Source organism: Ylistrum balloti, unplaced genomic scaffold (genome assembly GCF_031769215.1).
Source record: "Ylistrum balloti isolate Yb309-2 unplaced genomic scaffold, AGI_CSIRO_Ybal_v1 Utg370338, whole genome shotgun sequence".
Lineage (NCBI taxonomy): Eukaryota > Metazoa > Mollusca > Bivalvia > Pectinida > Pectinidae > Ylistrum > Ylistrum balloti.
The window spans coordinates 345,935-418,023 of record NW_026782244.1 but is presented as its reverse complement, the minus strand read 5'-3'; the positions used below and the strand labels follow the sequence as shown (position 1 = coordinate 418,023).

The following is a 72,089-nucleotide window of genomic DNA, read 5'->3' as shown; positions in this document are numbered from 1 at the left end:
TACCTAACTCGGATGTATAAGATATCATATATATTTCATATATGTGATATACAGGTAAGATATCTCATACATATGTATGTTACATAAGACAAATGTATCTCTATTAACTTTTTATATCAGATATCTTCTATAATATATCAGACACCTCATTTACTATGTAAAATAATTTTACATACAATGTAATGCAATACATTGTCTTATATATTTTTTACAGACAAGAGCCTTTGTCAAACTGTCAGATTTCTGAAGACCTGTCAAAAGTTAGTTGAATGTGTCTTTGGACAAATCATGGTGATCTTTTATTGTTATATATGGCATTTTTGTCTCTCAATACCTTTCTTGACATTATGTAGCAGCGTTTTCCTTTCACCATTAAGTGCATATTCCAAAGAGCTCCTACAGATTCTCCATTTGGCTTCAGTTGTTCTTTTCCATGCCTCATCTCTCTTCTATATGAGATGTCTCATGTAAAATACAAGATATTTTACACATTTTTTTCAGGTCTCAAAATATTTCGCTTGCAAATCTGTAGTGCTGCACACACTTTTCATAATATTTGACTGAATAGAAAAGAACTAAAAACTAAATTTTCAAAAAAAATTTGAATTTATTGTTTTTATTACAAATGATATTAAAATATGTGTACATGATTACAAATCTAACCAGAATCATTCACGCTTCATTCTGTACTGATAACATGCCAATGATAAATACTCTACATTGAAATAGGACTGATGATATCTTATTTTATCCCAAGGTTTACAGCTTTTCATAAATAACAGGTCCCAAAAAACCAAACACCAACATTAGTAACAGAATGCTCTAGTTTCTAAACCATGAAATTCAATTACTGAAGCTGTGAGAGGAAATAGGCCAATCAATTTGGTTCAAATATTGTCACAATACCAAGTTGAAATTACTTTTGATCACTCTAATGATGCCAGTCCAATCCACTATTTTTAAAGGAAAATAATTGGTGGCAGCTTTCTGTATATCTGTATACACATTGTCAACACACATATACCCTTTCAAATAACTTAATGATATAAAATCACCAACTCACAGTATTGGACGGAGGTTACTCATTCATGCATAGACAGCAATCCTTACCAATATTACATACAAAATAAACAAAAATAATCAAACAGACAAGAAATCTCAAGATTCACAAAACATTCTTTAAGAATCACCCCGTTTTTTTCTCTCTCCCTCCATTTCTTTCTCTCTCTCTCTTTCTCTCTATCTCCCCTTCTGTCTCCCTCTCTTTCACTTGCTGAGAGTAAACGACAATATCTAAAGCTTACAAGTAGATATTGTTTCCTCACAATTTAAATACACATACCTCAGTTGTACTGTGTCAAATTCATGGATTATATTAATATCATGTCCTACTAACTGGAACAACACAACCTCCATCAAAATTAACTGTAATAGTCTACAAGCTTTAACTGATAAATATCCATTGTTTGTACCTTAGAATAAACTCATCAGATCAACAGATAAAAAAAATACTAGCGCTTCTAAACTACCAAACACTTGATCAGAAGAAAAGCATTGATGGAAAATGTGAAATTATATCACAAGTATGATTTGGAATGAATAAATATTGTATGTCACATCCATGGGGTATTGACTATTAGAAGAACATCATTCTTGGAAAAGTAAAATTTGCAATGTCCAATGCTGATAATATCTTAGGCACAACAATAGCATGTAACTTACTCTTTTAGAACACAGTTAAGTGACTTTGACGTTGTGACTGTTCAATCACCTACAAATACGAGGTGAATATACAAGAATGACACTTTCTCAATCAAGTTTATCTAAGAAAATAGGAAACAGTCTCTTAAACCTAGCTAATACCTTATATTACAGTCACATCCGATTTCAACCAAAGCTAAAATAAAAAGATAATAACACTGTGGTTTTGATGTACATGTACAACCAAAGAAAGATAACTTTGTAGTCAGTGACATTTTTATAACAATGGTTATTTGTAAAATCTCCATCATGTGTGTTAGAAAGTAAATTTATTTTCTTTATAAGTAAGCTTTAATCAACTTGTACTGTATAATATTTGGTTGTTAAAAGTTTTGATTACTACCTGTATTACAGTTCTTCTGACTTTAAGGTGCAATACATATGTCTGTCGACACAATAACAAATTTACATATCACTGACATCTACCAATGTGCTCTACCAAAACACCAGCTAAGATTCCACATGTGTGACCTGTAAGTTCTATTCACAGCTTCATAATGATATAAAATGTCATCACAGAATGTTTCATGTCATCTTTTGTAACCTTAAAGAATTCCTCATTACAACAATATCACACAGCTATCCGCCATGCATTTTTTATCTAAGAAATATGATAAAAGTCCTTGACAATTCAATAGATCCACAAAGTCAATCCAAATCTCATTATCAAAGTTTTGTTTAAAAGGAAGCTGTACTTCGACATAATATAAAACCTATCAAAATTAATGGACATTTCAGGGAACAAAGTAAATTTTTATCTTGTTTTACACTGCAATACAATCTTAAATATTTTTACCACCTTTTCATAGTACTTGTATATAACATTTATGCTGGATCATTTTAGTACACCACAAACTTTAAAGAATTCAGGATTTTGTCAAATTAATGTTACTGACATAGTGTGAGCACTGATTTAATTAATTAAATATCTAAAATTATAGCAAATATCACGAAAACTTGTCCGCCTTCCAGGGTTTCTCTACAATGGTGGTCACAAGCTGGTTCTGGAAGATGAAGACTTTGATGCGATCGAAGACAAACAGGAACAGCAGCAGTACAGACACATACTGTACCCATCCCCACTTCACCATATACCAGAAACCTGGTGTATATCTGATGTCAAGGTCAAGGTCATATAAGTACACTTACAAATACCAAGGCAGACTCAAGTTTAAAATACAAAAAAGGTAAAATCTGTAATCATTATTATAAAATTTTCGTAAGCTTCATGTATATTAACTGATAAAACCAATCTTAATCTGATAATTTTGATAAGATTTCGTAATATGAATAAATGTATGTAAAATGATCAGGAAATATGAAATCAAAATATTGCTATTTTTATCGTGAGAGTTAAATCATCAGACCAAGACCATTTCATCCTAAACATCAATCCTTCTGCTCCTTTATTCACTATATGTACTTACATATTATAAAAGCTTATCGTCAGTGTTAACACCCTGTAAACCGCTAAAAAATAGAAGATCTTAAAGGAGTGTTCATGTTATATAAGACTTAACTGTATTTAAATAGAAAAAGAAAAAAAAAATCATAGGATTCTTTCAGTCATACAACTCACAAAAGTCACTGGAGCTCCTCATTCTGATTTCTTAATGCCAAAAGTAAATTTTCACTGGTTACATTTTCACTTCAGATACAATCATGTCAAGCTATTTATTCAGGATGTCACATAGATTTCTGATATTTATTACCGGAATTATAATACTTCTTTTTGCATGGAAACAATAACAACATCAAAATGGACAATGACAGTACATTTACCGCCTGTTGATAATTTTCCAAAACTACATTGAATTCAAGATACGTTTGGCTTTAACTACATTGTTTTACCTGTAACTGCATTGTTTTACCTGTAACTACATTGTTTTACCTGTAATTACATTGTTTTACCTGTAACTACATTGTTTTACCTGTAATTACATTGTTTTACCTGTAACTACATTGTTTTACCTGTAACTACATTGTTTTACCTGTAACTGCATTGTTTTACCTGCAACTGCATTGTTTTACCTGTAACTGCATTGTTTTACCTGTAACTACATTGTTTTACCTGTAAAGACATTGATTTACCTGTAACTACATTGTTTTACCTGTAACCTAGATGATGTTAAGATTGACAAGGCATTCATTACACTACAGAGGATCTGAAACATTTTGATTGTAAACACTCTGGAAAGTGTTTAGTTAACATTTTCCGATTGTATGTGGGCAATGCCTTTGCTAGCACCGATATAACTTGTCAGTGTGTGATATTTTTCACAATCATTTGATCAAATGGTTATCTAATGCTACTATATTTGCCTGGGACTAGCACCGACTACCAAGTCCTTACCATACAATACAAACAGGACTTTGGGCTTTTTTTGTTTGTTTTTGTTGACATCCTACATCATATTTTAAAGGATACAGGAAGACATCCTCTGTGTAGGAAATGTTGCTGCTGAAGACAAACGGCTGACCAGCACCACGTCCAGATGTCCACACACTGTACGGTGCATTCAGGACGGTAGTCACTGTGAAACACGCAACTTTTCAGTTATTTCACTTACAGTGGACTATAGTCACTTATAACAAGTACATGTATCACAAAATATCCCTTACATACATCTCACCAAATACTGAATCGAAAACACTGTTTATTTGACAAGCTATACCAGGAGAGTAAACAATTTGTGCATTTAAAACATGAATTGTTCAGATAATATTACACGTACCTATTTATAGAAACCTATGACAAAATGAACAAGTTTTTTCATGAAATTTATTTCCTGTACAACTTAAATGGAAATAAATGGTTTGACTTCAGGATGTACTCCTCTGATGTTTTGACCAAGAATTAGACATAATTCAACATAAAACAAATTCTAGCATATAATCTTAAGACTTTTGTCTTTTCATATATTTTGTCAACTATAGTAGTACTAATAGGTTGAAAATGTGAGATTTATATGACCTTTTGAGAAAAAAATTCTTATAAAAGTTTAATACTAGAAGATGGTCGAATAAAACATTTATAGCATTTTGGAACATTTTCAGTTTTTGGTTGCTTTGCAGTTTAAAGCTCATGAAATCAATTGAAAACTAAGCATTTTCACATTTTTTCTTAAATAATGAAAAATTAAAATTTATATTAAAAAAGTTGCCATGAAAATAATAGAGAATGTCTGTTATTCAGGAATAAAATAAGAATAAACATGGAAATGAATTATTTCCTGCTACACATGTTCTGACATCTGTACCAGAAAAAGTAATACAGCATCAGATTTATTTTTTGCTTTAAATCTACTTTTAAAGTCAAAACTTTCAAAAAATCATCATCAGAAAAGAGGAAAATACTGGAATTTTTTAACTTCTCAGAGAACATCCTTAATAAAATCATCTTAAAACTTTTCAACATCTTTTCAATCAGTGGCAAGAATTAAGCTGAAAAAACTGTTTGCAAGATAGTGAGAAAATGTTCTGTGATGTTCGACATGATATATGTGTTCCAAAACAAACCTGAAGCTGTCACTGTTTTCTGTGGATCCTACCCCAGATACAAGCCATCTTGCCATCTGTTTGTCAAAATGTTTAATGTCTGGTGTAGTAGCCAAAGGAACCTAAGGCTAACTCAAATTAAGAACATGAGTGGTAAGTTCTTACCATTTCTTTGTGCATAGTTGCTAAAGATGGTGGAGAACTGATAGGCCTCAGCATACGCACTGGTGGAGTCCACAAGGGAGGACTGTAAATCAAAGCCAGAAATGAATTTGTAATTGTGAATTCCATAATGTTGTATTTATGTTAAACAATATTTACATGACTGTCTAAATACTGACATATTTCATAAATGCTATATCAAATAGCCATTTAATCAGCCAATCTTGTTTTTCTATGTTAGAAATATTATAACAAGAGCATTGTGAATGAAATCTGAATTCTCATCAGGAATTCATATACATGTATGTCTTCAGTTCAACTGTTTTCCTCATAAACATCTCTTATTTTTTAAACCAGGAAATACAAAAAGTCAAACTTACATTGAACCGGGTATCTAGCCCTTTGTGATCAAGTGCTTGCTTCTGTTTGATGCGTAGTTCACCGAAAACTTCATACTTAGCTCCAGATTTTATGGAATCATGTGTAACATATGCTAAGGACTCCATTCCAAATGAAGAAAACCTCTGTAAAGTCAGAATAAATTCAGTCTGATAATTTCATGTTCCAGAAATTAAACTTTACAATAAAAACGGTCTAAAATTTTTTTAGACTGAAATCAAAATTGTTCATAAGAGAATATGAGGAATCCCAAGCAATACCAAGGTAAATTGTACCAAACCATAATATTCTCATTATTAACTGCTGAAAGTATAATTCTGATTTTCACAGGATTATCATGAAATTATCAGTAATTGTCCTAGTAATGAAAACAAAATTCATATCGAAAATATATAGAACATCTCAGGAGAAGACCTTTTTGAGTAAGTCTAAGGGAGACTACTCTCACATACCTCCAGTCGGTAATCAAAGAATAGTAGAAGTTTGATGCCTGACACACGTTCTTGGTCCAATAGTGGCATTTCTATTTTCATGATAAGGCCGTCATTCTTCCCATCTCCATTGGCATCATCTTCTCTGGACTGCTCATCAAATATATATAAAATTTTATCATTACAAATTATCAAAACAAGGAAATGCTTTTTATTGTAACGGAGCTCCCCATTACTCATTATCTTTGAATTGAGGAGGTACCTTTTAAGTTCTAGTGGGAACTGGGCCATAGGTCAATGTATGAAGGGCTAAAGACCCAACCTGGCAAAAAAGTACCAGTGGGCAGTGGGGTGCCTCCTATATATATTTTTTTATTTGAAAAGTAAATACTTCTCATGGCCAAACTATTATTAACATAATGTATTAGAGTTTCTGAACATTACCTGTATGACAGGGACCCTTAGATTCTGTTGCTGTAATTCATTGTATCTCTGATAGGTAGAATAAGTCAGGTAGCTTAAACCGGCATTTGATGTATCATCTAATTCTAAAACCAAGATCAGTTCCTTCTTGAATAAAACACGGGGCGTTTCTCTGTAGTAATCTTCTTTGATCCAGAAACCTAAGAAAGGAGAAATCATAAGATAAGATGCATTTCATTAATACATTTTTATTCATCAGTTATATGATAGTAAATGGAATACAACTGTAACAAAGTGACATTAGAAAAGATGCATGCAACTGCAGCAACTGTGGGACAGCTTACAGTACAGGTATGCTCAATGCACCAAACTTCTATTTTTTGGTCACAGCAGACTTATAAACCAATACGCACGATATTGTGTTCAAAATAAAGATGCATTCCAATCAGTATGGCAGTCTTATTCATATTGACACAAACGAAATTTTACATTTGAATATAATATCAAATGTATTAAAAATTTCTTTACTTAAAAAAACACTCTTTCATTATAAGTCGATGAGCTTTTGCTATATTGTAGCTATGTATCAGACCCCAAAGACGTCAGAGCAGACCTCTATACAGTAAACATGTGCGAGATATTTCGTCTACACCTAAAAGTTTGACATGATGATCAATGAAATTAGCACAAATAAAAATTTCATTATTCCTCCCAGTATATTATAATGTCAACATATATCATGATGCCACAAGATAAAAAAAATGTGCTGACAAAATGTCGTATAATTGTGAAACCGATGTCACTGTAGCGCCAAATTCTCATTTCTTCGAGTACTGTACTGACCAAGTAAACAAAACTTGCCGGGTGTTTTATTTTTCTTTGTACTGTTTCCTGATCAGAATGTGGAACATAAGCCCTGCTCTTTTCCTGGCATTGCGTGCTTAAAACGTATGCCAGACTCATATCCCATACCAATGTATATTCCGTGTAGTGTTTTGTACACAGTATACAGCACGATTTATATCAGACAACATGTCAATATCGTCGAGCAAAACATGCTTTGACACGATGGCGGAGCTCTCAACAAAAGTATGGACACCATTTAAGAGTAAGTTTGACGATCTTACCGTAACTTCTGTACACGACGAACAATGGTGGAATAAATGTTACAAACAAAACTACAAACATCAACAGTGTGGCCTTAGTACACAAATGGGTCTTGTATCGCCTCAGCTCCGGGTGAGCGAATACCTCGTAGACCGCCATTTTCAAACAACGCAGTGCCGGGCAGAATGAAATACTTGTCGTTGATTGGTAAAATTTCAACATGGAAATATAATATAAGAGATATACGGAACAAATCCGGATTTTCAAGACTTGCACTTCCTGAAATATAAAAACGAACGTGTTATGATTAATAATAGTATGACGTACAGGATTGGAGCTTCACGTTTCAATGTCAGGCAATCTATTAAAGAATTAAAGAGAAGAGGTGTTATGTGTATTCTGTGACAAGTACGTAAATACATTGGACATATCGAATGTGTTTATATATATATTATATGATATAAGAAATATTGAGTACAAATTATTTTTAAAACCGTAGCTCATTTTCATCACAATTATGTCCCATCATAAATCTCGTACATATTTTGTGTATCTACTTCATAATTCATAATCACTGAAAGTGAAGCGTTTATCTAATAACATGGCCTATCAACAACGTGTAAACATGTTGAACCGTTAGATCAAGTGAATTTACATCTATTTTTATTTGGAAATTAAAATCTGTCCCTAACCACCAATACAGAAGTATTCAGACACGTGCAAATTTTGATCAAATCCAGCAACAGATTTTAAGTAAAATGTACTAAATGTTAAATATATTATGTATGCCTTGTTAATGTTCATGATCATGTAAATATTTATCATGTATTGTATTAGAGGAAAAGGCGGACATAAGTTGAAATAACTTGTGCCTAATCCGCTGCTCAATTTTGGGGCAATAAATATGTTTAAATAAAAAACGTGTAAACGTAGGTCGTTCCTTTAGATGTATCATTCTACATATGGCTACACACACCTTTATACGAAAGATTACTTAGACATCCGGTTATGTGGGACCAATGTTAAGCTCAAGAAATTGTTACATGTCTGCTGAAAACTATTTTACCAACTGTATGTGCATTGTTATCTGATGTGTTCTCTGTACACTTTTTAGAAGCTGATACGTCAGTTAGATGAGGTTGCATATATCTATATTAAATAAGCATATCAGTCGTTCTTCAGAACCAAAATTTGCGCTTATCAGCTTGTTAAACAAACTCAGAAAAACTGTGAAAAACTTTGTCAGAAGGACACGGGGTATGGATCACGGTTTAAATATATATATATATATAATCGATAGGCTAGCTATCGTCGGTGACAGTAAAGTTCGCTAGTCACGTGACTTCTTCAACTCTTACCAGAATCCAAGTGTTGTGGATTTTTTTTATTGAAGTGGAGCTACTTGTAACAATACAATAGTACGCCGACAGTCTATTAATTTCGTGTTGTTCAACTCACACTTATTTAATATTTGTATGATAAAATGCCCCTTTTAGTCAGAATTAACAAACACATGAGAATTACTGGGAACTGAACTAAATCATTTACAAATATTCGTTCCAAAACTTAAAGAGTTAATTTTAAAGCGCTAACCCTACTGCCACAGTTGTTTTCTGGAATGTCCATTCTTGTCGCCAACATCATAGGGATGGATTAAACGCCACTGTACCTGTTAATTTACCAAGGCGAGGTAGAAACATGACGAACCGAACAGCAATCTCAAAGAGATAAATTCTGAATTCTTTATTCCAAGACTTATCAAGATGTTGCACAAAGTTCCATGACTAAGCCGAGAAATACTAGTTACAGAACGATTGGTCTGTTCTAAAAGACGGTATACACCATAACAATTCCGTCATCCAAACAATTTTTAAGATTCACCTACATGTCTGAGTGGGATAGGGATGTAGCCATGCCTCTTTCAATTATTTACTCCCAAGATCAGAAAAGAGGGGAGTAAACAGAAAGATACCTTGAAAATTGAAATTAAACCGGACATTAAAAGCTGTATCAAGACAGAATGAAATGACATGGACCGTTCCAAAGTCAAAGAAATCGACGACCAAAAAGCAAGAAAATCATATGTTATCGTTTATACACGCACAAGAATCATTTAAAACAAAATGGGAGGATTGAAGAGACGAATAGATATCAGTCATAGCTAGAGATTGAGGAGATACGCACAAAGACAAAACTAGTCCCATGAAACTAGTATTGAACGCTGAAAGACAACAGAATGACACTTGACAACTGTAGACTTACCAGGGATAAAGCACCACGATACACACAGAAATGATTAAAGTGAAAGATCTCAGTCCCTAGAACAATCTCTAATACAGCTCTATAAAATATGACTGCTTTTAGCACAGCGGAAAACTAGCAATCAACTTGTCTTTATTCGGAGTTCAACAGCTCTACTTTGATAAACGATGTCATGGATGCATGTGCCAGCCGCCGTATAGGTGATGGAGATGGCTTGTTACTGAAATAGATAATGGTTTGGCCAATGTGTCTGTCATTGGGAAAATACCAGTCTACCATATATTAATGAGACATTTAAAATTTTGATAGAATGTGCCAATATACGGTGAAAATCAAGACACATGTCAGAAATATATCAGTAACCTGCATGTTTTACAATAATGCTGACAATTTACAAAAATGCAAAAATAAGTAATCTGGAACATCTGGCAAATTCACACAATAGGAAATTTTCGCATTGTTGCCAAAAAGGAGAAAAAGTCAACATAATCATAAACCCGAATTCAATATAGCCAGGGCAAATATTAACAACAGAAAGATTTACACGGAGACTACTGGAAAAGTATAAGGTGGCCAGATGTTCAGGAAGAACAAGCGCCGTCTGCTTCATCGACAACACCCGCCATTAAAACTTGGTAAATTCAAGTAAGTAGTGTCACGCCCTCAAATGAGAACAAGGTATACAACAACGGGACCAACAGGCAAAATAATGATCATCACACACCCCAGCTTTCTATCGCATGAATAAGTAGAATATTTCTCAATGAGATCAATACGGCGACAATAATACGTCCCCATAATTTTCATCGACCTGCATCTTTTTAAAACCGTATCACGAGTCTGTCCGTCCGTTGGCGACTTCTCACACGGAAATCCTGATAATGTGAGCAGTCCCTTGAATATAGAATTAGCTGCGACATGTAAACGCCATAGATTGGGGATGCGGGAGTGTTGCTATCCAGAAATTGGTTTCGTTGTATGAAAAGATCGAGAGAAGCAACTGATGTAGCAGAGTCTGCCGTGTCTTTGATTTCCAATTCTGGTGGGTGTATACGATGGATATGGTATAGAAATTTATTTTTATTCAAAGACAAGATGTCATCAATATATCTGTACAATTAAACGCCATTTACATACTGGGATCAAAACGTCAAGCCATTTACATAAAGGGATCAAAACGTCAAGCCATTTACATAAAGGGATCAAAACGTCAAGCCATTTACATACAGGGATCAAAACGTCGAGCCATTTACATACAGGGATCAAAACGTCGAGCCATTTACATACTGGGATCAAAACGTCGAGCCATTTACATACTGGGATCAAAACGTCGAGCCATTTACATACAGTGATCAAAACGTCGAGCCATTTACATACAGGGATCAAAACGTCGGGCCATTTACATACAGGGATCAAAACGTCGAGCCATTTACATACAGGGATCAAAACGTCGAGCCATTTACATACAGGGATCAAAACGTCGAGCCATTTACATACAGGGATCAAAACGTCGAGCCATTTACATACAGGGATCAAAACGTCGAGCCATTTACATACAGGGATCAAAACGTCGAGCCATTTCCATACAGTGATCAAAACGTCAAGCCATTTACATAAAGGGATCAAAACGTCAAGCCATTTACATAAAGGGATCAAAACGTCGAGCCATTTACATACAGGGATCAAAACGTCGAGCCATTTACATACAGGGAACGAAACGTCAAGCCATTTACATACAGGGATCGAAACGTCAAGCCATTTACATACAGGGATCGAAACGTCAAGCCATTTACATACAGGGATCGAAACGTCAAGCCATTTACATACAGGGATCGAAACGTCAAGCCATTTACATACAGGGATCGAAACGTCAAGCCATTTACATACAGGGATCGAAACGTCAAGCCATTTACATACAGGGATCGAAACGTCAAGCCATTTACATACAGGGATCGAAACGTCAAGCCATTTACATACAGGGATCGAAACGTCAAGCCATTTACATACAGGGATCGAAACGTCAAGCCATTTACATACAGGGATCGAAACGTCAAGCCATTTACATACAGGGATCGAAACGTCAAGCCATTTACATACAGGGATCGAAACGTCAAGCCATTTACATACAGGGATCGAAACGTCGAGCCATTTACATACAGGGATCGAAACGTCAAGCCATTTACATACAGGGATCGAAACGTCAAGCCATTTACATACAGGGATCGAAACGTCAAGCCATTTACATACAGGGATCGAAACGTCAAGCCATTTACATACAGGGATCGAAACGTCAAGCCATTTACATACAGGGATAGAAACGTCGAGCCATTTACATACAGGGATCAAAACGTCGAGCCATTTACATACAGGGATCAAAACGTCGAGCCATTTACATACAGGGATCAAAACGTCGAGCCATTTACATACAGGGATCAAAACGTCGAGCCATTTACATACAGGGATCAAAACGTCGAGCCATTTACATACAGGGATCAAAACGTCGAGCCATTTACATACAGGGATCAAAACGTCGAGCCATTTACATACAGGGATCAAAACGTCGAGCCATTTACATACAGGGATCAAAACGTCGAGCCATTTACATACAGGGATCAAAACGTCGAGCCATTTACATACAGGGATCAAAACGTCGAGCCATTTACATACAGGGATCAAAACGTCGAGCCATTTACATACAGGGATCAAAACGTCGAGCCATTTACATACAGGGATCAAAACGTCGAGCCATTCACATACAGGGATCACAACGTCGAACCATTTACATACAGGGATCAAAACGTCGAGCCATTTACATACAGGGATCGAAACGTCGAGCCATTTACATACAGGGATCGAAACGTCGAGCCATTTACATACAGGGATCGAAACGTCGAGCCATTTACATACAGGGATCGAAACGTCGAGCCATTTACATACAGGGATCGAAACGTCGAGCCATTTACATACAGGGATCGAAACGTCGAGCCATTTACATACAGGGATCGAAACGTCGAGCCATTTACATACAGGGATCGAAACGTCGAGCCATTTACATACAGGGATCGAAACGTCGAGCCATTTACATACAGGGATCAAAACGTCGAGCCATTTACATACAGGGATCAAAACGTCGAGCCATTTACATACAGGGATCGAAACGTCGAGCCATTTACATACAGGGATCGAAACGTCGAGCCATTTACATACAGGGATCGAAACGTCGAGCCATTTACATACAGGGATCGAAACGTCGAGCCATTTACATACAGGGATCGAAACGTCGAGCCATTTACATACAGGGATCGAAACGTCGAGCCATTTACATACAGGGATCGAAACGTCGAGCCATTTACATACAGGGATCGAAACGTCGAGCCATTTACATACAGGGATCGAAACGTCGAGCCATTTACATACAGGGATCGAAACGTCGAGCCATTTACATACAGGGATCAAAACGTCGAGCCATTTACATACAGGGATCAAAACGTCGAGCCATTTACATACAGGGATCAAAACGTCAAGCCATTTACATACAGGGATCAAAACGTCGAGCCATTTACATACAGGGATCAAAACGTCAAGCCATTTACATACAGATTTTATAGACTATAGATGTTGAAGAAAATTGTATGCGACCACCTTATTGATCATATGTAACAAAACTTGTTTTTGAGACATCAACATAGTCTTCTGTAGCGCGTTTAAACAGACGTTCTGAATGGTGATCTACAAGGGTAGCGAATTCGGACCGGTACTTTTTATCATACACTTGTATGTATTAATGACCTATCTGAAGAAGTAGAAAACACTATTAAGCGTTTTGCTGATGACAAATACAGAGTGATAAACAATGGGGATGATAAGTCTGTTGTACAAAATGACACCAAGTACACTACAAACAGGGAGTACAGTATAGCATTTACTGGGATTACCGTGTAGTGATTACAGGGAGTATTGGGTAGTTATTACAGGGGATATCGCATAGTAATTACAGGGAGCATCGTGTAGTGATTCATTACATTGAATATCGAATATCGTGGAGTAGCTACAGGAAGTATTGTACTGTAACTACAGGGAGCACAGTTGAGTCATTACATTGAATATCGAATATCGTGGAGTAACTACAGGGAGTATCGAGGAGTATTTTGAGAGTATGATGCAGTTTCTACAGGACGTATCATGTTGTAACTTCAGAGAGGATCGTGTGATAATTTTAGAGTGTGGTACAGGTTCTACAGGGAGTATAACGTTGTAACTACAGGGAGTTTTGGGATGTAACGGGTGGTAAAAACGGGGTGTATCGTGTGGTAACTACAAGGAGTTTTCGGATGTAACTGATGTAAGTTTTGAAGGTGTATCGGGTACTAAATATGGGTCTATCGCGTGATGCATTTCATCTGTTTACATGCATAACGACATGCCAGCCGGATCAAGGTCAGCACGCTCAGTGAACAGAATCATTAAGATGAATTGCTATTAAAGTACTTATACTTGTTGATGTAAGCTGTTATCTACATGTCCCCGCCGAAGTATCTAAAGGCTGAAGTTTACTGTCGTGTCAATCATTTACTGAGAGTGAGTAAGCAATGCATTAATACAATATGTAATTTCAGGTAAATGTTTTGCTATTCCATGAATATCCAATTCAAGCCAAAGTTTAATTCAACCTACGGTATTTCAATATCTACTCGGATGTTCTATAGCATTGTCAAATGTGCAGAAAAAAAGGAATAGGGAACAACCTTTAAGTCTTACAGTGTTGTTTGGATTTCTCTAATGACTGAAGGTTTTTGGTCTGGTGCTTGGTTTGCATATGTTTCTAATACATGTATTAAAATGTCATGTTACTGTTCCAATATCACGAATATCGACAGACAAACTCACAATTTAGGGTTTCGAGAGATGCAGGTTGATGAAGATTATGGGATAGTTTTAAGGTCGTCATGATGATCTTATTGAGAAACATCATATTTCTTCGATCGATATGAAGCTGGACATGTTTAATGTTCGTTACTACGTCTGGTCGTTCCGTTGTTGTTTGCCTTGTTCTCGATTGGTAACGTGATTTTATTTACTTGGATTTTACGTGGCGGTTGTCGTCGATGAAGTAGAAGACGTTTACCCTTCCGGAACACCTAGCATTCGTTACTTTGTACTTGTCAATATAAATCTTTCATTTGTTCTTATTTTGGTCATAGTGTAATCGAAGTTTTGTTCGAATTAAGATTCTGTTAACAAGTCTATGTTTTCTGTATTTGAAGAGATCGTAAATGATGACTTGCCCGCCAAATACGGTATGAATCGTTCTGTAAACACTCTTGAACCTTCGTTTAATCCTTTATCCTTTTCCATCTTAATGGGAACCCCGTCATCCCTCACCATGTACCATTTATCCGGTATAAGTGTAATGTAGATTATCATGCACACCTTATTGTAACCATTATAGTTATTTTGTAAAGATGATTAGCCAGTTAGGACTCGGTAATTGCGTGTATAAACACAATCTTAGAGTGGGTTAATCAACATGATATGATATCCTAGACATCTATGTCTATTTAATACCTAGCGAATATAAGTGTATCAACACTTATTCATTGTAATTGATCTTATAATTCAGAACAGAGAACTTCACAAAGATTTTATGTATGATGTCTTTAAAATTTTATGTTAATTATAACATTATGATACATTTTTAACCAATCCTGAGTACAACCGTACGGCGGCGAATTGTAAACTAGGCGGAAACTGGATGGTGTAGAGGTTAGTCAGTCGGTGTAATGGTCCCGCTATTTGCGTTGGGCTTGGCAACTCCAAGCACCTTCTGACACCAATGGGCAACTTTTACCAAACTGTAATGAAGCGTTACATGATAACTCCACTGACAGACTGGAATGCTACAAGAGCGATATCACATATATTCTTGTTTAAGATGGGTCTGGCTTGGTTTCATTACCGCGCTTAAAATAACGGGTGAATTAGTACATGTTTTTGTAAATGTTGGCATAGTACAAATGTTGTAAAACGACGGGAAGTGATCTGTAATGTAAAACTACATAATGCAATTAGGAAAATACAACGGGAACGGACACTTCACTAACAAACAGAAATAAACCAGTTTCAAACAATCCATGTCTCTTTTCATCTTAACCATGTAGACCATATTACCTCACGTGCATATGAATAATTAGCGGTAAAGCATTACACGTAAAGTCTTGCTGTCATGAGCGATTATATTGAAGTGATCCAACTCAATGACGTAAACACTTGTTCAAAAACTCGTGAGGACATACCTTGAACAAAACACTTGAGAACATGCGTTTGATAAGTTTTGAAACGGTTAAAAAATTGGTTAAGTGCAATGACCTTGTCTCAGCCCATGTAACACTGAAGTGAAATCAAAGGAAATGCGCCTTTACTGTAATGAGCTCATTAAATTTGAGAGAATGTATCAAAATACGCGTGAATAATTTATCGAGACATGAGTTACTTTTTACACTTTCTCTGTAAACATCTCCTTCTTGATGGGTACTCACTGTTCCCCTTCGGTACCCCTTTCATATATAATATACCCATCATTGCTTTCTGCATATGCCTCACCTGCAAGCATCATTGAACCATATAACACTGTCGTTTATCCTGTATATCTCACTATTCCGATATACATATCCGGAGAATGAGTCTGAACATAACATATGTACCTACTCTTTTAATGTCTTCAATATGATTGATAATGAGAAAAATTCCTTGATATCAAAGAAAGTCTTCGGATGAACTTATCTCACAACAAGTGAAATAATCTGAAATCAGAATTATTTTGATATTTTATGCACATTTTAAAAAAAAATGTAATGCAATAGCTTCCATGTAGTCTCATTCTAAGTATCGTATTATTCTTTCCTTGGCATTGACCATATTAGAATCACCAAAATTTCGTATTTCAAAGTCTTGAACAAGTTGGAATCTCACTATACTACAGCAAAATTCCTTTGCACCTATATACAGTTTCTAGATCTGACCCAAGACGTGTCATTGTGTGTATCCTGTCCCAGTTCGGAACACACATATGTACATGATGTTCTTGAAAATAATTCGACTTTTCAAAATTATGACTTTTTTAATTATGGGTCTGGTGCATCCCTCCCTTATCCCAATACCGCACACGCCCTCATTTAGATTTTGACATTTCTTTCGATCAGTTTTGAGTTTCCTCAGTCACCTCTTAGGTTTCATGATTTTGATATTCACTGATGAGGCCTAGAAAGGGAAATAGGTAAATATTGCACTTAATTATTTGGTTCTCACCGGCACATTCAGCATCACGAAACCATAATTGGGAAATTTTAAAACAAAATTATAAGCATTTCGTATTTTTTCTGAAGGTGAGTGTGTTTATATTTTGTAGCTCTTTCAATAGATTTTGATGGCGACTACCTCGGCATAAAAACATATTTATAAAAATATTTCACAATATTTGATATATGTTTTTCTCCATTTGCATTCGTGTCATTGAAAGTCACTTCTATTTTCAAATTTTCTTTTAATTTCCTTATTTCGCGTGCACGTGATTTCGAGGAAGAAAATATGTTTACACTAATTCAAGTAGTTTGTGGAAACATGAATTTGTTGATTAGGCGTACCCACGAAATAAACGAAAATAAAACCCGATTTTTAAAAAAGACTTTTTTATTATCAAATAGGATCATTCCCTGTACTGACATGTTCAGATTTATGAACGTAGTTAATAAGCAACACCTAGTAGGTATGTTTATAAACTGAAAATCTAATATTATTTTAAATGTAATAGCTTCAAAATTGTTTAGTCACCAATTTTGTAAAAATCGTTCATATTAAGAATAGTTTTTCTGCATTTTTACTGTAAAAATGTATTTGAAATGAAAAACATAATTACAACTTACAGCTTTCTTCACACATTGCTATAATATTGCATTTTAAGTTAAAATAATCAAACTCCAAACCTATATACAAATAAGTACTAGGAGAATAAGGTCAGGTGCTCTGGAAGAATAAGCGTCTACTGCTTCATCGTGATACTTGCAATGTAAATATTGGTCAATCAGAGCAACAATTAGAACCAACAGGCAAACTAATGAGAACATTTTTGATGTTTCAAAATCAGGTTTTATGTGTCACGACTGACGTCCGTTGGGAAAAGCAGTTCATGAAAACGATGTAACTGGTAACTAGGGTCTACTTCCCTCCCACACAACCAGTACAATATCCGTATTGTATCTGATGATCGCCACTTGCCAAGTCATTTTCAATTTTCCTCCATGATACTCATTGACGAAGGTAGCTGTGTCTAGGCAGTGAAATAATCTGATACAGCAAATCTCCAGGGATACAGACGATTTCTGTACTATTACACTGAAAGGCATCCACACACCTCTCCAGAGGCAGTCAGTGCGGTAATAAGCAAAGACTAAGGGGCTTCGTCGGAAGGATGACGAGCAATGCCAGTTGGAATTTTAGTTCTACACGCCATAGTTTTCTCAAAGGACAAAGAAGCGATCGTATCAATTACACGGGAATGAATTACATTCAATCATGAATATTTTGTTTTCAAAGGTTTGTTACAATTTAATGGGCGATACATACTGACGATACCCAAGGCAGATTGTCAGTAGTAACATGATGCCATTTCCATATTTATAAGACATTTCTGCAGTATTTGTACAGTATAGGATTCACGTACCTAAGCATTGTAAACAGTATTAGCTTGAATACGCTGTTCTCTGAATTGTTGCAGAGAAACATCTAAGACAAAATGATATACCATAAAAAGAAGCGTTCTTTTACACCCTGATAAATGCACCAAACTACTCATAAAATTATCGTCAATTGCTTCACAGAAAAAAGTCTGTCTCTCCATAAACCTTTCTGTATAGCTATATACAGCACGCCAACGCCTAGTCGGCGGGAATGCTCTAGAGTGCGGGCCTTTTCGGAGCTGATTATTGATTGTTTAGAAAATTTCTGGTATTAAGGAACAATACGCTGTGTTTATCGTAGCAAAGTCAACCCAATTATTCCAAAACTTCAACTTTGTTCAGCGGTAATTGTTTAAGTCTGAAGTTAATTAAGTCTATATGAGGATATTTTTATGGTAATTGATTTTACGGATGTATTTCATGATAAAATCTTAATGAGAATTTTAGATGAAATTTATTTATAGATATATTAACATTAAAAGAAATGAAAATAGTGTATTGTAATGCTATATTTGTTGAGTACAGTTTTTCACAGTAGCATCATCCTGTTTAGGATTAATTGTGATCAAATTATTTGGTACAAGATGTAGATTTTCCAGTGCTTTTTACTGTAAAATCGTCAATTTTCATCGGGAATTTACTTAAACTAGGACGCACTGTAATTCTGGAAATGACAAACAGATGACACTGAGTGCAGTACAAGTTAATTGATCAAGAGAAAATATCTTCTTTCACACCATTCTGTACACATATCCATTCATAAAAATATCGCTGATAATCATGTAATTTTGTTCTTCTAGAATACATCTCTCAAATTAATTATTGTTAATTTTAGATCAATCACTGGCGATATATTTTTTCTCTAAAAAGCAGTTCCATTGTTTCCAGTATTTTTCTTATTTAACTTAATAGTAAACTGGGGATTCTCCGCGTCATGTTTATTAATTTATGGAGATCAATACAGTTATATATATTAAATAGTGGGATTTACACAGGTGTGATTCGTAACTCTATCATAGGAACAGGTGTGAACAGACGGTATCGATTTGCGACATAGTGTCTATGGATGACTAGCTGCTTACCAGCTCATGTCATTAACTCATTAATACCTCGCTCACTAAGGCTACTATAGACCATAAAGCATACTTCATAAACCAAGCAATTAGGGATATTGTATATCATAATCCATATCTCGAAAACGAGCAATAAGTGATTACTGTAGATCAGTATCCTCCACTACCATGGAACATCATGTAGCAGACCGATGTCTTCAGATGAGGCCAGTCAAGAAGTGATATCTAAGGCCAAAGAAATAAACGAAGAATAATATATATATATATATAAATATATAGATAATAAAAACAATCTGTAATTGTGTTAATAGATTGTTTAGGCAATTTTTAAAACTATGAATATGAGTTCATTACATATTTTATCAAAATGTTTCTGCGTCCGACACCTGTAACGAATCCTTAGGGGAAAGTAGCAAACACAGACAACGTTTGAGTTACCATCGCCATTCCAATTGTCATTTCACAACCTCTGCAAAGAGAGACGTCGAACTGTGTCGTTCTGTGGAGGGTTGAACGTACAGATAATATGCAAAGCGATTAAATGTAGTCAATATTTACGCACGAAGGTATTACATGCCCTTTGGCGTGTAGGAATAACATCAAGTTCATCAGTATTGCCTCTCATGAGAACATTTAAGTTACCATGAGCAATTTCATTACAACAGTGATGGTAAATTGTAATACTATGCATTGTCGCGGAACCTTCGCTTTTACACCAGAGAATTGTTGTTGAACAAGATAGACAACATAGTTTCCATTGTTCATGTTAGATGTTGATTTTCTATAATAGCATTTAACAAAACATAGCATAAAACAAGTTTTTGTTAAACATTAAAATCGCCTGTAAATATTTTTCTCTAGTGTACGCCAGCTTTTACGTCGGCGTGGTATAGTATTTAGTAATATGAATGTATATTGATGCGAAATACTGCACTGTGCCAGTGTCCTTCAAACGATATATCCAGGATGGTACTGCGGTTGTCCTAAAGAAAGGTTAATAGCACTGTCTGATACAAATTTGGAATTAGATACAGTAAAACCAAATATGACTTAACTACATCATACTACTGTTTCGTCGTTTAAAGACTCGTCGGCGGCGCTGCTGCTTAGGGTATTGTTGTGTTATATCCTATTAACAGTCAGAGAGTGTAAAGCACCTGTTAGGTTTGGAAAGTGGAGAAATCTGGATTTCCCGTCTGGCGACTGCCCCACGGTGGTGTAGGACTAGGAACACTTGACCATGTACACACTGTTGCCATGTGATAAACACAAATATGACAATTTTTACCCCCAAAATATCTCTTTTCTCCGAGGAGGCAGAGGAAAACTCGACTGGTATTTTACAATCCTCGTTTCAATGTTCTAAATTAAGCTGTAAATAGCACTGGTACTTTATGAGAAACGGAGCTAAAATTTGAAGTCCGGCAAATCAACATCCATTATTTTCAGTGCTGCTGGAACGCAACATCTGATAGATATGTCGTAAAAAGATTGCACGTACTGTAATGCGGTCTAGCTATAAACCAAGTTTGGCTAAATTTGAAGTAATGCCTTTTGATCAACGGATCACAACTGAAAACTTTGAAGTGAAATGTTGCTTTCGTCGCAGGCCACATCCTGTTATGTGCTTGCCAAACGCAATCTAAATGTTCATTTTCTATGCCTTATCCGTTTGCTATGCATGACGATTCAGGTACGAGGTCGTGTTTTATCTCCCCTTCATTACGGAACTTCACATCATTACGTGCTTTTAAATGGATTAAGCTATAAACTGATGACATCATCACTAAACATGCATACTCATAGTAATCGAAATTTTGTAGCTTTAGAAAATGAAATATTTCACTGAATTTTCAAAGAATTAAGAGGGAGAAATGTCAACTTCTTTTGAGTTAAGTGGTTCAAAACAGTCACCAAACTAAAAGTATGATTTTGTCATCATTTCATTGTGATGAATGTTCTTTGAGTAGGTTTTTGGGTGTAATTAAGTCTAACTCTATTTAAATTCTTTCTAATTAATCACCTCCAGTCACAGGTATTCAGTCTGATTCCATTATCATTATAATGTGCATGTTATCAATCTGACGAAAAAGCTATTTGATACAATTTAGTTTTAATTTGGCTATGCTGTATTAGAAGGTGCCTCACTTGAGGGTCCATTTCAGAATCTTTCAATACAAGCCTGATTATGTTAAAAATCCCCTTCTGTTAATCTTCTCTTGTTTTGAATAATTTTATAATAGAATCATCACATTAAATTTTATGACAAAAGTAATTTTATGCAATCCAACAACCTCGTGTGAATAGTCGAGCACATATTATGAATGTACGCTGCAATGTACTTATTCCTGGAAACATATGTGCCTCACTTGAAATACACGAATGGTGCATGTATCTTGCTGGAGACTGCTGAGAGGACTCAGCGTCCCCTGTTATCATTGCTGTCAATCTCTAACGAATCTGGTATTCATGTCTATGATACTCTTGCTTATCTTGATCCGAGAGAATAAAGCATCTAATTAACCCTGACTTTTGTATGCTTGTACATCTATTCTTATAACCAGTATCTTTTATGATACTGGGTTCGCGGTTCGAAATGAATACTGTCTTACCTAATAGATGGGATTCACTTTCTGGGTACAATAACATACACATATGGAATAATCAATACATTTAAGATTATATGTTTTGACATTTAATGGTGTATTAAATAATTTGTGGGGTTATATCTGCACTAGCGATTCACTCGATACATTCGTAGGGGGATATAATTTGACAAATCAAATTTTCAATTAAAACTCCTGAAACATTATTAGGTGCTAAATACAGTACAAACAGAGGTTAAACATTGAGCTACCGCTGACTAAGCTACTAAAAACTTCATTATGTACAAAAAATATCTAAAACGTTTACAGACTGAACAATGAGCTTCGTATCTCGCAGCTTTTGAACATATTCGAACATTAAATACTTTTATACTTTAATTTTGAATCGATACTAAAATAAGCCCCAGATCTTGCAATTCCTAAAATACACCCTGAAATGTAATGTACTAAAATTGCACTCAAACATTTAAACACTGATGGAATTCTCGCTGCTCCTAATTAAATCAATTGCAGTTATTTATCGCAAAGCGTTTAAAACATTTAATAGACTTGGTACTAATTCCTAAATAGTGGAAGTAACATGCTTACGTCTACGGGGAAAAGAGGCCATTTTAATAGACATCCCACGGAAACAATATGACATTCTTGTGTGTATCCGTGATGTTGAAATATAGAGGTTGGATATATGCTTATTATGAAGACTGGTACAATGACATAAGAAAGTCGTATAGCAACTTAGTAGGGATAAACTGCTATCAAGGCAAACTTAAAGTCAATTGTTATCATTTACGCTACATCTATGACAAAATTCGGTTGGACGTGGACCGGAAAAGATTTCATTGCATAGCTGTATAAATCAATAGCATTCGATTTAAAACCCATCTTGTTATTCTGGCAGTGACCATTAAAGCAATAATTCATTTGCAATTAAAGTCAACGTTACAGCTTAGATTTAATTACAAAATGCAAATCTTTACACTAAACAACACAAGTTGAATAATATATACATAATGATATATATATGCATATACAATTCCAGGAAAGACAAATATAACATTACCTTTGTCCTTGGCCAATTTATACGTGCTGGCAGTTTTTTTTTTCCTTTGCATTATATACACATGTATACACATATAATTCTTGTCAGCGTGCAGACCTCTAGGTGTTTTCAAGTTGTATTGCAGATTAGTTATGTCAAAGTGATTGTGCAGAATAACATCATTCAATCAAATTTAGGATAAATGTATTGTATACTACCTATACTACTACAGACTAAGGGCTAGTACAGGGTACCTAATATATTTAACACAATAAGCTCCCTCTTCTATTAAATTTTTTATTATTATTTTGTTTTGAAGTTGAATTTTTCTTGGGGTCACCAAACGTAATGTTCCTTCATTATTGTTTTTTCACGATTTTTATCTTCGCTTTTTTAACCCATCCTCCAAAAATCTACAATACTCGAATAATAAATTTGCAGCATTTGATCAATTTTGTGACTAAGATTTTTCCTAATTGAGTATATGATTGTGGTACTTATAATATCTACTTGGTTATTTGCACAAAATAACAAAATAAATCTTAAAGTGTTTCAAACTTATTTCAAAATTAAATTGATTGAAACTGACGAGGTTGTAATGGTATCTATCACAAAGTCGTGACAGATTTTTGCCACGTTGATGTATCCCATATAAATCATCGCTGGTATCAGATCACACATATTGATGTACAGGGTATAAATTAACATTTTTAGCTTCCAACTATCCACTTTTTAAAACATTTTTCAGGCGTAGATACGCATGATGAAATGAATTTAATGGCCTTTTCTGTCGTGATACAGATAGAATCGACAATTACAGAAATATCTAACGAATACTTTCTAAACAGAAAATAGACATCAATTTGTATACGAACTACTTGTAAATATGTATGTACGCATATACAGTGATATGTATGGACGCATATACCCTTGAAATGGGGACAAGTTGTTTGGTTTTCTTCACTGTCCACCTGAGACAACATGAGAGAACATCTCAAACATTTTTTAAGCACAAAAATACTGAACTCTGTATGATCATAGTTGCTAGCTTTCAACTGTATAGCCGTCTATGTCGAAAATACAGTTATCATAAAATGGTGATACGGACCAGTTGTACCAGGGCTTTACAATGACTGAACACGCTCCATAGCGACAACAGTTTAGGTTTGTTTAATTTCATGACCATGGCATGTCAGTAAATTCAGACTCATTCCATACAGAGAGTAGAGGGTTGCCATGCTAAGTGACACTAGTTAAAACATTTCTTTTTTCAAAGTTCTAAAAACAATGTCTTCAGTGCTTTTTTCATCGACATTAAGCCCTAGTTTGGATATATATCACATTTCCTTTTCTACCAATGCTCGTAAGTATGTCTGGTGGGTTTGTTATTGTCGATCATGTTCCTATCTGGGAATGTGACATTACTAACTTACACATTGTGTGTCATCGATCAAGCAGACGAAGCTTAAGCTTACGGAACACAGTGCGTTATTCTTTTATCTTTACATGAGTATCCGTGCAAATATTTATTTTATTCATAATTTGAAATTGTTTCGTCGATTTTGAGTTTAGTGCTGACAGTTAGGTATTTTCATTGTGACATACGTGTGTTTTAGTGCACTGATCGTGATTGAGATGAAAATAAAGGAGACAAACAATGCCTTATTTTAAACCTTGCGTGCATATGGCGAGTAACAACTGTAAAAGGACGCAAAAGCAGTTTACTCCGGAACAGAGTAAACCAATGAATGCGGAAGCCTGACAGGTACTGACATCTTTAAGTCGTATGATGGCAGATGTAAAAGCAATGTTTACGGACGATCTAACGATTTTGCAAACAGCTCGCATCATGTACGTTCCTTTTCAGATTGAAGTTACAAATAGCGCAATCGCTAATCGTTTACAACGATAATCTAGATAGTATTCGAGTGCTAAGAAACTCTCTTTATTAAGCTTCCATTTTATAAAGGTGGGAAATATTATCAACTACGGGAAACCAGTAAATGATGCATTCTGGCCTGACTACTAGAGTTCTGATTAAAGTAAAGTCATGTGCCCACTTGAGGAGAGGACAGAGCAGACAAATTAGAGGAAGGCATATTTAAAACTCATAAGAATATAACTAGCCATTAGGATAAACATAATTATTTCACTAGAGAAACGTCAGGGAACATGGAAAAGAGTCCCGAGTTCAATTCAGCAGACGGTCCCATTAACAGTCCGCTTATCTCCACACTTCGCTTATATGATGAATACCTGATGATGACCTCGTCACTCTTATGTTATCAACTATGGGAAAAAAAAGATAAAATAAAAACTACCAAACTGTTGCATATTTCAACTAACTTTATTACTCATCAATATAACGCTTTTAAAAATAAATTTTCTTTTCAATACTCACTCTCATCAATACATAGCAAACACAGCATACAGACTCATTACATATTTTGCATTGCAGCTTGTGTAACAGGGTATTACAGAGGAACAATACCGTTACCCTAGACTTGCACCAGCGCCTGCGTATATCAATGTGTCCAATTCATGTGACTCATACAAAACCGCTTTCTTCAAACGACAAATAAGCGTTCTTACTTTCACTAGAGTCGTACAAATTTTTTTTTTCAAGATGTATGATTTGACCTTGAACCCAACAGTCTAATGTTGAATACAGCGCTAAGCTCTGATCTATAATTTGACTGCTGATTTACAAACATTGCACTACGATTTTGGAAAATCCAAGCTAAATTCAACAGGGTAACATGGCATGCTTCTCCATATTCACGTAACAAAATAATATAATATCGACTTTTTACAGAACACTTTATACACAATGTGACATCGGGGGAAACGGTTTATCACAGTAAACAATTCAGTATGTATAGAACTCTGACAGTATAAAAACAGTACGTTATCAGTGTAAATGTACAGAATAGGATAATAATGAAAAAGAGAAAAAAAGTAAATAATAAAAACAATAAAGAGGTGTACATCTAATACCAGGGACAGTATTCAACATTTTAAGAAAAACAAAGCTACAAATATTCCAGGAAACTACAAAAGATAACTGATTTGCCGCAAAATATTCTGAACCATACAACAATTTCACAAAGGAATTAGTCTTACACATAAACAAGGTTCGTTTGTTACAAAACAATATGGCGACTTTACATGACAACGTATAGGATATGATAACAGTATATGTTTACTAACAAATAACAAAATAAATGATTAACAGCTGCAAGTGCCTACCTACTAATGGGTTTCTTCTTGACATTATAACAAAACGGGTAGATCTGCGCAAATTATCACATAACTGGCCAGTTCTGCCATTTGATACGTCAATATCATATATAGCATATGACATATGTGTGATTTAACATAAATCAAACTATGTCACTCGATAGTCACGGCGGTGGAAAACAAAGGTACTGCCGAGTTGGAATTCTGTCTTATAACGAACTACTTTTGTGATATTATTGTGAATACTTGGAGACGATTATCGTTTTTGCGATAAATTGAATTCCGTAATAAAAAAATTCAAATGAAACGAAATCCCACTCAGCAAACATTGCTGGCAAGTAAACGGCAAAGTGATACTACATCCGATATATCCTGTATAATATTAAGTCATGCAATTTCATAACTATAACCATTAGGGTTATCTCGCAAAATCAAATCTGGACAATTCCATTGCTGTAATTGACTTCATTCACACCTTTTTCGGACAATCTCGGTCACGTTATGCATGTTCTGCAGAAGACATAAATCAAACAATAAATTGATTGAAGATTTTCACCAAGTGAGATGGTCATTGACATAACCTGAACTCATTAAATGGAAATCAGTTCAACCGTGTCCTTGACCTTCAGTCTCTATGTAAAATCATACGAATTAATTGCCATTTTCATGATATGGTGGCACTTGAAGTGCATTATCAAATCGCATAGCAATCAACATGGCAGATATGAAAATAAATACAAAGATTTTATACCAACAACAGTATTGTACAGAAATACATAAAGAATACAACTAAACAAAGAGAAAACGATGTCTAGGACATTACTGAGATCTTAGGTATAAATGATACGCAGATATTTTGATTTCTTTACTCTTCTGAAATTTTATTAAACCGAGAACTGGTATCTCCTCCAACTCGATATGTGACCATCTGAAAAACCATCTCTTTTAGTGTTTTCTTTCGTAACCAGAATGCTTCTGTGCGATAACTTAGGCGGTAAAACGTCAGGACGAAAGTTTGTAACTGCATGTAATTCTTCACTCCTGGATTTCCATCCAGTAAATAACAGACAAGACCACGTTTATCTTACGATGACACAGACAGCATACAGACTCATACGGAAGACATCATTCACACGAGACAGAATGTAGACTCACACAGGTGAGAGTAAAGTAAAGGTTAGATCACAAATCCATTTAAAAATCGAATCAATCAACCGTCTTCTGTAGTAGAATCACACTATTTCTTAGAGTACATACAGTGTTTATTCAGATCTTAAATAACACATAAAACATATATCTAAATCACGTGCAGCAGGTAGACATAATTGAGACAATGTTCAGTCCCAAGCTACACAAAGTACAGTAACCAAGCTAATCTTTAAACATATGTAAGATAACTTAAATTAGCCTGATGTTGTACGAGGATTCAGATAATTGCATATAATTATGATAAAGCATAACTACTTGTATATAGAAACAATCCTATTTACTTGAGTAAAATTATGTTGTAGCACTCCAAATGCAGATATATGAAGAATTTTATGGGCAATGTCCATCGAGTTGTCAGCAAAGCATTTCATTTTCTCTTGTGTAAATTGTTTATAATGCTGTTCCTTTGTCTTTAACATGTACAATAAAAAGATTAAAAAAGAAGATAATTTCGTTCTGTACGTTCAAGGTGTATAAAAATTGTAAATATTATCTCTAGAACATTTGTTTCTTTCTGATATTGGTATATCTTAATCTGTTATAAGATGAGTTATCCGCCAGTCATCCCCGACCTTGTAGGTAACCGTGACCGCAATACACTAAACGAAAGGTTGGGCAACCAAGGATCTTTACTAGCAGTTTCAAGAAGCCGGAAATAAATGGTTAATATACCATATTATTTCAATATTAATAGATACGAAAAATAAAGATTCCAGGAAAAATATGTCAGTTATGTAAGTAGTGGTTGAGAGAATTCAGAGCTGATAACATTTACCAAAGGTATCGGTCTCTAAGTCAATCTCTTATACACTCAAGTGTTCCTATGCCTATGTACCACTCTTACCGCACACGGAAGATGATCACGCCTTCAGTATATTCCGACCTTCAGGTACATATGGTATTCATCAAGAAAACAGGTTGTTACGACGTGTATACCATACATAAAACTATAACATAATATCAGCTGTTGTATATAAAGCAATACATTAGTTCTAAATGAGTCATTAACACATATGCACCAAAAGGAGATTCCTTCACGGCTTTACTCTTTCGGAAGAGCATAAGCTACGAAAATGAGCACAAGGATGCAGCACTCAATATGTGTTTTGTTATGTTAGCACTTTAAACACAAACCAAAATACAAACTTTTGATATAGTACCAATCATATAGGGGATGAACTTCATGTCATAATCGATATGTTACAGCAACATTAATTCGGAATTTGAAAATAAGCCTCTTGCTGTCTTGTTATGGCATTTATGATTATGATGACAGAGTTTTGAAAGCAAACTGGCATATTGTTCAATACGACGTTTTCTTGCATAACTCTGTCATACAGTACTGAGACCGTTCAATACTTCAGTAATTCCAATGAATAAAGTTTACATATCATTTTGGTTATAATTTTTGCATCACAGAAATCGCCAAAGTGCCTTCTCTGAAGTAAAAAAACCCTTCTGTTTTGTCCATGTAAACGACAACCATTCATCATGTGATGACTTATCTGCTGTAGTACTTCCGGTATACAGACACTTCATTTCCTGTACTTCCGGTTTGTTAAGTTTACGTTAATCTGTCAATGATAATTTATATTGTTACTGGGTGTATTTGTTAACTTCTCTAAGAAATGCATTGTTTTATTGGGTTACAACAACACTGGGATTAATGAGGTATAGGTTACATGCATAGTTCAATGCGAGATGGGGAATTGTTTTAAATTAGAATCGTTATCTGTCAATTTTTTGCATTGTGGTCAGTTACACTCGAAAAAGTGATGTTTGTTCAACGTTCTTATTTCTTTAACATAAGTGAACAGAAGGTCAGTTCTAATATAAATATTACAAGTAAGTGTCTTACTTTATGGTCGGCATCAGTCCACAGGGTTCCAATATGTCAGTTGTAAGACAAGAAAAAATGTTTTCGAATGTATGATACAGCGTGAAGGTTTTTTTAACGTTATTTTTATATTGTATGTTACGCATGAAGATATTCCTATAAGAGGCCTATTGATAAGTATTGCTAACAAATCTGACTATGACAGGCTACATATCTGACAAAAAGTAACATTACCTTGCTACAAAAATCGCCCCGAATCGTGTGTGCGTCATTTCCATGGATATCATGTCTTTTTTGTTGTTCAGTCAGACAGACAAAGCGTACGTATCACTAAGTAACATAACCCAGCAAACAATCGTGGGAAATGTAAATTGTAAATGCTCAAATTTAGAAAGGCTTTACTTTCCTATCACACGATTCGTTATCGAAACTTGAGTAAGGAAACAGGGCCACTCGTCCTATAAGCGGCTTAATCCTATACCTGTAATGGGCTCCACTTGACCGGTCAGTGTTTAGATTCTATCAAAGTGCGTCGTTAAACTAAATAACTTAACTGACCTGTACTTTTAAGTAATACGCCAAGGTTGTAAAAACCGATCACGTACGAAAAAAAAGCATTCATTTTCAATCTAAACAAAGAATTTTCACTTATTTTGTTATGCAATATTGTATCTTAAGCTCAGCTAAATACCAATTTACAAACTAAATTAAATACTTTGATATAAAGCCTAATCAATATCGCGACACATCTCATTTTTTGCATTCGTTTAGGATATATCGTTTTACAATGAATTGTTTATAACTTCTATGTCCCTGCTGTTGAATTTATAATTACAGTAAGGTATATTTATGCCGTTTTAATAACGGATCTACAACAGTTTAAAGACGATATTTTCAAGAGCTTTGTAAATTGCCACAATTAAATATGGATTATCATGAAATGCACACCTAACAATTTTACCTAGTTCAATTAAAAAATCAGTTATTTATTTTCAACATTAAATATATCGGAGTATGTTAACGTTTTATTTACTAACACACTCTGAATCAAGATATCTGCCAACATACACGCACTTTTGGCAAATGTTTTGGATGGAATGGGGGGATTAATATGCAAATATACATTAAAGGTCAGTGAACAAACATAATTCGTAACCATTTCTCTAAATGGGTTTTACATCAACTTGGGGAGTATAAACGTCTCGATATCAATAAAATCCAATCTGTTAAATTGTTAACTTTGAGGTGCTGAGATGATCACCGTGATTTAAATGTCACTACAATTGGTGCGATTTAAAGTAGTCAGTTATAACACCGGTATATCATACACAGCTGTTACAAAAAATATCCATTTCACGGATGAACAGGTGCACTCTGAACTAATAAAATTGAACTATAGTATGTTTAGTCATCGCTTTTCTGAGACATTAGCTTGGCGAGGTAAAAGAATACAGTGCCTATATCTAATGACAGTTTCAAGAAGTACACGTATGTGTATCATATTCAAGTGAGCGTGTGTATTACCCAAATGATGTCATGAAGAAACTCTGCTAAGCTCACCTGGAGTTTTGCCAATACATACATTTCAAATAATATTATACATATTGTATATTGTGAAATACCAACAGGCCAATTGTATAGCCATGTCCAAGGAGGCGACTTATGTGTTTTCTAACTGCATAATATCAGATGTCTTCAGATATGACGTATCAAATACAAGAGTATCGTGCATGTAAGATGAAAGTAGTTTTCTGTTGTGACCTTGCGACTATGGGGGAGAAACTAAAAACTGAGCAGTAGCCCTATTGTCATTGCAACCCTAGGACCGTTATGCCAATAGGGGATCGACACTTAACGCCGCGGTAGTTACATGTGTTTTATTTATAATATACTACACAGACCACGAGTTATTTAAAGTCATTACGTGTTCTCAAGAGGTTTTCCGTCTACCTATGTTTTAATTTGAAACATGAATACAGTTTATTAGCAGATTTTATTGGTATAACCTACAAGCCAAATCGGTCTCAAACCAACTCACTATACGGTCTTTAGGTATCGTACTTGTAACTTTGTTGTTGGTAGTGGACACGTCATGATAACTCAGGAAAATGCTAAAATAAATTGTTAGATCATGCTTTCTATAACTAAAACTTTCAATCCGTCATGCATACGATCAAACGATTGTCTAATTATTGGTGGTATGGTAGTAGCAGATGAACTGACCATGCACTTATTAATAATGTGCAGGGACAGGTCCATAATCGCAATACTGACACCGACGTCACGTCTGAAGTTTTTACCTCTACGAGAGTTAGGAGGCCCCAAATTTACACCCCAGCTAGTTCTTTTGTTTTTAATTGTTGTATCCTCCCTCCCATATTACAATTTTTACTTTCACCAGGAACCCAAATAATGTGCGTTGGGATACCAACGAGAAGGTTCAAGGTCAACGTGTTGTAAAATTGTTCACTGCTATTATAAAGTGTAACGTTTGAAAGGGTGATGATCGATGAAGTAACGCGTCGAAATATAATACTGAGGACAGAGAACAATAAAGGGAAGTAGCAATGAATGATCCATATAAAAACATATCTAAATTAAGTTTCCAAGAAGGGAGGAAAGCGATGGATGTTCCATGAAAGTCAGAATTAAAACTTTTAACATTTCCAAGGGAAGTAAGCGAGTGCATGCAGGATTGGAGACGCTGAGCTATGCTCTAGTCACTCTTTTCCTGGCACTCCTGTAATACAAACAAAACATGTATTATAAATTAATATATAAAAGTATGAATATGGAAAGATCAAAAGTCTACATGCATCCTTAAGGCTACAAAGAGTCCAATCTATGGATTGGAACTGCCAGATCACTTGACGTATGACACACTTTTTTATGATAAGATACAAACAGCACTGTATAAAGAACACTACTTTAAATATTGATCGACATAATTTCTTTTATATTCTTGAAAAAAATCTAAATCAAAATCCCTTCAATGAAGCGGTGTAACTTTGTTCAATGAGAATTAGGTCTTTGGGAGTAAAAAGGGACTAAATAGGGACCTAGTCATGATTAATTATGACAAACTATTATTTTATGAGTCCTGGCAAATAGTTCATAAACACGAATTTCACTTAAAAAGACAGTATTTTAGCATGAAGTACTAATTTGAAAAAATACTATATTTTAGCATGAAGTACTCATCTGAAAAAATACTGATAAAATGTACTATGAAACGGAACATACAGATGGAATGGAAGCTTTTTTTACTAAATAAATATACCACAAACGGCTAAAATATATACAATTTGTAATCTCCGTTACTAGTGAACAGTATAAAAGTTTCATATACTAACATCACATCCCCACGTGAACTTACAGGTTATCACTGTCAACAATTATCGGGTAATTTCGAATTATCTGTGATTGGGGACTTAATAACAATTGTATAGAATAAGTCTTAAATGAGAATAAGAAAGCTAACGAAATCCTACTCACAAAATGGACACTTGAAATCTCGCGTATACAAATGATTCATATTATATTGTAACACAAATCAAGACTGCTGAGTAATGATCACAAAGTTGTTAGATATTATGTTCCGGTTGTTCATGATGCGCTATGAGTAATCCATCAACTCATTTGAAAATATTGCTAATTGCTGTTAAATGGTTTACGTCTGTCAAAGAGTAGGTTCCTATTATTTAATTTGGGAAAGGATTGATTCATTTGCATCTGACAAAAATATTTTAATTGGACCTTACTTAGCAGTTATTTTAAACAAATTCTCAACACGTATGAAATTACCGAAAAAAATCAGAATAAATATATAATTATAATTGTTATCCCTTATGCTTACCGTAAACATGGCTGCTATTGGTACATCTTTTTTATCATATCAATACAAAATAGACAAATGTACAAAGAGATCGAGAATTCTTGACACTTTGGAGCCTATAAACTAGAAAATAGGCGTGAAGAAAAAATTGAGTTTTAATTTTTGTTGTTGACTATCATAATGAGGGGACTTAAGTACAATCTATGGACTACACAGGTTTCCGGAAAAAATAAATCAAATAATTACACGAGTACATACAATTCTGTAGGTCTTTAAGCGTGTCCGATTGATAGTAACCAACAGGCAACTTAATATTGTTGCATTGAAGCAAGATGAAGTGAAAATGACAAATACAATATTATGCTAATGAAGCCAATTGACGACCTCTAAGAAATAGATATACCAGAGAAAAGGTATATTGGATAGTTCCAAAGATTTTGATTAATTGCAGGCATAGTGGGACCTTTTGAGAGTGCAACTCATAAAATATATATATATATTACAAACTATGCAAGTTTTACGCCACGTCGTGACGTAAGGAATTTCTGATCACAACTTGGTATTTAACGTTTATAGTATAAGTATAATGACAGTGAAGCGTCAAAAGTAGAATATTCTGTCTGCAATGATTTTATACTATATTTCAATTGGTTGTTCCTGTAGTATTTAGTATACAAAGCGAAACATATGTTACAATCTGCCTCCGTTTCATCTATTACTAATAGCCATGTGCATATAGAATATAATAGGCAACTTTTTTATCTTTCAAAATCACCATGGACTTTTTTTGTTATTGTACAAAAATTTCATATAAAACAAAACTATGAAATGATGACGTAGGGGAGAGGGCCCTGAAATATCGTGTAACGTCAACAATAACGTTTGGCGCATCACTGTACACATATATGCAAGAAAACTATTTCAACATCGCACCTTAGTTTTAACAAAAAGAATACCTAGACATTTACAAACATTAAAGAAAATGTACCCAAGAGTCTTCAGTTTCCGTCGGGGTCGTCTTGGCGAAGCACTCAAAGACGTAATTCGAATCTTCGTTATTGTCCCAATACTCGGCATCGTTTACACGGTAGGACAGCGCAAATTCCAGTCGAGCGTGTAATCCGAAATCCGCAGGTGCCACAATACTGAAGGAGAATCGGTCCGTCGGTCCATCACATGAATTTTTCACATACGAAGCAGCAATATCATGAAAAGTAATCCATCCATTTGTACTGTATCTCACACGACAAAATTTGTGAAATCCCAAATTCGCCACCCGAATTATTCCAGTTATCGTCAAATTTGTAACAACGGCATTTTCGAGACAAACTTTCCTTGTCAACACTCTTTTTAAGAAATCGTCGGAAGCACCAGGTTGTTGAAAACAAGCAGTCAAGTATCTATTTCCAATTGTTTTCCTATCCACCTCCAATCCGGGATGCAAGTCCTTCATAGCAGATGGAGGTATTTTTGGTGGAGCATCGGCATTTAGAACGTGCCGTACATCCTCCAAATCTAAACCCATAGCGTCAGCAAACCTAACCATCTTCTTCCGTCGTGGAGTTCCCGGAGGGGTTTTGTTTGTTTTCAGAGATGAAGATTTTCTTAATTGTGCTTTGTTAAAACTGAACTCATCATCCTCATCATCTGGACTGTCAGATGCAGCCAGGTAATCAAAAAATGACCCATGTGACGATCCCTTCTTTAAATCATTATCAATGAAAGGTTTGTCATGTGCGTTAAGTCTAAGCGTGGGGAGAGAACTTGCTGGTTGTAAGTCAGATTTAACAATTTTATCTTTCTTTTCTGCGAAAGCAGGTATATTAATAGCTAAAGAATTCATTACTGCACTTACAGCTTCCCCAATCGAGGCCCCATGACCTTCCGGTGACTCCTCAAGGTTATTCTCCTCTGGACTATTGATTGAATCAACGAAGAATTCGTCACTGGCAGTAGACTGGCCATTTCCACTTGTTACGGAATCCAAATCATCCATATTATTTACATATATGCCTTCCTCACTTGAATCATTTGAACAAGTTCTTTTCCGGCCATTTTGGTCTCCACCGCTGTCGTCTGCTACGACTGTCGGAGAACAACACAAACTGGTTTTTACCGGCGGTGAGCTCGCACGTTCCGTCGCTAAATCCATCGGTTTTGAGTGAATGACATTCATAAATACCTCATTATTACAAAGGTTGATTTCTCGCTTCGGATTCCACACGAAGTTTGCACTTACGCTATAGGAATCTAGATAACTGTCTTCCGAATAAGAGAGATTGCGTGGTAAATAAATCTCACTCTCAACGGCTGCTGCCTGCTCATGTGTACACGCTACAGGGGATGATGATTGCACGCTCATTGGTACATGTTACAGAGGTGAACAACACGTGTATATTTCCTTCAAGTAGGTTTACTTAACCACCTAGTCAAGCAATGAGTACAATGTCTTGTCATGATAATAATCCTTCCTGGTTAATCGTATACACTTCTGAAACGGACGTTAGAGCTTTTACACAACAGCGATTTGTATGTGTGTGACCGGAGCAGCACTGGCACGAGTGGGTTGAGCACTACAAGGTTAAACAATGCAAATAAATACCTTAATTGGGAAACGTTCCAATCTGTATTCAAAGAAGTAAATCCCTTGTAGTACCACAGTTAGCCCGGCCGTCTGCTGTCAGTTAGACCGACACCCGCTGTTGTGTACTTCCCGACGATTCCGTGTTATATATGTGCCGCGATTCCGGTCTGTCACGTTCGCACTGAATGACGTCACAGACTGTTTATAAACAAACACACGTGGAGGTCGACTCGCCTGGAAAGATCTATACATTTCTGAAGGTAAACTCTCACATTTCCGTTCTATATATTTTAAGGTTAAGAATAAAACAACGGAAATAAGAAATCATAACACGTATTTTTTATCTTTATGTATCTATGGCGTATCAATTTCAGACCCAATAGAATGGTACCCTTCTCTATGCATTGAATCATACACTCTTTACATTGTATGACTCGCAACCAAATAAATTGATAGATATATTGATATATGTTCATACTATATCAAACTGTTTCACTGTTGCAATACTTCAAAGTTCAATTCAAGATATTACTCTATGGCATATATGCACGAGCTGTACGAATATGTATATTGAAACTATTCAGATACTTGCCGGAAGATTCACCGACGTATTCAAAAATGACATCTTGACGAAATCGGTTTTCGAGCCGTTTTTTTTGACTCGTCATTAATTATAGTACTTTATACATGTATAAAACGTGCGCATACTTTATTATGTCTGATGCAACGATCCAGATATGTATAAAGAGTAACAGCTGGCATTTTTATTTATTTATTTATTTATTTTGTGTGTTATTTAAATGTATCGTTTTATGACCTTACCTATAGTATCTGCTCTACAATAGTAAAACCATCCAAATTCCGATGCGATACAGTATACGCGAGTACGAAAGAAAATCGTTGCATGTTTTATCAGAGACAAGTGTTTAATTTTGAGATCAACTATAAGGAAAGTAAATATGCATACATTGTAGGTGTCAATATTTGAGATACAAGCTTCGATAAAATGTAACGATCTCTTAGTTTACACATAATGTCCTCCACCTATCTAACTGGTTTCACGTTTGCTGTACAGTCTTTCAGACTTTCAACAAACAAATTGTCAACATTGTCCGAACTATGGTATTTTTACATGCAGTATTTGTGATCATCGTCTCTTCGTAGAAGTAAGAAATATGTTTCAATGTTTATATTTGTAAATGATCTCAACATAGGAACATATAGTTTAATGTGATGATGATTTTTTCAAGATTTAAGTATTGGAAATACATAGAGAAGATAAATGGTCAGAATAAAAAAAATATAAGCTGTGATTTGGTGTGGATAAATTAAGATAACAATGACGAGTCTTTAGCAAGTGACCTTTGTCTATCTGTTTCGACCTAAATTCAGAACATATTTTAGGACTCTTACCTAGCATAACATCTATACTGCAACTTTTATTGAGAATTTAAACTTTCGAATCGTGTTTACCATCCGTTGATAGACCTGATGACGAGCTTTAAAATAATTGCTTCACGCGGAAAAATAGTTTCAAAATTAAAACGGATATAAAAGCTATTTGAACTACTTTTTCCAAAAATAAAACTTGTTCAATGCAATAAAAAAATTCGCTGATTTTAACCGTTTTCCCTGCCTGAAATGCGGTTTCTATGATTAATTCAGAGAGTGATGTTGAAAATCTTGAAAAAAAATTATATATTATATTGATATTTAGATATTGAATTCAAACTCAAAATCCTTGAAGCGATGGTGAAAATATTAAGAAAAAAAACTAATAATTATATTTCTCACTTTACCTGTCTGTTCTTATGTTTCGTTTTGTTTTTTTTTATATAAAATATCACCCTCGATACTCTACGGAGTACGATCACTTTCGCTCACTGCACCTCTGGTACATGTCATGCATGTTTCAAAACAATGGCACCATTAACTTGGTTACAATATCACTACGTTATGGGGGACAAAAAAGACATGATTATTTTCGTATGTGTCACAGGGATTTGACACGAATTCCCGACCCTGTTGTGTAATGCTTAGCTATTAGCAAAAATGGAAAAATTACAACTGTTTTTGTGACCATTTCTTATATTCTAGCAAGCTAGATTGAAACACAGATATCTGTTTTGTTTACTTAAAACCAGAGACGTATATATCTACGTCTCTGTTAAAACTTAGTCAGCTTTTCGCCGTCTCGGGTCATATATTCGATTATTTCTTTATTACCGTTGTTTACGTGGAAATAAACAGCTTGGAGGACGTGCCATTTTGCACAGACAGCGAAGCTTTAAATAGCTCAAGCCCTGTTTACACTACCTTGGCATGCTATAAATAGCTCCAGCCCTGTTTACACTATCTAGAATGACCTTCACACCAAACAATAATATGTTAAATGTCTAAATATAACCGAGGTTGTCCAATATTTGTGGCTGTTGTTTCTCTGAACAAGGACAAGCAAAACCTCTTCCAGCATATGTAACCAACACGTAGAGATAATGCTACTGACTGATCGTCCCTTCACAACAAACATAAGAAGATCTGTAATATGAAATAATGACGGTTACGTGATATTTCACTATCAAATTACTGTTTGTCTGGAAAGATATTCAAACGCGTCGAGTTGGGAACAGTCTCGATTAACCGAGACTTTCGATGAATGGGAAACAAAATTGAAATCACATGGGAGAAAAATGAATTTGCATAACTTTAAAGTATAATGCATATTGATACTGTGATATGTTAATCTATAACCTACTTAGGCCATTAGGCAGACACAATAGTTCCTAAACAGATGTAGACAGGGGGCGGGGTCACAAGAGAGAACAGGAACGAATTTTAATGTGGAAAGATCGTTTTTGAAATGTCATCCTTTTTGTGTATATCGGCCGATCAGGTGGAGAAAGAACACAATACCCACAACATAAATCTGTATAAGGTAAAGACAAAAAGTATATTGATAAAAGTATTGACAGATAACGCCGACCATGTAAAAGGACCTAGGTATCAAAACATTTAATTCCCTATTTATGTATATTGGGAAAACCTTTTAGTTACACAAACTCACTGTACAAGAAATACTGGGTTACCAAATAAGATTGAGCCCAATCTATCAATAATTATCAATGTTATATACATTTGCTCTTAGTGTCTTTTAACAACAAGACATTAATCGACCACATCCATCACACATGTATATACCAGTCAGAACTTCTACATAAGACGCTTGTCTCGATCTTTTCGTTCAACGACAACAAAGCTATATGACAAACATAATGATTTCAATTCCCCTACTGTGAATTTTCCATTTCTAGATAGCAACATCCCATTCTATGGTGTAAAGAAGTCGCTGTTGATTTTATATTCAATGTTCCGGTTATTACGATTTTTGTGCAAGGTGTCGTCAACTGGTGGACAAACTCGTAACACATGGTTTCAAAAGATGCATGGTGATGGAAATTATGGGGAAGATTTACGGTCGTCATGGTTACCTCATTGAGAAATATTTCATTTCTCATGGGCGATATGAAGTTAGACATGTTTCATGCTCGTTCATTTGGCTGTTGCCGTCGCTGTATAACTTGTTATCGTTCGAGAACGTCACATTGTTTACTTGGATTGATCATAATTTATATGGCGGCGTCGTCGATGGAGCAGAAGACGCTTAGTCTTCCGAAACGTCTTATTCTCCTTGTACATTTTCAGAATCTCCGTTTAAATCTTTATTTTCTTAATATTTTACCAAATCATGATCTATTTTCGACAAAATCTTGCCTTTCCTCCAGAACAGGAGGGGAGGTCAAACCCACCTTTTACACAAAACGAGTCCCCGTCACAACAAGGTTGATTTGGAACGAGTCCCCGCCACAACAAGTATGATTTGGAACGGGTTTCCTTCACAACAAGGATGATTTTGACGCTGCGGTATGGCATAAACTCGACGGTCCTTCGATCCAGATGAGTTAAAAACAAATCATGTTTCTTAGGCAATTTATAATCCATTTGTTATTGATTCCTGGTCATCCTATCACCCGCGATCACATGACACTCAGAGTCCTCTTCTCCATCAGAAGTCATAACATGTCCTTCCTGGAGGTCAGATTGTCCTTGGTAATTCCCCGGAGACAGGAGATGGGACTGAATTCACAGACTATCGCCCCTGTAGTAGCCAATAAGCGTGTTGCCGACACGTCTTGAAGCCTCAGTATCGATCCCTATAGACAAATTGTCAATTCACAGGGTTGTGTTACGTACAGAATTTCCGTAGGTCGTTTCAGGCCATTTCCTTATGAGAGTTAATATCGTTCAAATTCCAGGAGTTTTTACGATAAATCTCTGTCAAACTGTCAGTGTTTCCTCATGCAATGCTAATGATAAAAGAGATGAAAACGCTGTTTATATGGTGTTAGACCTATAAAGGAAATGTTGAAATGGCAGGGGAGGTAGTACAGGCATTCAATAGACAAGTAGATATTGAAGAACAACATCTAGTCATGTCGAGAACTGGTGATCAGAGGAAACATTAATTAAACTGTCAGGGCTTTCTATGAAAATGGTGCAGTATGCTGTAAGTTAACGAGATTCCAAAGGGACATATCGCTCACCTTTTCTTATCTTTATTTGTCATTTAAAATTGGATCGTTTTCTTTCTTTTTTCTTATTCTCTGTTTTTGATCTTAATAACGTGAAATTTTGAAAAAATCGTTTAAAAAATACCGAAATTAAGTGATTGTAAAATCTTCAGTTAGGCTTCTCTTTAGAACGTTGCTAATCACTGATAGTAATATTCAATTCTGGCAATTTTTGCAAAGCTTGGGTAACCGAATATTTAGGACAGTGGCCATGGCAGCCATTTCACTTCAGTTACTCAATCGAGATTTCTATCTCTAAAACATATACACAAAGGTGAAGGTCTTGTCTGTGTACCAGATTCCATTCATGGGAAATTTCATGAAATGCATTTCGGACGTGGCAAGGGTCCAAATTTCGTTAGAACAATTTATGGACTATACACAACTCATTAGTGAACGTTCTGTCTTGATAGACCTTTTGTTCGTTAAAACAAGCGATAACATTTTAAAATAGCCTCAATGGCATGGTGGCCATTTGAGAGTTCAAATATCTGACGGGAGCGTCTGAGGCCAAGCTTACCCAATCCTACTTTGGGATCCTGCGAAATTTTTGTCTCGATGCAGCTTTCTACTTGGAAGAAGTAGCGATATTAATGCTGATTTTCATAATGGCGGCAGTCCAAGATGTCAAACTGGTTTGTGCTTCATCAAAGATCAACTAATTATTACTTTTCAATAGTACACAGGTTTTTGTCTCCAGATGTCATTTTCTCATGGGTAACTATTACAATAAGCGTCATATACCAAACAACTAAGAGCTAAACTTTCTGAAACAAGTCATTGTGCAATCATGGCCGTTGGAAAAATAATAAAATTTTGTCGGCTTCGGTTGTTAAAATATCCCCATAAATTTCCAGCTCACTGGCACCTTTGGAACTGAAGTTTAATATGTTTAACATATGCACTTTTTAAAATGATGTTTGCCACCACAAAACTTTGATAATGAACATCTAATGATGATTAAAGGAAAGTTTGATCTAAATATCAATGATGGAACTAAACTCAGTTTTTCTCTGTGTTGAGGGAACGTAATAGTCATTGATGTTGTATAATGAACGCAGTTGCTGTCGTATAAAAACTCTGGAAAAGGATGAAAAATAGCACCATTTTGCCGACAGCATTTGTAAACATTCTACAAATGGCACCAGTGGTACTAGAGAAAGAGAGTTTAAAATGTATCTTTTAATGTGGCAGCTACGATGACAAGAGATCGTTTTGATATATAACAGGAATTAAATGTAGAAACATACTGAAATATGTACTGAATAGAAACATTAGGTTACCTGTGTTTCAAACTTGTCAAGTTCAAGTCGGGCTCTATTTCTTATATTGAATGCACTAATCATTAATAAATACCTAATTTGTATTCAGTAAACATGTCCCTACAATTACCTATATGAAATATTATCTCTGTAGCTAAAGCACTTAGTGTTAGATTAAATCTATTTAATACTCTAAAAAGGAGCGTTCACGGTTGTAAAAGAATCACATACACATGACTTGCATTGAATATTCTTTTTTATTGTACATTTATATGATCAGAACATGACTTGCCTATAGTGGCAGTTATGTCCCCTTATGAAGAATGACTGGAATTTATACATTTATATCCGAGAGCATTCCTGCATGTACACTTGTCTTGTAAGTAAAACAATAGTGGAAATAGTCACCAAGTTAACAACTGAAACATCCAATAACATATAATACATTTCTTTGTATTTTAGTTGAATATTAAATATAAAGCTAGCTTATAATTACAGATCATGTGACTAATCAATAAATATGACCTCAAACTGGGATTCAGCAGAAGAAATGAAACTTCAGCTGTTGCTATTTTTTGCTTAATTCTTTTTTCATTTATTTCGTTGCATTATTATCATTTCTTTTTTACTGTTGCTGAACACATGTATTGTTTAATTATCAAACCTTGAGCAAAAACTACTCTAAGTTCAATACATTCATGCTTCATTCATCAACAGCTGATTGTTGAATTCAATTGGAATTAAGCGACCATTGTCTAGAAATGCTTATCACAGACTGAGGGACCATTATTTAGAAATTTTCCAATCAGATATAAGAAACTATTTGATAACCTAGTAGTGCCTTCCATAGATAACCAAGAGGGACCTTGTCAAGTTATACACAATAGTCTCTCAGCTAGATATGTATGTAGGTACACGACCCTAATGTCTGAAATCTCAGTGGATTGGAGTCATGAGCATGATATTATCTTCCTGTGAAGTAAGGTAATTTAAATGCAATAAGCAAAACCATGTAACTAATGTATTGTACAATGCATATATAACAAAGACATTACATGTTTATCAATACATTATAAACGATTTAAGTTAATATCAAAGTAATTATCTCCTCTTTAATCTCAATCACTTTCCTTTACTGACATTGTCAGAATATTGATACACAGTAACTGCCTATGTCTTCAAACTTTCAAAACTCAGGTTGTGATTTATGCATCAGATAAGTTATATATATACATATGTATATTGAAGTACAAGTGTACTTTTGAATTTTAATTTTAACAAAAAAGCAAATTATTGATGATTTTACAATTTGTTTGGGTCCCTCTTAAATAACCTGTACTGAACAACACCAGTCTGACAAATTAAAATCTTATTACAATCTGTGACAAGGATACTGTATCATAATATCTAATTGATGGCTAGATAGACGAAGAAAGGAAATTTTATGCATTTCTGAACGATATTAACAGTTGTAGTAAAAATTGAGACAATTAACAATTTGTCTAAAATGATTTCTATCATGATCAATGAAAAACAAACAAATTTACATAAATATTGCAGACCTGAAAACAAATGCAATTAAGATGGTTATCACTCTACAAACAAATGTAAGTACGACAGATCTTACTCGGCGAACAAAAGGCAGGTAAGACAAAGCTTACTCTGTATGTAAAATGTACTAGTACATAATGTTGTGTAGGTTTTTTGTCCAAAACACAGATGTTCAAGATCTTCAACTTCCTGCTTTGGATTTCATATACTTTAGTACCTCTATACAAGATGAACACACAACATCAACAGTTACACGTGATAGGTATACCATTTTGTGGTTTTCTCCACCTTATGGATGTTGATCCCATCTGATATTTTTCTGGTCATAATGCTTTGGACATATTTTCTATCACTAGATTTCCCTCTCCATACATCTGACCAATGAGAACCTACAAAACAATATTGCATTTAGAGATCAATAAACATATTATGATGACATATAAATATTTGATATCAAATTGGAAAGTTTCACAGTTTTGCAGTATTTATAGCAATACCAGAACTGTAAGTTTTTCAGAAATGTTGTAGAAAATACTTGGATACATTGCAAATTATTTGATACATGTTTGTATTCTTAATATATCAGGCTCCTTTACATAGTTAAGTTGGAATTTTCCATTGTTCTAATGCAGAGAGAAAATATTACAAAAGATAAATCCCTACTAGTGTATGCAGAAGCTTAGGTTTGAGATTGGGATCACCAAACCAGGGAAATCAATATTATATTCGTAAGTATAAATTTTAATAGAACTCTGGACAAAAGACAACATGCAAAATATATAACATACTAGTATGAAGGGTTCTGAAAAATCTATTTGCTATCTCATTTCTATCTATATAAAACCTTCAAATTTTAGTGAAAAGGCATTCTGGCAATGTTTTATATGTGAAAAAACACATAAAAATATACATTACTGTTGAGTGCCTCGACCAGCAATTGAACCTGAAATGGCACATTATTTATAAATCATACATCAACTTTACTTTAAGGCATGTTTACGATGGCCACCATTCTCAATCTCTTGAGAAAGAACTTTTTGATAGGTTTACAGACACATGCTCAGAGATATTCTGCAAAGTGGTAGCCATTTTAAATGTCTTACAAAGTAAAGTTGCAGAGGAAAATGAGTGGAAATACTTGGTTTACAACATTTAACTGCTTTGACACATAAGAGAGCAAGCAGAAAAGTGTTGTATCTTTCCACCAATGTTTAACTTTCAACTATTGTGCTGTTGTAAACTATGTTAAACATTGCCTGAATGTCCGTCCTTGCAAGGGTTGCCTTAGACCAGAAATGTTTGTCTCTAAAATGATGATTTAATGTCAATATTCACGGTTTTTATCCTGTTATCAATATTAACATTTTTTTATTGACTATGCTCATTCTGAAATGAATAGGGTCTAGGATAGCCAGGGTTTGGTGTTTTAATTCTGACAAAGATAATATTGTGGATGCATGTAGATAGTCAGAACACTTTCATTCAGACTAATAACATACATGTAGATCCACTGCATATTTAAATAAATGTAAAAATGTACTTTCAAATCACTGTTCATCATATACTTTATTCTAACACTTTGTACTGTGGCTTTTAATGTTAGAAATTATATACAATTTCTTGGTACATATACATAAATGTTCATCACCTGTCGTTTCACCATATCCAAGTTGCTTTCTGCGTTTGTAATCAACTGCTTTATCACCGAAGGATCTGATTCATTTTTGTGTTCTCGGAAAGCATCTTTGGTCCGTCTGATTGCGTACATTCTACAAAAGCAATATAAGGCGTTTGCTCAAGGATTTCTTTACCAACTACTGACCAATCGAAGGGGCATAACTCTAATGTCTATTTGCATTAATGATTGTTCAATGCATGAAATGAAAGCACAATGTAATCACCCAGAAGAGAAACCAGTTATACGCATATAAATGTGTAATCAAAGACCATGCACTTATCGGCACGTGAAATGGACATTTTACCCGTTACACAACACCCGAACTTACTGAAAAAACTTTTTCACGTGGTGATTGTAAACAGCAATTATAAAAATAAACGACACTGACATCACCAGAAAACACTTCGGTACCAATTTTAGACGTAATTTGTATTAACTGAACAGCATTTGGATTACCTGTAATTGTAAGTATTGAATTTATTGCATTCTTTCAATAAATTCTTGTAGAGACTGATGACCTTGCTTCTACTAGCCGCCATATTGGTTCACGGGTTTTACGACAATTGCGAATATTATAAAACAATGTCACATTTGAGTTTTGTAACATGTTAATACTTATGACTCTGTCAACACATACATACCGCCGTAAGCTGTTCAAATATTGTTCTAAATGTACTGATAGTATCTGATCAGAGATGTCATAAAATATATTGTATAAACATTTCTGACAAATATGGCTGCGCCCATGTAAACCACGAACACTTTGAGTTTTGAAGGTGACAGTCGTTTTGAGCAATTGAAAGGTATATTTTTAGGATTTTACCGTTATAGCAATCATAGATACCATATATGTTTATTCAAAATTGAATTTCTGGATATAAATCAGTTCTATATATGAGGTCATGTATTAGTTAGCCGTATTCAGTATCAAAAACGATTTAGGGATATCGTTCTGGCCCTTCATATATAGTGACTTTCTCCAGTTTGACTCGTCACGCTTTGATTCCTAAGGTTGTATGTGTAACCGTAATACACTTAAGATCAATTTGATTTAGCTCCTATTCTGGGTTAAAGCATGACAAAAGTACCTTTTGTTGGCTGTTACAATCGATTATCAAAAAATTATGTATTAATATAACAAGCAAGTATTGAAGAGTCACATTACGTAGATAAATGACAAGTAATGACAATATATGGCTTCACATCAAACACACCTGAGGAAACATTTCATTTTGCAAGTTATGTTAAATTTACACAATATCTTTAACCTGTACATCAAAACATGTCGATGGAATAAAATTATGTAAAGCAATAAAAGTGTGTTACTTTCATGATCCACTTGTCTAAAATTGACTTATAATTAGGTGTAGGATAAGACTCACACACGATAAAACATATTTCAATGTTTTACGGTGTGGCAATTCCAGTACATTTTGTACCGGCATCATTCTGCGTCTGCATATGTGCATTTATTACTGATCAATTTTGTTAACAAAGTAAGTATTGAGTGTATAGAATGAAAATAAAATTCTGAAGCTAAGAATAATCATGTCTAATGTGTAAAACAATGATAAGGACTGATGGAACGATTTCTCCAAAATACTTAAAACACCCAAAACTACTTACAAACACCCAATAACCTACCTAAAACCATGCCTAGAAACAGGAAACTATATAAACATTGTTTATATAGTAAATTGTTTATATAGTAAAAAGATATATTCCATGTGAAATTATTACTCTCAATATTTTTCAGGAAACAAGACAATGCTTACACATTGATAACAGATATCTGCTTTACAAACAAAATATAATTATCTATTTAACAATTTCATTGAAATTCAACAACAAAATTCTTTTGTACTCCACATGGGTTTCAAAGTGTCTTAAATGGGTTCATTTTAAAGAGTATGTATCTGAAGTGAGCATTTGGAAAGTTAGATGTATGTTCTGCCAAATAGGACAGGCATATATTGGAAAAACAAGAGCAGGTTTACTCTTGGAACATCTCAGGATTTGGTCAGGGATACAAAGGAAATCCATCACAAACTCTCAACTTGGAGGAATTTTTATATTAACTAATATACAGGAACATTTCAATAATTTCTCCTTATGAAATGATAAACACAAAGTTGGGAAAGTACAAAATTTCTCTGAGGAAAAGGCATTTATTTGGCCCCAAATACCAATGTACCAAAAAATCACTGAATACAGTCACTCACCTTATGTTGTCTAATTCATTATTTCATAATGATACCAACACAATCATACACGCATATTGCTATCATGCACAGGTGTCTATTTTTAGAATGTATAATGTTATGCTTGCCTGTACTTTTTGCCCCTAGGTTAACATATCAAGTCAATGGCAAGTTTAGCAATGAAGTGGTATGATTCAGAATTTTTTATAAAGAATAGACAACCTATGTCTATGCTACTGTACTTTCAAAATGTTTGTTCTTAATTTGTAGTGAAATGTCTATGTGGACTTTCACTTTCAAATATGTGGTAATATTTTTTAACTTACTTACGTGTATACAGCAGTGTCCAAGTATTGTGAAGATTTTATCCTCGGTAATGAGATAGAGTATGTGTTGAAGTTCCAGTGCATCTTCTCTAATCCAATGATGTTCACGGCCATTATTATTATAGCAATATACAAAGTAGTACTAACATAGATAAACCTCTCCTCTTTTGGGCATTTAGACAATGTAATGTAAAGACTTTGAAATAAGTGTTGTTTAAGAAATATAATTACAACTTATGACAACAGAGTATTTGGAAAGAGATGCTTTATTTATTTTCATTGTTTGTAATAGCACCACCAATTAAAAAAACAGGAAATATGCATAAAATCTCACTTTCTGTTTACCAAACTTGTTGCTACAGCCTGAATGAATTGGCAAAGAATTAGATTTATTTTCGTTGTGTTTCAAATTCTATTAACTCTTGAAGAAAATAAACTCTGGCTGATACAGAGACATACATTCATACAGATATGTTGAAATATATGTAATTGTAACTGTATGCATATATATAATGTAATTTATAATTTCCCCTTCAGAAATGCAGTCCGTCATTCCATGGAGAAGAGGTGTTGAGGTATTTCTGCGACAGAAGAGAATATGTTCTTTCTGTACAAAGTCCCAAGTGTCACCTGAGACCACCACTGATACCATTACTGTCCAAGGGAAAGCCTATAACAGGGACAGCTGGACCAATGTAACACCAACTATTCTAAAGAAAGTTGGCAAGAACTTACATTGCCAAAAATATCATCCTCTTAACCTCATCAAATTACGAATCAATGACTTTTTTTACAAAAATTACTTTAACAAATTCCGAAACCCACTTTTTTCTGTGTATGATAACCTGAGTCCCATTGTAACACTTCATCAGAATTATGACAGCTTACTTGTGCCTATTGATCACCCAAGCAGGAAGAAAAGTGATAGTTATTACATCAACTCGGAGTACATGCTGCGAGCTCATACATCTAGCCATCAGGTGGACCTGATAGGAATGGGTCTGGATGCGTTTCTATTGTATGGCGATGTGTATCGCAGGGACGCCATTGACGCTAGCCATTACCCAGCTTTCCACCAGGTTGAAGGAGTACGACTCTACACTAAATACGAGGTAAATTTTCCAGACCCTCATATAGGTTATTTGTAAAAGTTTAAGTTATATTACCAACATCTTTTGTATGTTGCATATACTTAACTCTTAACAAATGTTGGATTATGTATAGTGTCAGCATATTCAGTTTCTCACAAAATTCCCCATGTACTTGGTGAAATCATTGCAAACACTAATTTTTGTAATATTCTATCAAATTAAAGGAATTAAGAAATCAGTGTGGAGAATTTGGTTGATTTGACATCAAGGCAGTGTATGTATCAAACAGATTTTTATTTGCTTATTTCTTCTGCTAAATTTTTTAAGTTGCAAAACTTTGTCATTTTAGTGAGTCAAACTAGAATGGCAAGTTTTATTACTACCAGGAACTGTCATTTATAAATGTACATAATACATGTTTATGATACCCTCCTTATTACCAAGAGGGGTTAAAGGTCACTATTGTCCTTTTGCTCTTTATCTAGTTCAGATGTTGTCTCCTACACTATTACTTACTGGAACTTTATACATGGGGCATTAGTTGAACTAGGTGAGGCGATGTGTCATTTACCATCTATCACTTACATTTTGACCTTTGACCTAAACTAGGAGTGCTTGATACCTGACCATCAATTTTAATTAATGATATTGCCTGTTGTAATAAGTAATATCGACTACTGAATAAGTTATTTAATAGTAAAGTGACACAACTGTCAGTATACGTCCAGCAGATTTATCTGCATTAGTAACACTAACATAATTTCTTATTGATTACAATGGGTCTGTCAAACATTCAGTGTTTAGAATTAGTTCCTGCATGAATTCATTGTATAATTTCACATATGGTGGGGGATTATTTTCCAGATTGTCTTGTTTGAAAACTTGCTTTTGTAAAATGTGAAAATATCTTAACGGTACAAGCTGTTGAAATAAAAGATGTACATCTGTAGTAACATGTGGTCACTCTCTCTAGTGTCTAAATATAAACAGATAAAGAATATGGTTACATTTTATTGAATTTTGAAGTGTTGTGATATAATGATGCACTATTAAAATTTTTGTTATTTCAGCTTTTTGATAAATCTGTAGACAACGATAGATTGAATCTGCTTGTTATTTCAGCTTTTTGATAAATCTGTAGACAACGATAGATTGAATCTGCTTATTATTTCAGCTTTTTGATAAATCTGTAGACAACGATAGATTGAATCTGTTTGAAGATGGCCATCGTCTGCCCACAAAACAGGAAAGTCACACTCATGAATCATCAATTACACTGGAACATGACCTGAAAAAGACATTGGAAAATCTAACGCTTCATTTATTTGGAAAAGGTATACTGCTCCTAACTTCTAATGATGTTCCTCACTCTGTCATAGTCAATAAGAAATGTACCAGGACTCATTTTATGAACAAGTTTTAATTTGAGGAAATTTGCTGGCTCAACGTACTGTTAAGTCATTCCATACAAAAGCATTCTTATAATTAAGGAATAATTTGGTTAAGGTAAACTCATACACTAGTATAGAATGTAACAAAATTTATTTGAATGCATGTACCTGACAGAAGGAAATTATGAAGTTATCAGTTAAAATACGTAAGTTATGTACTAACAGGTGCTGACATACAAAATAGATATTTTGATGTCATTCATGTACATTTGTATTTCAGATATTGAGATTAAATGGGTAGATGCCTATTTTCCATTCACCCATCCATCCTGGGAGCTAGAAATTAAGTTCCGTGGGGAGTGGATGGAGGTCCTAGGCTGTGGAGTCATAGAACAGAAAATTATGCATACAGGTAAGTACATGATAGACATGGTAATTTATAAACCTTTGAGCAATTTATGGTGATGTCTACTATATAGTTTGCCATCTATAAGCTGTACTGTATCTCTGGTGATTTGTCACTACGATCATGATTATGATGAAATTAAAGGTATCATGATTGGAACCAAGCTGGGTCCAGACTATGTTGTCATTTTTATAGATTACACCAGAAAAGATTTCCTTTGCACAGTGGTTATATAAGTTGGAGATTTTTTCCATTTGGTCACACTTTCTGTAAAGTCATCCAATCAAGCCTCTCAATACAATCAAGTTTATTATTCCAGATACAACTTTCTACAAAAGATGAGAGTGAAGTGTAGGCAGTAAGGAACTAAAATAAAGAATATTAATAGTGCTTATGCCGGCCCTTGGCTTTTGGAATAGAATTTCAGCAAATGAAAAACATTTTTAATTCAACAGCCATGAGATTTCATGTTGGCTTTAGCTATAAGTATATTCATCATGCACAATTTTTTATGAACAGGTCAATGCATTTTTCAAAGTTATCCCCCCTGGCCTGATTTTTCCTAACATTTTGAGGAAAAAAAATTTAGTGGTATCATGCTATTCCTTAAGGGGTCATCTTTTGGTGACCTTTTCACCCTCTGTACTTCACAAAAGTGAACTGTCTAATGGACAAATTCATCTGCAGCAAGTCATTTTGTTACAACATATAGGTCAGTGTGATTAGAATTCAGATCCTAGTTCTTGCACTGTTACTCTCCACATAGTGGGAAAAGTGATCAGCATTTTCATACGATTGACATGTAGATATGCTCTAGCTTTTGGCCACAATTACTGGCCTAATGGCTTAACAAACAAATGGATTATACAAGCTGTTTTGTCTACCTTCATTTACATTAGTGATTCAGATTTAAAGACTGAGGGGTACAAGCAATGTTTTTGACTAATGCAAAGGTATACAAGAACATGACCCCTGAATTAGGATCTGTATTTTGATATAATTGGTTCAAAAGATATTTTAGCCAAGTAGTATAAAAGCCCATTTGACTGCTTGTTCATCTTAATTCTATTTTATTTGCACTGTAATTAAAAAAGTATGACCAATGCAGATAACCCAGTCTACAAACTATCGTCTAACTTTCATCATCACATCCTGTGCCATGTGTGACCAGTATTTAATGTGACATACAGACTGACAAGTATTGACATAAAACAATAGATATACACAAAATAGATTTTGATGATGCAAACACCTAAACTAAACTGGCAAAATAATACACAGCAAAATGCAGCTGGTCAAGGATATGATGTAGAAGGAGAGTACTAAACAGGGACAAGGGGGCCACAGATTTTCACTCATTTATGTTAGACAAAGTGTAGCCAAAGCATCAGTAGTACATAGTTACCGTCTTGTGGAAGATGTTTACCATCTCACACCTTTTTCTACCCAGGTTACATAGGATTATAGTGCAGCTAAAACATTGGCCTTTTTTACCTTCTTGTACACTACATACATTAATTCTAGTATGCTCCACACTGATCGCTTGTCTGATGAAGGTAGTCATGGGAATGTCACATTTAAATCTTCTACTGGTCATGTTAAAAGAACTTCAGTTTTATTGACATTACCAACCTGAAGAAAATGTTGCAAAATACCAAAAACAATAACAATTTCCACCTCATACAGTATTGTTGAAAATTTACTCATTCCTAGTCGGTGACTGTTTTTGTATGAAAATTGTTACTCTGAAAAAAAATTCCAACCACTTAAAAGCACAAATCTGATTTCAGTCTAAATGTTTTTTGCTATCTTCAGCATAGAATATATATGTTTATATGTATTTTATTTCATTTAGCTGGAGCAGCTGACAAAGTTGGCTGGGCGTTTGGTCTGGGGTTAGAACGCCTTGCCATGAAACTGTATGAGATTCCAGACATTCGTTTATTCTGGAGCGAAGATTCTGGATTTCTTTCACAGTTTGAAGTTGATGACCCATATTCTCCTGTTATCTACACAGTAAGTACAGTAAAAATTACAGTAAAATTGTTACCGTCAACTGGTGCTATTTATTTCTTTACTATTTTCAAGGATAGAAGAAGGTAAAAAAATTGATTGAAAATCAAACCATAAAAGAAACTGAAAGGCCATTACGTATGATTTTAAGCTGTTGATAATTAAAATCATTAAAAATCATAATTTACAGTGTTTTGCTAATCATTTTAACTAGATATGAAACAGAAGACGTAATACCATATACCTCTTACTTGTCAAGTTTCTCTGAAGTTCGAATGTGTCAAATGCTTTTTTTGAAATAAAATCTTCCTCAAACAAGAAATTAATATGTAGCTTGCGATATCAAAGATATTCACTTTCAAAGTTGATTTTGGTATAAAAGAAGCAATTTTGTTTGGACCTCTGGATCTTAAGCACTATCACTTTAAAAGCTGAAAAAGGTCAAATAAATTTTAATAGATTTGACAGCCCCCTATCCCTGCTTGTTACTGACAATACATCCTAATATCTTGTTTATTCAGGGACTTCAGTATGTTTACCGTAACTCAGTTTGCATTGGAATTCACTTCAGATGAGAATTTGAGTTGTGTAGTTGGATGATCCCAATCCAATGTGTTTTGTTTCTCAGGAAGCTGTAAAATTAACCTATTCTGTCCTGTAGTGGTAATGTCCTTGGGCACATGTGACAGGCCTCACATGTATGGTGTTCATGAAAGTAGCCACCAGCTACTATAAGGTGACTCTGCATCAAAATGACACTAGTAGTTTGTTAACTCCACAAACAATGTTTGTTATTTGCAGAAGATACCACCCCTCCAATTTCCATTTATTTTTTCCTTTTCCTTTCCCTCCACCTATTAACCCCTGTTTCCATTGTCTCTTAATTATACCTTATGACATCTGACTGTTCCATGCCCTTTGCATCCAACTGTTTAGCTTGCCTCCCCATGTCTCCTTGTATGTCTTTTTTGGCATCCACACATTGTATTGTTCCCTACTTGCCTCTGTACCTCCTCATCACCTCTATTACATGCCTCGTTCTATCTTAATGTTACAGAAAATTGATATTTTACCTCTGAAATGTTGCAAAAAATTGATATTAACAATTTTTAGAATGATTTCTTCTTTATTTCCAGCCTGTTAATTATTTCTTCTTTATTTGCAGCCTGTTAGTAACAATCCACAATGCATCAACGACATTTCTTTTTGGATCAACCAGAAGAACTTTTCGGAAAATGATTTTTATGACTTGGTTCGGGCCGTTGGAGGGAATATAGTGGAACAGGTACATTTGATTGACACATTTTTCCATCCTAAAAAGCAGCGCCACAGTCAGACCTACAGAATAGTGTATCGCCATATGGAACGTCCACTCACTGGAGAGGAAGTCAACACAGTACACCAGGAAATCAGCGTTAAGGCTACACAAACTCTAGATGTAGATATAAGGTGAAAAAGTGTGCAGAAAGGATAGAGCTAATATATATATATGTGAATAAGATGTTAAACTGCTGCTACATGTGAACAGCTCTAAAGTTATTAGGTGTTTAGTAAAAATAACTTTACAGTGCTCTCAGTTACAAGGATCAAAAGAAGCATATTTGGTTTTAACAATGATATGGAACAATTTGTGTTGTTTTGTATTATTTGAAACATATGTATGTTATGCTTGTGAGAACATGTTATTGGCTGTGAATTGTTACTGTGAAATTTGATACCTGAAAGATGTAAAGAAGATTAAAAGTTTCCTCTACTTACACATGTTAGAATTGGGTTGGATTAAATAAAATGATACATGTGCTTTATGAATTAGAACAATTTCACCCTTCTCTATTTGGGTGTCGCCAAAAAAGCAGTTTGCTGTAGTAAACAAACTGTACAGTGTCGTCAGTAAAACACAATTTGCTACAGTATACAAACTGTACAGTGTCTCCAGTAAATACAGTTTACTTCAGTATACAAACTGTACAGTGTCGTCAGTAAAACACAATTTGCTACAGTATACAAACTGTACAGTGTCGTCAGTAAAACACAATTTGCTACAGTATACAAACTGTACAGTGTCGTCAGTAAAACACAATTTGCTACAGTATACAAACTGTACAGTGTCTCTAGTAATACACAATTTGCTACAGTATACAAACTGTACAGTAAAACACAATTTGCTACAGCATACAAACTGTACAGTGTCAAACTGTCAGTAAAACACAATTTGCTACAGTATACAAACTGTACAGTGTCGTCAGTAAATCACAATTTGCTACAGTATACAAACTGTACAGTGTCGTCAGTAAATCACAATTTGCTACAGTATACAAACTGTACAGTGTCGTCAGTAAAACACAATTTGCTACAGTATACAAACTGTACAGTGTCGTCAGTAAAACACAATTTGCTACAGCATACAAACTGTACAGTGTCGTCAGTAAAACACAATTTGCTACAGTATACAAACTGTACAGTGTCGTCAGTAAAACACAATTTGCTACAGAATACAAATGTACAGTGTCGTCAGTAAAACACAATTTGCTACAGTATACAAACTGTACAGTGTCGTCAGTAAAACACAATTTGCTACAGTATACAAACTGACAGTATACAAACTGTACAGTGTCATCAGTAAATCACAATTTGCTACAGTATACAAACTGTACAGTGTCGGTAGTAAAACACAATTTGCTACAGTATACAAACTGTACAGTGTCTCTAGTAATACACAATTTGCTACAGTATACAAACTGTACAGTGTCATCAGTAAATCACAATTTGCTACAGTATACAAACTGTACAGTGTCACCAGTAAATACAATTTGCTACATTATACAAACTGTACAGAGTCTCCAGTAAATACAATTTGCTACATTATACAAACTGTACAGTGTCTCCAGTTATACACAATTTGATAAGTATACAAACTGTACAGTGTCTCCAGTAAACAATTTGCTACAGTATACTAACTGAACAGTGTCTCTAGTAAAACACAATTTGCTACAGAATACAAATGTACAGTGTCGTCAGTAAAACACAATTTGCTACAGTATACAAACTGTACAGTGTCGGTAGTAAAACACAATTTGCTACAGTATACAAACTGTACAGTGTCGTCAGTAAAACACAATTTGCTACAGTATACAAACTGTACAGTGTCGTCAGTAAAACACAATTTGCTACAGTATACAAACTACAGTGTCGTCAGTAAAACACAATTTGCTACAGAATACAAATGTACAGTGTCGGTAGTAAATCACAGTTTGCTTCAGTATACAAACTGTACAATGTCATCAGTAAAACACAGTTTGCTACAGTATACAAACTGTACAGTGTCTCCAGTAAACAATTTGCTACAGTATACTAACTGTACAGTGTCTCTAGTAATACACAATTTGCTACAGTATACAAACTGTACAGTGTCGGTAGTAAAACACAATTTGCTACAGTATACAAACTGTACAGTGTCGTCAATAAATACAGTTTGCTGCAGTAAAGGCACGGTATACCAGCTCAAGTCTTAAAACCCATGGATTGTCCCCTAAATAATCACATGAAGAGAATCATGTTTATCTGGTAGTGAAAAGAAAGCTTTTTAAAAGTGTAGGCACAGAGAGCTGCCAATAAAGTTATATTCATTTTGTGACATATAACTGCCACTATTTCCTAAATACAACCGGCTTAGAAAAGACATATTTATTTATTATTTCGATATTAAATGTTTTCTGTGATTTCATCCTCGGTATTTTTCTGCCTCCTGCCTTCACGAGAAAAGTTCTAGTATGGTTCACAACATATGCACGACGATGTCGATTTCCCTATGGTGAATATTCGATAGAGTTGAATTTAAAACTTGATATAATAGGAAACAACCGATGCTATAACGCCATCGGTTATGTCAGAAAGTTTTATTTAACATTATTGTCAAAATATCCATCTAATGTTTGTAAAATTGATTTGGATGGACGTGTGTTATTGTCAAGCGTCGATTCTCTGTCTAATCCCGAGATCCACACAAGTTTTCCCGAATTCTCCGCCGAATGCCGCCCTTGTATTTGTACATCTGGTACGTTAATCTTTCCTCTTTATCATGGGGATACCATTCTCGAGATGGAGTGACAAGTATCGCCATTCTCTGCAATACAAAAAAATATATATATTAAATTCACCAAACTCATATAAACCTTTTGTTAAGTAAAATTTCCAATGGAATTGCTCGCAATTTCGATGTTAAGTGCGCAAAAAGAGTAAGTTTAAGTGTGATGACTTTATCCGTGGATAAGATTGCTGCTTTTTATTACATGGTGTGGTACTGTGATTTTTATTTCAACAGAAGTTATTTAATGTTATGAGGTAACCATTTCGGAGATTTCAAGTCGTTAATTGAAAGCTTTTCATATTCTAAACTATATTTGTAATATATTCAGAGCAAAGTATTTCAAAGTCAGCGTGGTATAAATAAATATTTAATTTGTTTAATTCAAAATCCATTAGAAATAAAAGCACTGACCTCCTTTATCGTGCCAGGCGTTTGCAGAAGTCGTTTACAGGCGATGAATGGGACAGGGATTACACAGATAAGAGCAAGGACTATCCCAACAATGCCAAGGTATTCTGGATACTTGTATCCCTTGTATATAGGAGGTTCAAACTTAATGACCACAGTAACTAGAGCCATCTAGGGAGACAGAGAAGAAAAATCGGCATTCTATATTACAACATATATTATGTAAATAGATTAACAGCTTATCCGACACCAAGTTTTATCTTGTCATTAGCTGTATCGGGCATCCAATGAGAAAACAGTCTTATGTTAAATTCTCGCTTAGTATGACAAGTTGGGTAACCAAATTATACAGATACGTTTGATGTATTGTGGACTGATCGGGTCCTTACCATCATAACTAGGGGTGTAAGAATACACCACGATATACGGATAAGTACTGAAGCCTTCTTTCCAGTCATCAACTCAATGTCCCGACTGAATCTCTCCGCCCCTGGAAAAGTTCACCAAAGTTATCTTAATGTAAGCAAAAAGTGTGTCAAAACGTCAATAATAGTGACATAGTTAAAGTTAAGTACATAACATCTGCTTGATCACTGTACAAATGTTCTGACAATGTCCTTGATATATATACATAAATTAGGATTTCCACCTAACAATATTAAATTCCATTAGCATGAAAAAATGCCGAGGTAAAAGGTCAAATAAAACCCGGTAGTTCGGGGAATCCTCAATACGTTTGTATTAACTATATATTAAGGACGAGCTTGGCGAAGGAAGTTTCTACTTATAAAGTGAACTCTTTATAGATGTATTTAGAGCTTGTTACTATAACTTAAGTTATTACCATACAACCAGCCGGCGATCATACATTCCAGAAATGACAAGATAAAGATACAAAACACAGACAGGTACCAATCGATGAACTGGAATAGATATACTCCACCCTGTAAAAATGGATAACGCTGGTATACATACATGACCTGTAATAGAATTTCACAAAGTACTACAGAAAATGGACCATTCCACGTCACAACCTAATCAGCAAATACATTACATTACATACACAAAACATTACGTAAGTATGTCCTCTGATTAAATCGGTAGTTATGTAAGAAAGAAACGGTATTTAATGATTTATCGTTTAAGTTTCGATAGTTTGAATGTTCAATAAATGTTGCAGGATCGATGCGAGGAACATGGAGCTTTGGTATTCTATTTTGGAAGATAACCACCAGAGATACATCGTTATTTAACATTTAAGATACAATGACCCTTATGACAGCATGCAGTCAAAAGCCAAATTATGGATAATCGTTGCTTTTAACAGGATAGTTGTTTTGTGTTCATCTCCTTATACTGCTTCTTCAACTTACAGTGTTTACATGTATCAAGTGTTTCGAGCTTGATCCCATTATCATGATTTCTGGATTGCAACATTCCCAATTCCCCAACCTTAGTGTTTACATGTATCAAGTGTTTCGTTTACATGCTGTTTCGTTCCCATTATCATGATTTCTGGATTGCAACATTCCCAATTCCCCAACCTTAGTGTTTACATGTATCAAGTGTTTCGAGCTTGTTCCCATTATCATGATTTCTGGATTGCAACATTCCCAATTCCCCAACCTTAGTGTTTACATGTCGCAAGTGTTTCGAGCTTGATCCCATTATCATGATTTCTGGATTGCAACATTCCCAATTCCCCAACCTTAGTGTTTACATGTCGCAAGTGTTTCGAGCTTGTTCCCATTATCATGATTTCTGGATTGCAACATTCCCAATTCCCCAACCTTAGTGTTTACATGTATCAAGTGTTTCGAGCTTGTTCCCATTATCATGATTTCTGGATTGCAACATTCCCAATTCCCCAACCTTAGTGTTTACATGTCGCAAGTGTTTCGAGCTTGTTTTCTGGATTGCCATTCATCATGATTTCTGGATTGCAACATCCATGCAAGTGTTTCCAATTCCCAACCTATCGTGTTTACATGTCGCAAGTGTTTCGAGCTTGATCCCATTATCATGATTTCTGGATTGCAACATTCCCAATTCCCCAACCTTAGTGTTTACATGTCGCAAGTGTTTCGAGCCTGTTCCCATTATCATGATTTTTGTGCAAGAAATCGTTATCTGACGGACTAACTTGAAACACAGGGTTTCAAAATATGCGTTATAATGAAAAATATGGGGAAGTTTTATGGTCGTTACAGTGGAAGTGTCCGGCTAGATAACAGCATCTCCGGAATATTAAAATCAGTTGTTGGTCCTTTGTATGGCTTCATTTTAACTGAAGATTAAAACAATAAATGTGCACACCATTGCTGTTCATAAACAATGTATTGATAATCAAACTATTAAGTAAATAAAGTTGAACGTCTTTGCAATGCTGATAACTATTTTCGGAAGTACTTCAATTCCATATTGTAAAGTGTTGATTCTCACCTGTGTCGCAAATATAATGCCGGTAAGTAAAAATAGGACATAGAAAAATACGATAAGATGTGGTTTCTTTTTTCCGAGAAATCTAGGGTACATATCGGCAAATCCACTGATGGTCGCTTCAAGGACACCAAACTGCGAAGACAACAGACATTGATACTATCGAAAATACATCTTTAATCAAAGTGATACGTACATAGTGACAATTTGATGGAACTTTTATTTCACATTAGCGTTTGATGCAGACAAGATGAGTGCAATTCTTCAAATCGGATACGTGCTTAATCTTTAAATGTTCCATGTTTAACTGTTTAAATTTAAACATGCTGGCTTTTTAAAATTTAATTGTTGCCCACTTTTAAAAGAAATAATTTTACCTGACTATCGAGTCCAATGGTAAACAACAGGAAGAAGAAAATGACGGCCCACAGTTGTGGTAGAGGCATGCGAGCAAGGACCTCTGGATACACTAAAAATACCAGGCCAGGACCTGTCGTAAGGAAACATTAACACATACAAATTTATCAAGAAATATAATGACACACAGAAAATTCCAGTTGATAGTAATGCAAGTGCAGCTGCAACGGCAGGCATGGTAAAATGAGGTGAGGGTTGTCACCTACAAATGTCACACATTGTTTTCTAGAAAAAACATTTTATAAAATCAGGAAAGCTGTAGTAACTAAATATAAGTAGCTGATGGTTTGCAGTTGTTGATAATGTTGTTGTTGTTAACGATATTGAAAATGAGAGTAACAAAAGATCGCCAACCCCAAAAACAAAGAACAAGGACATAGTCATTCAGACCCCCCCCCCCCCCCCCCCCCCCCCCCCCCCCCCCGTTCATTTGTGAAATATACACATTTGAAGTGAGCAACTTGGAAAACTGGAAGGGATATTTAGGTCACAGGAACCTAATTAAATATGTGCCAAATTTGCCGATAACGAACAGCTGATTAAATAATCATAATTCATTTATTCCTTCTAAAGGTAACGTGTGGAAATTAGTCAGTTAGATAGCCTAAAAATATCAGCCAATCAGGTCACAGCAATCTCATAACATATGCATATAATTTGCTGTTAATCGAACATTAATTAAGGTAATACGTATACAAAGCAAGTTTCCTTAAAATCTTATCATTCCTTCATAAGATAATTTACAACAAGTTTTCCCATTGATTTAATAATTTAAGAAATCAGTCAATCAGATCACTACAACCTCATGAAACATAAGCGGAATTCGCCGCTAATCAAACGTTGGCAAAAGATATCATGCGGAAAGCAGCATCCGGACAGACAGATGGACGGAGGGACGGACGGAACACATTTGAATGGGGATGAATATAAGGAGAACGAAATGATAGAAATTATATAGTTTCTGGTTGACAATATCTTGATTATTTTTGGCTTCATACAAGATCAAATTTATCGAAGAGCTTTATCAAAGCAGGTCACAAAGACTAGATATATTGCACCGTCTTATCTTTTAATAACAAGAAATTTCCTTTCCATGTCCATCGTACATACCCACCAGAAATGGAAATATAAAGATACGACTGATTCTACTCAAGCAACCTATCTCGATCTTTTCCTACAGTGAAACCGACATCGACAGCTTTCCACCAAGCTGTTTAACAAGCGTGATTATTTCAATTTTCCTATTGTGAAGTTTCCGTTTCTGGATAGCAACATGACGGCACCACCAAACTTTGGTGTTTGCATGTCGCAGTTAATTCCTGTTGCAATTATCACGATTTTCGTCCAAGAAGTCGTAAACTGACGGACAAACAGGTTTAAAAATACGCAGGTTGATACAAAATATGGAGACGTTTTACGGCCATCATAGTGATGTCATCGAGGTGTTTCATGATCGTTGGTTTGCCTGCTTGTTCTTGTTCTGGTGTCGTGTCACTACTTACTCGGATTGACAAAGATTTACATGATGGGTCGATGAAGTAGAAGACTCTGACTCTACCGGAAGACCTGATCTTATTCTCTTCGTAATATTTACAGGAGTCTCAGTGTAAATATTTCGCTTGTTCATATTTTGCTTCAGTTTTAATGAATTTGAATTATGTTTACATGTTGGAAAAAAACAATATTAAACAGGACAAGTGATAATACAAATGCATCATTGAAATATATGTTGATACAACAAAATATAAATTGAGGGGTTCGAGATATCCATATAATCTTGGAAATTCTAAACTTGGTCAGGTATATCATACGATTTAAGAGACCAACCTGATTCTGCAACCTCTTCAATGGAGAGATTAGCCTCATAAGCTAGGACTCCCATAATGGAGAAAACAACAAGACCACATAGAAAGTTACTGAAGGTGTCGACTGCGACGATTAGCATGGTGCTCCTGTTAGAAAAAACAGATGAATACATATCAACATTTATTCATTTACATTACATATGACGCTTTCACATCTTGGTACTGCTTCTGCTTTCCGCGACCTGAAAAATATACTACCGTCGAAATAAACATATCCTGGTTAGAATAGAATATGTTCAAAAGTTGAAATTGTTCGATCAACAATCTGTCTGGATGATTATCATCAATGTGCATAGATACCTTGAAGTGGAAAACTCGCTGACAGTCAATCTTCGAAAGAACTGAAATCATAATAAGCTGAAGGCTGGACAGTCTTATAGTTTCTTTAGAGATTCAAACTCTGAAAGAAAAATCCTTAAATACCTCAATAAGTTTCCATGGAACTTCTGATAGCTAGCCATGGTGACGACACCTCCCCAGATTGGTCCAAGCGAGTAGAAAACCTGTAAAGCCGCTTCTAGCCATACCTAATTTGGAATAAGATAAGAAAATTGTGAGTTTTACTTTCTCTTTTTCATATTTTTCCCGGTCATGTGCCAATTTGCGTTGAAGCTCCAGATGACTTTATCAAGGGAATTTTTGTCCTTCTTCCTGTTTGATCAACAAGCAACAGCGTCTGAGAAACAATACAGCACATCTAATAAAAATAAGGAAAGTTGATAAGTTGATGACGTGTACAGTTAATCTGTCTCATTAGAACACCAGCAATGCACAATATCAAGGAATTATATTAGGAATGTTATGCCACGTCTTAATTTACTCGAATGGTGGCATGTTTCAAAATATACACATGGAAATCACCATTTCGAAATCATCAGATATATGACAACAGCGAAATCGATTGAATCATGGGTCTAGTGCGCTACTCCCTCAAGATTTTGACTTTTTTCGATCATTTTCGCCCGCCAGGCGTCAAAACCTAGGACTATAGCATCACTGACGAGTCCTAGAAGGACAGCACATTTTGATTTATTGTGGATCTACTATATCTAGAAAGTACTATTCACACATTTTTTGTACAATCTTTATACATATAAGTGGGGGAAAACAGTTGATTTACAAACCTGAAGAACGATATACATGTAGTGTTAAATTATACAAATGCTCCATCTGTAATCAGAATAAATCTGATATAAAACAAAATCCAAATACTTTAATAGACCAATAAACATCCCGTCAGTGTATCGGATTGAATTGCAGTTATAATTAAATAGCACCAGAGTCATCTATTATACGCTCCAGTTTGGCAGTAATATCGAAGTCAATAATTGAACTTTTTTGTTCGTTTCTTTTTTAAACTAACAAATTAGATAAAAATACATTCCTGGTATCTGTGCGCAAATACTTTCAACTGGTACACCTCAGTAGGTTTAAATGACTGGTGACCGAAAGAATGTAGCTCAGATCTAAATAAATATAACAATCAATTTTGCAAGCATAAGCTACAAAATAAAGTAAATGTGTTAAGGTTTCAATTGAATTGTTTGTTTCAAATATCCTTGACTCTTATTTTTTTAAAACGCAGACTAAATAAAGAATACCTGGAAGTGCCAGAGTCTGGAGAAATCCGGTGCCAGATACATCAATACTCCATCAAAAGATCCCGGAAGGCACAAACTTCTTATCAGTATCACAATCAGTAAGACGAAAGGCCCAATGACTGTCACGTATACAACCTGAAAAGTTACCGTTTGATTTAAGCCGATGATACACTGAAATGGTTATCACATACTTGTATTAATTATGTTTTAATTTTTGAAAATGTAGATAAACTTGCAGGAATATGTTGCGCGAGCAAATGTTCTGTAAACGATATAATGTACCAAAAGTAACCAACCACCATTAAGACGCAAATAAGTCATTATAATTAATGGACGTCCGTAAATTGTGATAGGTAGTGGTAGATTATATTGAACAAGTTTATTATCTAATGTTAAATATTTAATGTTTACTTATTTTTGTTTATTCTTTATTATTATCGTACGTCCATTTCATTGAAGTGATCTGTAATATCATTAGGGCTTTTCACTAACTGGTGAAAAGACCTATTGTTTTTGTTATGTTTCTTATTATTATTATTCTTTTTCTTATTCTTCTTCCAATTTTGTGGGTTCGTAATCATTTAAATTGTAAAAGCTAGACATACAGTCTATTCACCTATTTGTTGATACGTATATAAAGTTGTCGATGCCGATTTTTTAAGTAGGTCAAAAATCCAATATGACAGCCATGACGTCATAAGTTAAAAACTGAAAAACGACAATATCTCGAAAACCATTGATTGTGCAGAGTTTGTGCAATACTATTATTTGTAGAGAATTTTCATATCTAACTTTTATTCATGCCATGTTAATACAAAATATGTCCAAAAAAAAGCTCACTGTGGGGTAAATTTTTCAAAATTTAACATTTTTTTTTCAATTTTAAATTTTCTTGAAATTTTCTTCTTCAGATCGATGCAGAACGTCCTTCCGATGAATTTAGTGTTTTCAGTTCTTCTGAAACGTTTACCATTTCCGCTGTACGCCATTTTGAAAATTTTCTTTGATCTTTTAAAAATGCCGACAAATAGGAAAAACTCGTTCTAGATCAATATTGATGGACTATATCTTATCAAATTGTTACTGGGAAGATTTCCCCAGATGTCTTCTACCATTTAGTAACAAATTCATCGCAAAAACAAAATGGCCGCCATGACGTCATTTCCGATTTATCTAAAATGCCGTAACTCAAGAACTGTTTAAGCTAGTGACCTCAGTTTTAATCATATTATGTAAATTAAAACGAAAACACTTTTCACAAGAAAATAACTGGGATCAAAGGTCAACTTCCGGTTTTCGGTAGGGGTCAAAGTTCAAAAGTGTTATTTTCAGTTACAAATTTTCACAAACTTCTTCTCAAGTTCTGCAAAGAATTGGGTCTTGATATTTCATGTGTATGATGTCTGTTTAAATATCTATCAAGTTTGTTAACATAAATGACCTTGACCCACTTTCAAGGTCACAGGGGTCAATTATGTAAAAATCGTTAAATGGTTATTTCTCCATTGTTAAGTTGCCCAAAGTCTTCAACTTTGGACATAAATATTCTGCGGACATTTCCTGTCGATTGATATAAGAGAAACGTACCTCAAACTTTAACTTCCGGTTTGCGGTAGGGGGTCAAAGGTGAAAAGTACTATTAAGGGTACCAATCTTTGAAAAACTTCTTCTCAAGTTCTGAAAGTCCTAGAGGCTCTATATTTCATATATATGAAGCATATGTAACTGGCAACAAAGTTTGATAATATAAAAGACCTTGACCGAGTTTCAAGGTAACAGAGGTCAATTAACTAAGAATCGTTAAATGACAGTTTCTCACTTTCTAGAAGGCATACAATGATGAAAATTGATTAAAATCCTTCTGTGGACACTTCCTATTGATTGTCATAAGAAAACCTTCCCTCAAAATGTCAACTTCCGGTTTCCGAAAGGAGTCAAAGTTCAAATATACAAAATAGGGTACCAGTGTTCAACAATCTTCTTGTCAAGTTTCACAAGGTCTAGAGAACTAATATTTGGGGCATATTGATCATCAGATGTTACATTATAAGGCTTGCAAATATGAATAACCTTGACCGACATTCAAGGTCACAGGGGTCAAATATGTTTGAACTTTTAAAAAGTGTATTTCTTCGTTATTATGTAGTTTTATCTCCTTAACGTTTCAAGATACAAAGTTCATCTTTGGGTATGTTGTAGAGACTAACAAACGTGGAAACTTTCCCATATATTGTTATCAGGATAAATGTCAACTTCCGGTCAACTTGTCGCCAAAGAAGTGAAAAGCCCGCAAAATTGTAAACAACAATTTCTAGTTCTAATCATTCTAGTTATATGGTATGCTTACCTTGCCAACAGATTTCACTCCCTTTATGATGCAGAGAAAGGTGGATGTATAGGAGAAGATCAATGCAATTACCAGATGCCATTGAATGGATCCCCAATCTTCTATTCCTGATGATTCGTTCAATATTTTGTATCTAAATTACCACAGGAACATGTTTATTAATACATAATACAAAAAAATCTATACAAATACTCTAGGGTCTCAACACCTGTCTTGAACGCATGCAGCAGTGGAAACTTACTTTCAAGAATGTTGTTGTGATATTGCAATTACATTCACATAGTATATATTAGAGAAGTAACTGAAATGATGTCAGTTACTTAATATGGTTTATTTTTTAATATTTGTATTACCTTGTTGCTTTATCGATATTTAATCGGATTTGTTTGGTTGATGAAATGTTGATAGACAGAGAGGACCTTCATTATTCATTTATATGATATTTCAGATGTTCCTTATGTACATGTATATATGCACGTTCATTTATATATGTATATCTAAGTTTTGAAATAAATTCGAAATTAAAATTGCTATGTTAATCACTGTTTACCTAAAAACCAATTTGTTAAAAAGAAATTTGCAGAATATTGTACATACCGCCAGAATTCGGTGGCGGCGGTTGGATAAAAATCTTGTTGGATCTGTGTCGATTTGTTAGAGAGAGATCCGGAGAAATCCACGGAGACGTTGGACACACCATACATTCTAGTGCTGTTAGAGAGTTCATGGTAACCGGAACTGTTGTTCGGGTCAGAATACCCAGTCCTTAGTACGACACATCGATCAGTGTTCCATTCATTGTCACATGTTGACCAGGGTTGTGTCGGGAAGAACGAATAGCCGAGGTACAACAGCACCCAGGCTACTATCAGTCCATAGTACCACGTGACAGTAGTCCCAAGGAGAACCATGGCATAGCCCATGCCTTAAAATGATGTAGTAATGATATATTAAGTGAATAATCAATTTACAGTTATGACATGTAAATGTTGTAACACAGATTTATCGTCAACAAAGTACATGAACAATAAACGTGTTTTGTACTTGTAAAGATGTATAACAGGTGGAAGAAAATGGTCTACATGAAGACATTATATTTATGATTTATGAACACATCAGGGGAAATAATATCTGAATCAGTGTGTTTCCTGCTGATCTCGTTGGTGGCCTGGATCTCCTAGTGCACTATTTCGATGGGGTATATATTGGGATGTAGACTTTCTCGTGCCAGGTTTCCACATGGTTGGTGACGCGTGTCCTTCTTTATCATAGTGTGGTTCAACATACCGCGATTTGAATAAAATGGGGGGGGGGGGATGTCTATTGAGGATCACTTTTTGGAACACTTGTCAGGACAAAGTAAGTCATGGTCGAATAACTTGGGCCAGGTAACGAACGCTCAACTGCAGTAAAGGAGGTCGCGGTTGAGGGGCTAGATTTGTTGTCTGCTCCCTTCTGGCGCGGTAACAGCCATCAGCATCATTAAGTATGTAAATGAGCTTACATCATCTCATAACTATTTCAGGTTTACTGCTTGAGTAATTAAACATTAAAATAAATTCGTGATTTAGGCATAAAAAATTAATAAGATTTATATTCTACATGAATCATTATAAATCTACCGACATTGTCATCATTTAGACATTATATACATCTAAGATGTTAGCCTTAATATCAAGGAAGGGGATAAAACTTAAATGTACAAAACCATGTTGAGATTCATTGATTAACTATTGCCTCAATACAGATTATTCTGCCAATACCATATGAAACAGAATTTCATCCAACTATGCAAATATTTATAAAAAAAACATCCAATATTGATGGCGTTTTCGAATTAGAACGGAGAAAACAAGATAGAAAATAAGAAAGAAAGAACAATCGATAAAGCTTTATTTAATATACTATTGCAGAATGTTTCCGTTTATTTATAAGAAAGAAACTTTCTAGACATTAATCTACTGTAGGTAATTGAAACAAAAATAAATTTATAGTTAAAGAATATGTAAAATATGAAATAGAACTTGATACGATATAATAACTATATTCAAATATTAAAAATTATTCTATTGAATTTTCCATTCTTGATAGCTATATTTCTATATCTCCAACCTATGGTATTTACATGTCACAGTTGATTCGATATTCAAGAGCCTGTTCCTATTACCACGATTTTCGTGCAAGAAGTCGTCAACTGACTGACAAACTCGTAAAACAAGAGTTAAAAAATACAGGTTAATGAAGATTATTGGAAAGTCTTATGGTCGCCATAATGATTTTATTGAGAAATTTCCCCATTCGTATTCTTACTTTGTAAAAACAAAGAGACCAAACATATCTTTAGATGTTATCAATATAGTTAAGAAAACTTATAAACAGATAATCTCGATACATACCCTCTAGTAATGGACATAGTCCCCATGCTACCATGGCACTCCTACCAGAGAATTGGCCGACAGTCATCTCAATCACATACAACGGGAACCCACAGAGCACGGTAAACAGAAAGAAAGGGACCAGAAACGCTCCTGTGGAGAAACATTTTAATGTGTAGATATTGTGCATTGTTCATTGCGCAGAAAATGCTCTAAGCGTGTGTATAAAACAACCAAATCTACTAGAATTGTAATTATAGATTTTCACGATTAGCATTCAACATGTAGATTATTTTTTTGCGTTTATTAGACAAAAGTCATTGCAAAATTAACACGGTTGACGGTACATCCGAACACGACCGTCTTTTATCGTTTTCATGTACTTTCATAGAAAATACCAGCTACACGGTTATATTCATTGCCAATTTCAATACTCGACAAAAACCTGCACTGGCCATCGAAGTGTAACGAAACCAGAGTTTAAAATGTATACCAGCCGAAAAAGCTTTTTAAATTTATTTTTTTAATTATCGATGGGAATAACTGCATTTCCCATTGATCCGACCGCCTGCATGATTCGAAGAGGCAATTGTGAGATCCCCTATTTCACCCAAAAAAGGGATTAACATTAATTATACAAGTAAATACCATATGCTTTGTGAAGTCACCTTTGCTTCTTACCTCCCCCATTTTTCATACAAAGGTACGGAAATCGCCACACACTTCCAAGACCGACGGTGTATCCAATCAGGGATAACAGATATTCAATTTTGTTGGCCCAAACATCCCGTTTTAACTCTGAAATATCCTCATGTGTTTTAGAGTCCTCTTTTTCTCCTTTACACAAATTCATTTCAACTTCCTCATCGTTATGATAAAGATTTGCAGACTCCATCACTCCAGAGAGAAATCGCGCCAGATACGTACAGATCACTTAACTGACTAACCGTCCAAAGATTCAGTCAACCTTGAACTAAGAACAGCTGTGTTTTTCTTTCTAGAATACAGACATCCAATGTTCAACGAACCTGAAAAATTCATGCAGTGACAATACCTTGACATTTGACATTACTTGTCAAGTTCATATAACATCGTGATCATTCATATCTTATGTAAAGTATCTTATTATGCATTTGCTCTGTAAGTATTGCATATTTATGCTTATGCCTGCCTTTTCCCGTTAAACGTGCAACAATTTCTTTTGACTATTTGAATATATACATAATTGGAATCTCTAGTATGTTGTCGTTTTTTGCTTGATTTTACACGATGTGTCAAGGAAATGCATATCAGAAATATCTAAATAAAATTTGAAAAGTTTTCGAATTACAAATACATAAATGTTGTTTCAGTCTTGGAAATAGTTCATTCAATCTAATATTCTCTTCTAATACCTACCAAGCATGACACACAAAGTGCCCAAAGCCAATTTTCATTTCTCCATGCTTGAATGGATCCTTTTTAATGATTTGTAATACATTATCTTCTGATTTTATTTGATAAGCTACATAAATAACGCTGTCAGTGACTGAAAATATTTCATCGATGACCGGAAATGATAACAGCAAAGGTGCAGTTAACTATGAATAGTCTTTCTGGCTTTAAAGAAATACATTGACAATAATGAACTACCACAATGACTATTAAACTTCAGAATTATTCCTGTTCGAGGTTGGTAGACATTCTCTAAAAGGCAGCACATATCTTAAATAATAGCTGCGAATATTCATGGTCAGAAAAAAGTTAGCAGTTATTTCTTGACAGGTTGATAAAACGTTTATCAACTATCTATTTGTGAAAGATATAAATGTTCAGTCATAGCACTGACGTAGTCATTGTCATATCCGTTATCAGAAAAAAAAACATGACCGTATTTCTTGTCACAGTTATATCCCATACGGTAGACCATAATGATAATGAACGTTCTTATTATCCCTTCACAGCCAGAAAAATAAATCTAATTGTATATCAACGTTAAAAAAGACGAATGAGGCAAGCCATCAATATCCCAATATTACAGTAGATCAGGGTTATCTGTGCTTGGTATCACTCAAAATGATATGGGTCATTTAATAACATAGCTAGGCGTAAATTAGCATTTTTTATTCATCCACACGTAAGTATATATTTTTTTGTTATCGAGAATGCCATCTTTTACAAAAAAACTAATAATAACTTAATATGTTTACTAATTCCCAGTTAGCAATTTAAACCGTTATTTAATGAAATGCTTGAAAATAGTTAGAAATATTTGTCTGTCTTAAAACAAACCGGATTCTCCCCCAAAGACTCCACAGTGAATCAGCTACTTTCAGTTTACGATACAATATTTAGTCAATTTGATAAATAAGAAACAAGAAAAGCAGTATACAAGGTTTTCGGAAAGCATTCGACAGGGTTTTGCAATTTTAAAAAACCGCTCTCTAATTACCTAATTGATAGACAACGACGTGTAGTGATTAATGGATTTAAATTTATCCTAATAAAACTCATGTGTGCCTTGTACAATCCATGCTTATATCGTACATTGCAATCCAGGTGTTGATATGACCTAATAGACAATTTGCCACTTTGATCATGTCGATGATATCTAGCAGTTTATTTACTACCACTTCTGAACATCGTTTTTGGGTGTGGTGTGATGATTAGGCAGTTGTGGAATGTTTTGGCTAGGCGATTTGGTGCCGTAGATCACGAGTTCGAGACCCGTATAGCGCACGTGACTTCGTCAGTTGTTTTACAATGCCAAAATATTAATTAACTCACACAATGTAAGATATACAGTAATGTTGTTTATTTGAAGGTTTCAGATTTGATAAATTTGAATTACTTGTTGTTATGGTACCCGTGTATGATATATATGGAACAAAACTAATGCTGAAGTATTGTGTTTGCAATCATTATATGAATATATATATATATATAAGGTTAATATTAACAGTGCTCGATACATACACATATAATCTTAAGCGTTTCCACCTGAAAATGTTTTCTCTCAGATGTCTTCGACTGCAAGATTAACTCGCAACACAGGGTTCCAAAAGATGCAGATTGACAAAAATTGTGGGGAAGTTTCACGGTCATCATAATGATCTCTATGAGAAATATTCTATTTCTTTGTACAATATGAAAGCTGGATGTTTTATGTCTTGTGTTTTATTTATGTATAATGAATATTCATATAACCTTCCTGTTTATCTTTTATTTTTTGGTTCAGTCTGTGATAAGATATAGATATAAACTCTTCACACAATGATATACCTAATAAAATATAGAGGATCCCGGTGTACAAGTTGTTTATGTGATGCATTGTTACATTGTATACATGTGTCTGTATGTATAGCCATATAAGGTAGTCACTTAACATGGTTCCTAAATTGGAACATGAATAGAGTGATGGTGCTTCGACAGTTTAGTGCTGCCCTGTTATAACTGATATCTGGAGTGGCAGTGATGATGAGGGGCTAATTAAATTGTGTGATTTAACTTATCCTACTAGAAGATAATTCAAAGAATATAATTTGTATAAAAAATAAATACACTTTGCTTTGATACTTTTTATAATCATAGGTAGGTACATGCATAATGAACTTTTATTTATTCACCCAGTATTCTGATAAGACATAAACTTTTACAAGTGTGTGAATCAAGGCTAATATTTACTCATATCATAACTTTTATTTGCTTGAAATGTATGCAATCCAAGGGAGACAACTTGTAAAGGCATTGCTGATGTCCAATCCGTTTATTTTTATTTTTTTTATTGATAAACATATTCTGAAATGAAATTTAAATCTTATTCAAT

General features: G+C 34.7%; 4 protein-coding genes across 4 annotated transcripts; 1 reads left to right on the top strand and 3 right to left on the bottom strand.

Annotated features, from left to right (window-relative positions):
* Positions 1-587: 587 nt before the first annotated feature.
* On the bottom strand, positions 588-7,940 carry LOC132553590 (transmembrane protein 231-like). Its single transcript, XM_060217846.1, has 7 exons — positions 7,802-7,940; positions 6,696-6,874; positions 6,273-6,401; positions 5,802-5,945; positions 5,425-5,506; positions 4,190-4,295; positions 588-2,874 (listed from the first exon to the last, which is right to left on the bottom strand). Exons 1-7 carry the CDS (start codon positions 7,938-7,940, stop codon positions 2,709-2,711), a joined length of 945 nt encoding a protein of 314 aa, XP_060073829.1. The 3' UTR covers positions 588-2,708.
* Positions 7,941-25,821: 17,881 nt separating this feature from the next.
* Positions 25,822-36,285, bottom strand: LOC132553578 (uncharacterized). The gene is made up of 2 exons (XM_060217834.1): positions 34,603-36,285; positions 25,822-32,519 (listed from the first exon to the last, which is right to left on the bottom strand). Exons 1-2 carry the CDS (start codon positions 35,974-35,976, stop codon positions 32,496-32,498), a joined length of 1,398 nt encoding a protein of 465 aa, XP_060073817.1. The 5' UTR covers positions 35,977-36,285; the 3' UTR covers positions 25,822-32,495.
* Positions 36,286-46,054: 9,769 nt separating this feature from the next.
* Positions 46,055-54,497, top strand: LOC132553588 (phenylalanine--tRNA ligase, mitochondrial-like). Its single transcript, XM_060217843.1, has 6 exons — positions 46,055-46,120; positions 48,382-48,956; positions 50,110-50,269; positions 50,607-50,738; positions 52,588-52,748; positions 53,911-54,497. The coding sequence occupies exons 2-6, from the start codon at positions 48,384-48,386 to the stop codon at positions 54,196-54,198; spliced, it is 1,314 nt and encodes a 437-aa protein (XP_060073826.1). The 5' UTR covers positions 46,055-46,120; positions 48,382-48,383; the 3' UTR covers positions 54,199-54,497.
* A 2,233-nt stretch (positions 54,498-56,730) lies between these two features.
* LOC132553598 (sodium- and chloride-dependent betaine transporter-like) lies at positions 56,731-69,179 on the bottom strand. The gene is made up of 13 exons (XM_060217853.1): positions 68,966-69,179; positions 68,306-68,437; positions 66,507-66,834; positions 65,910-66,042; positions 63,563-63,697; positions 62,385-62,488; positions 61,924-62,048; positions 60,057-60,169; positions 59,683-59,814; positions 58,085-58,184; positions 57,630-57,730; positions 57,244-57,411; positions 56,731-56,868 (listed from the first exon to the last, which is right to left on the bottom strand). The coding sequence occupies exons 1-13, from the start codon at positions 69,177-69,179 to the stop codon at positions 56,731-56,733; spliced, it is 1,923 nt and encodes a 640-aa protein (XP_060073836.1).
* Between the last annotated feature and the right edge of the window lie 2,910 nt (positions 69,180-72,089).

What these genes read in the sequence shown, in the direction of transcription:
- LOC132553590 (XM_060217846.1), bottom strand. Translation starts at nt 7,940, where the DNA reads ATGGCGGTCTACGAGGTATTCGCTCACCCGGAGCTGAGGCGATACAAG. An exon ending in CAACTATGCACAAAGAAATG is followed by an intron (nt 4,296 to 5,424) that starts GTAAGAACTTAC and finishes CGTGTTTCACAG; the next exon opens with TGACTACCGTCCTGAATGCA. An exon ending in TACACAGAGGATGTCTTCCT is followed by an intron (nt 2,875 to 4,189) that starts GTATCCTTTAAA and finishes CCTTGACATCAG; the next exon opens with ATATACACCAGGTTTCTGGT.
- LOC132553578 (XM_060217834.1), bottom strand. Translation starts at nt 35,976, where the DNA reads ATGAGCGTGCAATCATCATCCCCTGTAGCGTGTACACATGAGCAGGCA. An exon ending in CGGAAACTGAAGACTCTTGG is followed by an intron (nt 32,520 to 34,602) that starts GTACATTTTCTT and finishes TTTGTATTACAG; the next exon opens with GAGTGCCAGGAAAAGAGTGA.
- LOC132553588 (XM_060217843.1), top strand. Translation starts at nt 48,384, where the DNA reads ATGCAGTCCGTCATTCCATGGAGAAGAGGTGTTGAGGTATTTCTGCGA. An exon ending in GACTCTACACTAAATACGAG is followed by an intron (nt 48,957 to 50,109) that starts GTAAATTTTCCA and finishes TTATTATTTCAG; the next exon opens with CTTTTTGATAAATCTGTAGA. An exon ending in ACAGAAAATTATGCATACAG is followed by an intron (nt 50,739 to 52,587) that starts GTAAGTACATGA and finishes TATTTCATTTAG; the next exon opens with CTGGAGCAGCTGACAAAGTT.
- LOC132553598 (XM_060217853.1), bottom strand. Translation starts at nt 69,179, where the DNA reads ATGGAGTCTGCAAATCTTTATCATAACGATGAGGAAGTTGAAATGAAT. An exon ending in TTGTATGAAAAATGGGGGAG is followed by an intron (nt 68,438 to 68,965) that starts GTAAGAAGCAAA and finishes GTTTCTCCACAG; the next exon opens with GAGCGTTTCTGGTCCCTTTC. An exon ending in CGCCTGGCACGATAAAGGAG is followed by an intron (nt 56,869 to 57,243) that starts GTCAGTGCTTTT and finishes TTTGTATTGCAG; the next exon opens with AGAATGGCGATACTTGTCAC.